A 72,089-nucleotide genomic window follows, 5' to 3' on the forward strand; every position below is an offset into this window, starting at 1 on the left:
CTTTAATTTCCTATTGAACTTTTTCAGTTGACAGAAAAAATTTTTTTATGCAGCAGCCTTATGTATAAAACATGAAACAGGAACAAACTATATGGAACTATATGGAAATCTTCTGAAAGAAAGATCTTTTCTGGTTTGAGTCATTTACATTGAAAACACAAAGATGATCTTATTGAAAGCAGTGCTGTTATGAGGTGGATGGCTGAAATAATTTTCATGTTTCATGTCTTTAAAGGCCAGATAATAGGGTAGTAAATTGAAACAGGAGCATGGTGATAATTTTAGGAATGGGTTTACAACCCAATTATGACAACATTTCTTTCATAGCATCTCCTAGTGTGATATTTTTCAAATATCAGAAAATACTAGAAAACTCATCATAAAGATATACAATCTATACTATCTGCATGACTTTTAGTAGTTCATATGCAGCTACCAGCCTAATTCATTTTCTAGACTGTCTTGGTACTTCAGCAGTGTCTTAACATAAAGCCTTGCTCACATGGAGGTGCCATTTGAGGAAGGAAATCTAGCTTATCAGAGCACTCTAGCCTCAGTCTAGATTCTAGAAGGCTACCAAACCCCTTTATTTTTTCAGATGCTCCTGAATTTGCCTTACGGGCTACAGCCTGGTCTCTGGTTTCCACAATTACTCCTTTAAAGCTTTGGGATTGGCTCAAGCCAGAAAGCCCACAGTAATACCAACAGGTCCTCCTGGCCTAATACATTTTTAAGAAATTCTGAACACTGCTTGCTTCTCTGTCCCCTGTGCCCATCATTAGTTGGGACCAAAAGAAGAACTCAGTATTTAGACCCAGGCTAAAAACACATTTCAACTGTGACCTGGAGACCTACAAATAAACCTAAAGCCTCCAAAATGGACCTAAGATTTCTGAGCAGGTCTTGGCTAGCTTAAGCAGCAGTACAAGAACTCTCTGGAAACAAAACAAAACAAAACAAATACAGTACTTTGCCAGCTAATTAGCTTTCTGATTGCTGATAGGGAATTTTTAGTTTCCATCTGTTCCTCCTCTCCCTCATGCTAAATTGGTCTGGTATTAGTATAGCCATATTATGGCAAAAGACATATGTGTCTTAGCCTATCTGTGTAAATATCACCTTCTGCCTGAGTCGATCAAATATTTTTATTGCATTCCTTCCATTGCTAGCACTGTGTGAGGTGCTGTGAGTTATACAAAGAGGCGGAAGATTCAGTCCTGAGTTTCAGGTTTATAATTGAGTTGATAAGAGCAAATTAATGGAAGTCAAAAGAGCAATATACTGCTAAATTACCTGGTACTGAATTTAGCATGATAGAAGTTCACAGAATAATGAACCAATGTGTGAGAGTTGAGTTGGTGGAGTTTCAATGAATAAAGTAACACTGGAGCTGTTTATGGAAGGATGGACTCAGGCAGAGTGGTGGAAAGACAGCCTTCCAGAAGCGGACAACAGCATTTTAGCAAATTCCCCCGAAAGGAATGAGCATCATAAAACCGGAGAATAGGGAGGACATCTACCTCACTTTTATTCCATATTTGTAAATATGGAAGACAAGTCATACTTTTGTCCCAGACATAATTGTCTGTCTTAACGATGTAACTTTTCTACCAATGCAATAATTCATTCCAGATATAAAATGGTCATCTGAAAGAGGAAGAATCTTTTCCTCAGCTTTTCTGAAATGTAAGTGCAGTTTTTTTTTTCTTTAAGGCAGGGAAATGGTAAGTTAAATATGCTAAACTTTCTTCTTAATGTAGAGTATGATTTTGGAGATGTAATCTTACCAGAGCCCAATACTTGGTAAATTATTGCATCAAGTTTTAAATTCCATGATGAAAAAGAAAGCATGTCTTATTAATTATATCAGAGTAAACTACCTTTAAAGGTACGTTAAGCTTTTCAGAGATCTAAAGGTGCAGAAGATGATTGTGATGTAGTTCAAATTTCAGTTGCTCCCTAGAGCCCTACATACGTGCACTGTGCCGATGTGTTATCCTGTCCTAGGTTTGGTAAAGCCGTGGCAACCTTCCCACGGCCAGTTTTTTGTATAAGAGCAGTGCCCAAAAAAGTCAAAAAGCCTGGCTTCCTCATGTTTTCTTCACAATTGTCAAAGTCATGTGAAACATCACTAAGGATATTATAGTGTCATAGAACTTCAGAGTTTGAAGATATCTTAGAGGACTTCCCTGGGGGTCCAGTGGTTAAGACTCCGTGCTTCCACTGCAGGGGGCACAGGTTCGATCCATGATCAGGGAACTAAGATCCTGCATGCCACGGGGCACAGCCAAAAAAAAAAAAAAAAAGATATCATAGAGGTCATTAGCCACCCTTTCAGATCACAGTGAAGAAAGTTAAGGTGTATTAGAATTCCCATCTCCTCTGCTTTGCTGTAGGCTCTGACCATGCTGGACTCCCTTCTGAACCTCCTTATCTGTAGGTTCGGGGGGGACAGAGAGGAGGCTTCTCTGTGCCTAATGACCCTGGGTAGAGAGTGGAGACCACAGCGCTCCCTGGCAGTCAACAAGACAGGGAGCAGCTTAAACCAATGCATGAGTGCCGGTGGCTATGCTGAGTCAGAGGCCAGAGGAAGGTCCTGCTTTACTCTCTTTCCATGTGAAATTCAGTCCTGTGACTAAAATTAAAAAAAACAAATCTTAATAAATATAGATGTGGCGGAAGACTATCATTTAAAAGTTGCAATCTATGTTCTACCTTTAGAGATAGAGGCTCATATTGATATAGCAAACTGGGAGAAACCGCATAATAGGCATTTTTTGTTATGTAAAAGATAAAGCAGGACTTTATCCTACTTCTTAAAGGGAAATTTGAATATCATGAAATAAATTAAATTTAGATGTTTCAATCTGAGAAGTTAAGTTCTCTGTTTAATGTAAATTTGGTTAAAGTACGTTTTAGCAGTTGCTACCTAGAGGCCAATGTTTGGTTTTTTCTGTGCTGAATTAGACTCTTCTGGCATATTTATTATTGAGTGGCCTTGAAGAATGATTTCTTGTCTGAAGATCCCTTTCTCCCCATGCGCTCCTCAAGGAAAGTTGGAGCCATTTCAGTGAAGAATGGCTTCAAATAAGGAAATACCTTACCTTGGAGGAGTCAAGAATCTCATGGGGTTTGGTGGTATGCAACCTGGAAGAAAAGACTGGTGTCTATTGAAGACTGAATAAGCCAGATTTGGGAAAACAAATTGAAGTTGCAGTGCCATATATGGGTCAGGTTGAGTCCATAGGACCAGACCATACTCCTAATGGTGGGAGTTGTGGTTTCCCCTAAAAGTAGCAGATGACCTGCTGTCCATCACCCTGGAAGGGGCCAATCTTGAGGCAGCAAGTAAGAACTCAGGCTTGTGGGCTTTAGACTGTGAGGTTTGGGAGAGGTACTAGGGTCTTTTCTCCTCTCTCTGAAACCTCATGGAATCCAAGTAAAGCAGTCATGCTAGAGGGCACCCCTGTTGAAGGGTGGCTGGCTGTCCTTTTCCAGATGGCAGCTGACAGGGAGGAAGGTAAAAGGTTATCATTTAGGAACTCCCTGAAGAATGTCATCCTGGCTTTGAGGTTGAGGGCTCTGAGCACATCCGTGTGTAACCTGTAATTTATTCTGTATGTGGACAGTCCCTTCTATTTTCCATAAACTTTCAATGAAGACGGATTAGAAGTTACCACCTGGTCTCTTCTTTGCTGGAAGGAAAAAGCAGTGTCCCCTCTCAGAAAGAGCTCAAGGACACTTTGAAGTTGGCTAATTTATGGTAAACAAATAGGTAGGACCCAAACTATCATTTTCGAAACTTTAAATGGAAATATGATCTTATTTTATATTTATATGTATCTGAGGCTTAAGCATTTAATTATACATATTTGTGTAGTAAGTACAAGAGACTGCTTCCTTCTTCTCTCCTGGTGATCATAGTAAATCATCATGTAACAGACCATTTTCTGGAATTTCTTGAATGATTTCCTTAGATAAATAAGTATAGGATGACTACTGGGCAGTCTTCACCTGGGTGAAGGGTATAATGGGAATTCTTTGTGTCCTGACCAAGGCTAGCTCCACACCTCTTAATTGCCATCTTTGGTCACTAGAGAGAAGTCTGATAAATTGTAGAAGGAACCTAGGGATTTTTTGAGAAAAAGGGCCCCCAGCCCTCTTCACCTCTTGGACCAGGACAGGTAGACCAAATTTTGCAAGAAGCACATCAGGATTCTTCAAAGAGAAGCATTAAAAAAAAAAAAAAAAAAAAAAAAGGATATGCGTGGTTACCCTTGGCATATACCAGAATAAGGCTATTTTAGAAAAAAAAAATGTAGCTGAGATTGGCATGCATGTAAGATCTAGCTATGCTGGCACATTGTTGTGGTTTTGGAGCAAAGCCTGAGCATTTGAACATGTGATGCTTTTTGGTTTAGGTATAAGGTATCATTGCAGGATGGACATACTTCCACGGCATGGTAGAGGGTTGGTTTTGAACAATGACATTCAGTGGTAGCAAAAAGCTGAACAGTCATGCTGGATCAAACTCTTTCCCCCATGGTACTGAGTAAGGCTTGAGCTCTTAAACTTAAAAAGGGTCTGAACACGTGTGGGAGGGGAAGGCTTTCCAGGGGAAGTCTCAAGAGTGAGATGCTAGACTTCCCACTAACAAGTCACGCGGATACTAACTGGAAAAATAAAAGAATATGACTGCTTTGTATCCCTGCGTTAATGAATCAGGATATGCTTGCTACATTTGTAAAATTAAAGAGAAATCACAATGGTACATTGTGGCGGGTAATCCCAAATCGCAATACATACTGTGATTTCTCCTTTATGTTTATTAATTAATTTTTTATTTTTTAAAGTCTTTATTGAATTTGTTACAATATTGCTTCTCTTTTATGTTTTGGTTTTTTGGCCACAAGGCATGTGGGATCTTAGCTCCCCGACCAGGGATCAAACCTGCACCCCCTGCAATGGAAGGCGAAGTCTTAACCACTGGACCACCAGGGAAGTCCCTCTGTTCATTAATTTAAATGTGAGGTCCAGGGAGTTTTACTTAGATCAGCAGAAACCCTAGAAATCTCAAAGAAGATTTGGCCTCTTCTGGGAGGTCTAGGAGAATAAGTCACGGCTAAGAAATTCCCTTGCATGGATCACTGCAGACTAAATCTCCTAAATCTCCCTTTTAACTGATTTCATTGGAAGTCTGAAAGAATATAATGTGAATGCTGAGCAATCTGTCAGCCTGTGGCTTCTCATTCTGTAATTGATTCAATATTTTAGTTTGTTGTATTCATATACCTCTCCATAACTGACAATGTCCTTTTGCATATCTTATGTTGTTTGTGCCTCACGGCCACACTGATGGATATGCAGAGCAGTGACTACTAATTCCACTTAATACATGAGGACACTGGGGCCCAAAGAGATTAAATGATATAACCATAAATGAGTGCAAGAGAGTTTAAATTTAGAGAATAGATACTTTTTAATTGCAAAGGGAAAAATAGCAACTTTAGTGTGAGGACATATGGCAGACACCACTTAAAACCAAGTGATCAAGGTTAACATGACCGATAATGAGACTTATCAATATCATGTGCTTCCTGATATTATGCACTGAGAAGGGCACAACATCACTTCTGTAGGATTGCTGCCAAAAATACTAATGAGAATCATTAGTAAATGAATCATGAGAAAATATCAGACACACTCAAACTGAGGATCATTCTACCATATTGGCCAGTACTATTCAAAAGTATCAAGATCATAAAAGACAAAGAAAGACTGAGGACTGTTTCAGATTGTAGGAGACTGAGAAACCATGACAGCTAAATGCAATTTGAGAACCTGGATCTTGGGTCTGAAAAAGGACATTAGTGGGACAATTGGTGAAAATGGATAAGATCTGTAGATTAGTTAATAGTATCATTGTCAATGTTAATTTCTTGATTTTGCTAACTGTACCCTTGTTAGGTAAGATGTTAATATTTGGGAAAGCTGTGAGTAAGGTATACAGGAATTTTGTGTACTGTCTTTGCCACTTTTTTAAGTCTGAACTTATTTCAAAAATCAAAGTTAAAGTAGAGAAATAAATAGATTTTCTCCTGCAGCCAAACCAATTTTTTAAAAAAATTTTATTGGAGTATAGTTGATTTACAATGTTGTGTTGGTTTCAGGTGTACAGCAAAGTAATTCAGTTAATATTCATATACTCATTCTTTTTCAGTTTCTTTTCTCATATAGGTTTTCACAGAATATTGAGTAGAGGTCCACCAATTTTTATCTTCAATGAATATGTACATAAACTTCAAAACTCAACTGGTAATCTAAATAAATGGTTTATTCATTATTCAAATGAATAATTTGCATTTTTAATTATTCATATCCATGGATGATGCTCCTTGGGAGCTCTTCTACGTTCTACTGTAGAATTCTGTGAAGATATAGAGCATGGTGGTACAAGACTATAGGACTTCGATTTGGAGAGACATCCCAGCCCTGCCAATTTCTATGTATGTGAACCTCAGTTTCCCTATCTGAAAAATGGGGATAAGCAAAGGCATCATAGGATTGTTGTGGGATTAAATGAGTCAATGTATGCTAGGTCCTTACCACAGTGCTAGGTACCAGTTCTAGCTTTTGAACTATGATTGATTTAAATAAAAGGGTGAGAAATGATAGCTTCCTGGGCCAGTCATCACTTTGTGTCAGAATGGTTCCTTTGGTTGATATTTCACTAACATAAATGGACACACTTCCTCAAAAGCTGTTTAAAGTATGCTCATTACTGATAAAAAAAGGGAAAGGATGTCATTTACAAAAATTCCCCAGGGACATGTTGAAAATGATAAGTGAATTGCTAAAAGCTTGCTGTGGAAAAGATCTCAGCCATCACCACCGCATCAGTAGTCTGTCGGGTACTGTCCGTTGAAGAGAGAGTGGAAAATGGGAACTCTGCCCAAAATTTCAGCACCTGTGATGGAGAGCAGGGAAGAAACCACGGCTGCTCCAGGAGCCCAGCAAAACCTGCCTGAGTGGGCGGACAAGGCTTTAAACAACTTGGAAAGACTCTTCAAAGAACAATTAAAAACAACCTCTCGCGGTGGGAGGTGAAATCTGGCTGGGAAACTCCTGCTTTCTTTCTCCAGGGTAGAATTCCCAGGCTTCTGGATCCTGGTGGAGCACCCTTGGCAGTGGTCACTGATGTTCCCTTTTCACTTTCCCGGGACTCAAAGTGATGGTTTTGAGTACACAGGGTGAAGAACATCTGGCTCTCCTGAAGCTGAAAGAGATTTGCAGTCAGCAGGCGGGGGTTGGAGGTTTATGAAAATAGTGGGGTGAAGTTCATTTTTGTGGACCACTCTTGGCCCTGGGTGTTATTTATTTCAAATTTTATACTGCTGGGCTCCTGTGGGCTTATTACAGATCAATTCATAAACAAACACACGCTAAGTTGTGTCCTGGGGATACATGATGAGTTTATGTGACTTTGGGGTTGCGTTTTAGAGGTAAGAGGGGAGCCACAGCTAAGAACTCAGTGTAATAAACTGAAATTCCAAGCTACACCCCTATCTGGGTAAAAGACTGCAGAGAAGTCCATGAACTATACACAGGTTTAAGGCACTGAATTAATATCTTCAACATTTCTAAAAAGAATTACTGTGGACTGAGGCAACAAATAAACCCACAGAGCACCCAGCTTTCCCTAAGAGTATACGAAAAGATAAAATAAATACTTTGGAGACCTGACATGTTCTATAAAGTAACTTTAATATGCATTTGATATGAACTTAATTTAATATGTATTTCTAATAGTAATGACCTAAATCATCATTTATTCATCATCTCACAGATATCTGTCTTGTGTCTACTATATGCCAGAACTATATATGAGCCAAGATCTAACTAATTTATGGTTAATATTTTTTGATGACAATAGTTATCTCTTCAAAAAAAGCTTCTATTTTCTGATGTAATGAGCATCGAGAGATACCCTTCCCCACTTGAAATAGATCCCTGTATAGCAATTCTGTGTGCACACACTGTTATCTTTGTGTGTTTAAAGTGGTGGAAACTCATTGGATGAAAGGATGAGTCATCATGAGAGGGTTATGTACGGCAGTCCTGTCTGAGCAGAGCTGTTAAAAGGGAGGCTGTACATTCCCAAATTATGCATGAAACTGAGAGATGTTTATTTCTCACTGTGAGGTCCATCTCCGTGAGATCTCAGGAAGAGAAGCCATCATCAAAGAGGAAGAATCATGATTCCAGGAGATCATTTAGTTTGCAAGTCTAGTGTCTTTTTGCAACACAAAATGTAACAGGTAGGCAAAGATATAATTGAAGGAGAAGAATGAGGGGAAAATTATATTGGAGGGGAAGAGAATCAGAAGACAGAGATTAAAAACAAGAGAAAACAGAAAAGTGGACATGCTTGGAAGGATGGAAAGTGCCCCCCAATACCTCCCCAGATGTGATGCAGTAGTGCTGGTAGCATAAGCTGCCCTTCCTGCTTCCATCCGTCACCCTCCAGAGCAATTCCTGCCCAGACAGAATGGTCAGAAGCTTTAGAAACGATACAATGCCAAGACATGACATTAAGATCAAGGGAAGATCCCTTTGTGAAACTGACTCTAGATGAACAGCAATATTCATTGAATCACTTTGCTGTCTGTGGAGTAACCCAGAGTGGTAAACGGTGTGTAACTGAGTTGCTGGAATCAGCATGGCTCTCAGTTCACTCAGTAGAACACTTCATTATATTATGATGTTTTCAGAATGAGATAATAGTGATTTTGGTTACTAATAAAATAATAACTGTACAGTTAAGAAGTGGTTAGTGTTGATTTAGCCTAGTGCATGGGAAAGAGGGACTCCATCTGACAAAAACAGTTATTCCGACTACTACAAGGGTGAATTTGGTACTTGGGACAAGGATTCATTCATTCATTCATTCGTCCATTCTTTCTCTCTGTCTCTCTCACACACATCTTTTTTTTTTTAAGATTTTTGTTTTTTAAATAAATTTATTTATTTTATTTATTTTTATTTTTGGCTGCATTGTGTCTTTGTTGCTGTGCACAAGCTTTCTCTAGTTGCGGCGAGCAGGGGCTACTCTTCATTGCAGTGCATGGGCTTCTCATTGTGGTGGTTTCTCTTGTTGCAGAGCACGGGCTCTAGGCACTTGGGCTTCAGTAGTTGTGGCTCACGGGCTCAGTAGTTGTGGCTCACAGGCTCTAGAGCACAGGCTCAGTAGTTGTGGCGCACGGGCTTTGTTGCTCCGCGGCATGTGGGATCTTCCCAGACCAGGGCTTGAACCTGTGTCCCCTGCATTAGCAGGCGGATTCTTAACCACTGCACCACCAAGGAAGCCCACACACACATCTTTTATATCAACTGTATTCAATTTCTCCTTGCCATTACAGATTTCTGGTCTTCAACATCAGCTGAGTGTTCCCTGATGCCTTATTGTTCTCACCACCTTCACTGAGTTTATTACTCTCACTACCTCTGCCCTTGAACTACCCATCCTCACTGTTTGGGGATACTCCCTCTAATTCCTTAGCCCAGCATGTAAGGCCTCAGTCCTTATGGTCCTATAGTGGATTTCATTGCCTGTCCTCCCCTTCAGTGTCACTGTCTGCTAGAGCTCTGTCCTGGGCTCTCTTCCCTCTGTGTGTTCTCACTTGGAAACTCATCTTTCCTCCATGGCACCCACGTATGTGCTCAGCACTCTCAAATGCAGACCACTGGACCGGTTTCTTCTCCATCATCATTGCAGACCAAAGTAAGTAAAACTCAACATGTCTGAAAATCAACCCATATTTGTCCTCCCAAACATGCTTCTGCCATCTTTCTTAGCTTGGTGAATAGTATGTCCACGCACTAAGTAACCCAGGGCCAGACTTGGGTTTCTGAGACTCACCTCCTCGCTCATCTCTCATGTTCAAATCTTCACCTCCTTAACCTTTCCTAAATCTGTCTTTTCCATTCCATCCTCACTCCCAGGCTTCAGTTCAGACCCTTCTCATTTTATTTTGGAGAATTTTAATATTTTCCTAACTGATTTTCCTGCCTCTGTTCCTTTTCTTTTTTTTTTTTTTAAGGTTTTTTTTGACGTGGACCATTTTTAAAGTCTTTATTGAATCTGTTACAATATTGTTGCTGTTTTATGTTTTGGTTTTTTGGCCATGAGGCATGTGGGATCTTAGCTCCCCAACCAGGGATCAAACCCACACCCCCTGCATTGGAAGGCAAAGTCTTAACCACTGGACCACCAGGGAAGTCCCTTCCTGCCTCTATTCTTGCATACCGCTAATTGATTACCCACACTTCTGCCAGAGTGACTGCTTTAAAATTCAAATCTAACTAAATTACTTCTCCAACTTGCAACCCTTAGTGGCTTCTCCTTGCTTCATGGTTCTCGAATGCTCTCAGCATGATGTATAAAGCCTGATACAGCCCGCCCTCTGCCTGACCCTCAGCCTCTTTTCTTCCCTCTGTCACAGGCTATGGTCCAGCCATAGCCCAGAATAAAGGTCATGAACTGAACAGCTGGAGCAGAATATCCTACAGGCTTTTATCATGTCTAAAAAGATGGTCTTAAATGGCTAAGAATAAGTAGGCTTGATATTTCCTATGCCTCCATCAGCATACACTCTGATTTATACATTTTATTGAATTTTGTCATTATTGGATGTTGTTTCCATAGGCTTCAATCTTATCTGTACTGGCTGTTGAGGGCTCATGTGTTGATCTTACACCATATCTGATATTTGCTCCCACTGAGTAAAGAAGCCTTCTTCGTGTTCTAACAAAAAATGGAAACATTTCACATCACATTGCCAGGATCTGAGGATCTCTAGCAATAGCACATGTCATTAATTTCAGCCTTTGATAATCCAAGAAGTATGGAAAATTCCCACCTCCTACTCTTTTGCAGGATTCTCAGCTCTGCCAAGTTTTATAGCTCATCAGGATATTTACAAGCTATATGTTGAGCTGTGGAAAAAAGACATCTTCACATCTTCAGTTAGAAGCTTTACAAAGAGCATTCAAATCAAGCCTTGCAGTGAGGGAGGCGGAATACTGGATTCCATTTCCAGCTTTTCCAGGAACAAGGGGTGTGATCCTGGACAAACTTCTAAACCTCCTAGGACTCAGTTTCCTCATTTGTTAAACAATAGCCTTGGCTGGTCTCTAAAATTCCTTCCAGCACTAAAACAAAACAAAACAAAAACTTTGCCAATTTTCTTGCAAATTCCTGCCCAGCTAGGTGACTATAGAATGTTTCCTTTGTGGGGAAGGAAAATATAAATAGGTTTTTGTTTTTTTCCAAACTAAATGGTCCTTCTTTAGAGCCTTCAGCCCTCATGGCCTACAAATCAAGTTATGTCCATTTTTAAGTAGTTGCTGAAAATTTGAGGACACTTTTTTTTCTCACCAACTGACCCTGTGAATAACACCCTTTCACAAACACTGACAGTGTAATGTACAGCCTGAAGGGAATTTCTTTTGCTTGCTTAAAATGGAAAATCAGCTTTTCATCTAGCTTTTACTACCCTGAATTTAGAGTGGAAAGATGAATGTTTAAAAAATTGTAACCAGGTTAGTGGCTGATCCTGATTAGCATGAGAAGTGAAAAGAGGGAGGTAACCCAAAGGAGTGATTTTTCTATAGAGGTTTTACCATGTCACCTTAACATCCTCAATTCTTCGACAATTCCCTGAGAAGAATACAGGGTTCACCTCTTTCTTTTTAGAAATGTACAGTGATTGAACTAAAACCAAACAGAAACCACAGCCAGCATTTCAGCCTCATCCAAAGTGGAAATCATGACATGCTCTGGGTGACTATGTTTTCTCTCACCCAGAAATACAATTACAACACAATTTAATTATAAATCATTAATAAATATAATCTGAAAAACATCTCATACATTTGGAAATTAATACATATAACATAAATAAATATAAGTAATCATAATGTAAATGAGAAAATACTTAGAACAGAAATATTAAAAAATTACATATCAAAATTTGTGGGAAGAGGGCTTCCCTGGTGGTGCAGTGGTTGAGAACCTGCCTGCCAATGCAGGGGACATGGGTTCGAGCCCTGGTCTGGGAAGATCCCACGTGCCATGGAGCAACTAGTCCCGTGAGCCACAAGTACTGAGCCTGCGCGTTTGGAGCCTGTGCTCCGCAACAAGAGAGGCTGCGACAGTGAGAGGCCTGCGCACCACGATGAAGAGCGGCCCCCACTCGCCGCAACTAGAGAAAGCCCACGCACAGAAACGAAGACCCAACACAGCCAAAAAATAAATAAATAAATAAAGTGTAAAAATTAAAAAAAAAAAAAAATTTGTGGGAAGAAACTAAAGAAAAAATGAAAGAAAATTTTAATTTTAAATATATATAGAATGAAAATTAATGAGTCAAATGGTCAACTCAAGAAGTTAGAAAAAAATACAACTGGGTAAAACCCAAAGGACAAAAAGGAAGAGAAGAAACAAAAAGAGCAGAAATTACTTTAATGCCTTAGAGAAAAGCAACCAAATCGATAGCTTATTTTCTGAAATGTTAATAAAGTAGACAAATATTTGGTGAGACATCTCAAGAATAAAAAGGAGAAAAGAAATAACAAACAATATTGGAAGTAAACAAAAAAAGTGAAGTATATCTGCAAATGCAAACTTGGTAGAAAATAATAACAATAATTTTGTGTTGATAAATCTACATATTTTAAGGAATGGACAATTTCCTGGAAAAAAAACATAGCTTATCAAAACTCACTTAAGAATAAGTAATACACTTGAATAGTATGCACCTCAACACACACACACACATACACACCAAGGACTCTCCTGACCATTTTATGAGTTACACCAAACATTCATGAATCAGATCATCCATATCACATCCAGGGAACACTATAAGAGCAAAAGCTCCTGATACTTTGTATGGTCTCATGTAAAACTTGGTCCTTTAATCAGAAAAAGGTAATATTAGAAAAAAATTATACGTTTGTCTCCTCTGTCCTCATAAGTGTAAACTTTCTTTTAAATAGAGTAAGCCAAAATCTAGCAATACACTTATTTAAATACATTTCACTACATTCACAGATTAAAAGAATAAAAATATATGATTATCTTAATACATGTAGAAAAAAATGGATAACATTTAGCAACTTCTGATCTGATGAATACTCTTAGCAAACTAAGGATAAGATAACATGCAACACTCTTCAGGCAAAATTTTCAGTGGGAGATTTTTATTAGTCAGGGAAGCGTCTTGGTGGCCAATTAAATTATAAAGTTCCCTTTGCTTCTGTTCACTCTCCTGCTTGGATCTGCCAAGCACTCTCTCTACTCCTGCTCTGAAAGAAAGAGTAGTCACAGAAGCTGAAGATTATCCACTCCTTTGCATGGGGCTGGCTTTATACCTGATGAGCACAGGAGCTTCTAGCTAGGCATGGTCCACCTTAGCCTCAACCCCACTAGCCTAGAGAACCCTGTCCCATTCCTTATGCTTCCCAAATGAAGCCATAGGTCAAGGCTAAGATGGCAGCAGGGCTTCCCAGACAGCTGGTGGAACCTAGCCTTTCTGCTTGGCTCACAGACATGGCTGAGAGACAGTCCTCTTGTTCAGGATTGAGACTGTCCCTTTATTAACAGGCCCATGACTAGTGCTATCCGTGGGCTGTGGCAGCAACAGACATCTAATCCCAGAATCGAACAGTGGGGGAGAATGTAGTGAGCATTTCACTCTCTCTCTCGAAGCTTCTGTCTTCTACTGTTAAACGTCTTTCCTTTCTCTTTTTTCCCTTTATCTACAGTCCTTTTTCTCCTCTCATTCTCATCTGTATAAATCTTTCCTGGCATTTTCACTCTGTTTCATTATTCTCTATCTTTTTTTCCCTTACTTCTCATCCCCATTTTCTAACCTCTACTACCTCTCCCTACCATATTCTCCAGTTTCTGGGTATGTACCTGTGTCTCCACCAATTTCCTAGGCTCTCTTCTTCCTCAACCTTATTCTTGAGCTCTTCTAGCATACACTCTTCTAAAACCTTTCTACTTATTTCATGACAATATGTAGGCCACCATCCTAACAGGAAGCCCAGCAGATGCGTGTAATAGAACAACAACATCATCCAGATGCGGGTCTGTGCTCCACGAACATCCAAACTTCCTCCTCTCTTGGCAAACAGATCTTTATTTTCTTTTTTGTGTAGGAGATAATGTTTCAGATAACACCCCAGAGATTACCATGAATTAGCCCAATGTAGTTTTTATAGCTATGTTTTTGATTATTTTATAGTTAATACTGGCTTAGTTAGGAATACAGAAACTCTCACCAGAACTCTATACCTAAAGGGTTGAAACAGAGTGAAGTAAGTCAGAAAGAGAAAAACAAACATCGTATATCAAAGCATATATGTGGGATCTAGAAAAATGGTACAGATGAACCGGTTTGCAAGGCAGAAATAGCGACACAGATGTAGAGAACAAACGTATGGACACCAAAGGGGGAAAGCGTGGCGGGGGGTCTGATGAATTGGGAGATTGGGATTGACATGTATACACTGATGTGTATAAAATAGATAACTAATAAGAACCTGCTGCATAAAAATAAATAAATAAAATTCAAAAAAAAACAAGGCAATTACACAAATAACTGGATTCTCATGTGTGCTTATGAAAGTTGTAGTTATTTATACGCGTCTCAAGAAATTAAAGGTCAATAATTAGCCTGTATTTTGGAGGGAAACGATATCCTGGCTGATTGATTTGTAGAATCATTTCATTTTGTATCCTCAGTACCTAACAGTTCTTGGTATCTAAGAGAATCTCAGAAACTGCTGTTGAAACAAATATTGGTTTCTATCCAAGGCATCCTCCTGGGATCCCTAAATACATAACTGAAATGGTCTCATATGACTATGGATTTCCACTCCTGCAACAAATAACAAAATTTGCACGTAAAAGATGAGCATGACTGAATTATTTCTTGGCGTTTGAATAGTCATTTACAATCGTAAGTCACTTGGTAGTTTTTTACAACAGTCTATTCATCAAAAGACTCTATGGAAAAGGGATTTTTACAAATCTACTGACGGAAAATCCAAGGAAGAAAAATTCACATAGATCCTCACTAGGGACAGTTTTCCCGTTAGCTTAAAAAAAATACTAAAGACATAAAGGAAAATGATCTACTGTGACATACAAACTTAGCTTTTCTGAGCAAAGAAAGAACATGAACACATGGTATGAACAGGAAAAAGATATTGAAGCAACCCCAAGCAATCTCAAGAAATCTCTGGATTTGCCTAGAGCACTTGACCCCCAGCTTTCTCTCAGTTTTCCTCTGGATAACAAAAGACAAACAAAAACAAATAACAAAAAACAGCAAAGTCCAGGGTGGGATTGCCTGGTAGTCACTATTATCATGTGCTGGGAGCACCAGCAAAGCAGAATTATTTTTTAAATTAATTAATTAATTATTTTTTCCTGAGACATGAGAATTTCATTTTATTGCTGCTCTGAGAATACATCTAATTACTCAGAAGAACTATTTTTTAAAATAATATTTCAAAAAGAATTTCAAAATAGACACCCCAAGAAACAGAATTTTTTTCTTTTTTGGTCTTTTTTCTTATAGTTTATGGATTTTTAAAAACATTCTAAATTTTATATAGCGGAGGGTGGGAGAGCTGTAGTGAGTGATAGTGTAGGGCATCTAAAAGGCCAGTCCAAGCAGGACCCAGTTATAAAACTTGGCCATTGTTTCCCCTCTAAAGGTTTTACTAAAATTTGTGTGCTTTGAGGAGACAATCTTACATATAAGCAAAAATGAAAAGGCCAGGTATCCATAAAGAGAGTAAACAAAACTGCCAAAAATATTGATCTGCCCCATAATGAATACTACACACAATTGTTATAGTACTATTAAAAATATTAAGCAAAGATAGTGTGAGAGGGTTGGTGGACTCCAAAACCAGTCTTGCTCACAATTATGCCCAGGACCACTTCTGGCACTTAGCTCTCTCCTCCCCACCCCACTGTTATGAAGCTGAGACTGGAGATTTGCTAGCTAGGCTGATCCTGGTTGGATCACAGGACCAGGATGGTGGGGAAGAGGACAGCAGTATAAAGTCCAATAAAGAACAATGGGCTTAGGGGGTCAGACAGACCTTACTTTGAGTCCTGGCTCCTGTACTTATAAGCTAGCTGTGTAATCCTGGGCAAAATTTTTAAAGTCCCTGACTTTTTTAGAGACAATAAGACCACCTCATAGATTGTTGGGAAGATGAAAGGCATAAAATATGTGGAGACCTAGAAAATATGTGAAAGCTGACCTGGTAGAGTGAGTAGGTGTTCAATAAATGGTACCTGTTGCCACACAGTAATCACAGCTTAGTGACCTAGACAAGAAATCATTCATTTATTCAACCAATATTAATTGTGCATGTACTATGGACCAAACACCGAGTTAGGTGTTGAGATGGGCTGTAGATGATTCCTGATGTGGGGGGAAAAGTAGTAAGGAAACTGAAATTGAGGAAAAGGTGTGTGATATACTAGAAATTTGCCCTCAGCCTCTTGACAGGGATAGTGAGCTATCCCTGCTTCTACAGGACAAATTATCAAGAATCAGAGGGTCTGTAAAGTTGATGAACTCAACACTGGGTATTGGTAAAACAGGTATTTCCATTTCATGCATGATTTCCTTATTTTAAACTCTTCCTCTCATGAGGGAGTTAGCTCCAGTCATTTGGATGCTAAAACCAGGCTCCTACCAACTTTGGTTGGATCTCAGCTCCAAACAAAATTGATTGAGAAGAGAAAGGAAGAGAAAGCAAAGTAATTCCTGCCCATTCCCTACAGCAGAGAAAAGTATATGAAGATGTTCCCTCCCTTCTGTGTCTTTGGAGTAGATAGGTCTACTTCAAAGAGAACAATCTAGTTGAAATCAAAAAGTATCTATCTATATATATATATATATATCTTCTTCTACAGCCAGATATTCGTTCTGCTAGAATTTTTTTTTAAAGGTTTATAATCCAGTGCCACAAGAAACTATAGACTGTCAGCTATTACAACCTTAGTGTGAATTTATTTCACTACTTTCTCCATAATTCCCTTAGCCAACAGCTGAGGGAATGAGAGTTTTGCTGGAATGACAGACTTTATCTCCTATAAGGAACCTGAGAGCTCTAGATACCTTGGTGCAGGAGACAGAATAATAACTCCCAAAGATTGTCCTAATCCTCAGAACCTGTGAATATGTAAATTTACAAGGCAAAAGTGATATTGCAGATGTGCTTAAGTTAAAGATCTTGAGATGGAGAGATCGTCCTGGATTATGCAAGTGGGCCCCATCTAATCACATGAGTCCTTAAAAAAATGGAGAGCCTTTCACAGCTGTGATAAGAGAAAGACTTGTGACAATGGAAGCGGGGTCAGAGAGATGCTACATTGTTGGCCTTGAAAGAGGATGAAGGGGGCCACGAGCTAAGGAATATCTGGGCCCTTTAGAACCTGGAAAAGGCAAAGAAATGGATTCTCTCCTAGAACACCTGGAAGGGATGTAGCTATTCTGAAACCTTGCTTTTACTTCAGTGAGACCCATGTTGGAATTCTGTCCTACAAAACTGTAAAGTAATCAACTTGTGTTAAGTCAATAAACTTGTTGTAATTTGTTACATCAGCAATAGAAAATTAAAGCATAGGGGACAAAGAAGTGAGGACTCTAGGCAAAGAGGGAGGAAGAAGAGGTTCAAGACACTTCTCTAAAAATCTCTGTCCTTATTGTATATCACCATTGCTATTTATTACCTCCTAGAGCTTCTCATGTGGTCACCATTTTGTTTCCTTTCTGGATTACTAGTTTAATACTTATTTCACATTAGAATACAAGCTCCCTTATCCCACATCTGAGTGCAATGTCCAAGAACAAAAGGACTGCATGTATCTATTCATCATTGTGTTGGCATAGCCCATTCACTGCAGAAAGAATGGGAATATTCCATCTGTCTTCTCAGCCAGTCATCACCTCCAGACTTCTACTGTCCTCTAGGCCCACTTGGTCTACCATGGAATTCTGAGGAAGATAGGCATGAACAAAGAAGGAAGTTTGTCCTTCAGTATTTTATGGTCAAGGAATTGATTTTACAGCAGCTAAATCATTTATTAAAATGATTAAAGTTCATTTTGTATTGTTCTTTGGGGTTAACCTCGATTTTCAGATATGTGAACCATGGAGTGTTAACATTTAATATGATTACAGAACAATTTTGAGAATCAAAACACTAAAGTAGTCACCAGACAAGGGCAAGAAAATATCTGGTTTCATTCAGTGACTTAACATGACATTCAAAGTCCTTGAAAATTACAAGGAAATTGATCCTAAGGGGAGCCAAAGGCTAGTAGATTGGACCAGCCAAAGGTCATATATAAAAAGACTAGGTGGAACTAGAAAAATATCTAGGACTCATGATTTTTAGTTTAGATGTTTTGGGTTGTTTTTCTTTTTTCCTTAAGCACTATCATTCCCCAGCAGGCCTATTTGAAAGTGGGTGGGACCCAGACAAATCCTGGTTGGTTCTTTTTTTTTCAACACTTCTCTCCCACTTCTCCAAAAAATATATTTATACCAGTGAAATTGGGTAAAATATTTATGAGCCTCAGTTCTTAAAAACAGTAATTAGTCAGGGTAGAGAGGTGGGAAGTGACCCCTCCTCCATCAAGCTGGGGCTGGTGTTATGAAACCCCGCTCAACATTGTCCAAGAGGCCCATGTTTGGCCCTTTGAAAGATGACCAACACAGTCAGACTCACCCATAGGAATTAAGTATTTTGCTTTTCCCTTCTCTCATTTCCTCTCTGTCTTCTTGTTGGTGTCTCATGTTTGCCCTCAGATTGTAGTTCTGGTACCTGCCCTAAATCAGCTCTTGGCCTGTCTCTGTTCTAACTTTCAGAAAAGCGATTCTGGCCTTGCTGGACTACTCCACCTCTTGCTTCCCAGACAGGACTTGCTATTCCTCCCTGGCTTCCCAGCCAAGAACCAACCTGCTCCAAGTTTCAGTCTCATTAACTTAGCATGTGACAGGTTTGCTGTGCTAGGGACAGCTCTCTGTTTTATTATTTTCCTTATTTTTCCACCTCCTCTGATAATCAATGGACGAGGTACTCATGATAGAATTCTTCTCTTTTCTTTCCTTAAAAAAATGTTTTCTCCTTAGAAACATAAAGTAGAATGGTGATTATGAGGGATTAGGGGGAAGGGGAAAAGGAGAGTTGTTTACCAGATATAGAGTTTCAGATTTGTCCGAAGAAAAAGTTCTGGAGATACACTTCACAACGATAATGAATATACTTAGCACTACTGCACTGTAGACTTTTTAAATGGTTAAGACGGTAAATTTTATGTTATGTGTGCTTTTTTTAAATCACAATTTATTTTTATTTTTTATTGAAGTATAGTTGATTTTCAGTGCTGTGTTAGTTTCAGGTAAGTAGCAAAGTTATTTAGTTATACATACATATATAACAATTTTTTTCATATTCTTTTCCCTTGTAGGTTATTACAAAATATTGAGTATAGTTCCCTGTGCTATACAGTAGGTCCTTGTTGGTTATCACAAATTTTTTAAAAAGGAAATCAAAAATTTATTTTTTCTCCTGAGTTCTGCTCTTTATGCTTTTGGGTGTTGAAGTGGGTACCAAATTGAATCAAATGCCTATTCACCAGTTCTTTTAAAAATAGAACCTACCAAGGGGACCTATCTTGGGGTTTGCTCAAATCATGATTTCTTACTTCACAGACTTGATCCTAACAATACAGAAGTATACATTCCAGGAATAATAGTTGAGCATCAACTATTTCCTAAGCACTGACAGACATTCAAGGATGAATTGCACACAAGCCCCTACTTACTGAAGTTTATACACCTAAACAATAATAGTGATCGTAGAGCTGCCATTTATTATGGTTACTCTGTGCCGGGAAATATACTATGCATTTTAATACATTATCTCTTTTATTCTTTAACAACCTAATGAAATAAGTAATTTTTCACTGATTCTCTAGTCTTTAAATGGAGCTGATATGTATGCACTCAGAAAGTAAAAATAGAATGAAGAACTATTTAAATGGAATGAATGTGTTTTAACGTCTGTGTGCCAGGCAGAGTTCTGAAGAAACTTACACATAACATTTTATCTCCATTTTACAGATAAGGAAATTGAGGATCAGCCAGGTTCAGAGACTTGCCAAAGGCCATTTAGCTAATAAGACAAACAGATGTGTTGAAACCAGCGTCTGGCGGATCCCCAAGGTCGCATGGATCGTCTCACTTGGACTTCCTATTAGCGATAATATAAGTTGGAAAGTGGTTGTGTGCTAGAAGTCTACATGAAACAACGTAGGAAACAAGAGAAGAAGAGATTTACCTTTAGTTGGAGATGGTGAGATGAAGAAGTAATCTAAGAAAGGAAAACAACATACTTAAAGGAGCAAAAGGAGGAGTGCAGTGTTTGTATGTAGTAAACAAGCAGTATAATTGGCTGGAATCTTCCAGGTAAGAGGTAGAGCTGTAAGAGATCAGTCCAGGAAGCCACACAAAGGCCTGGGCCTCCAGAACCTGGATGTCTGTCTAAGGGATTTGGACTTCATTGTCTGTGTGATGGAAAACCATTGAGATTTTTCAAGCAGAGAAACTGCAGGACCAAGACCTATGTTCATTTAGCAAAACAGTGTATGAGATGAACTGGGGAAGGGTCAGAGGAGTGAAAAAAATCTAGCTAAACTTCTTTCTCCTTAATTCTATCTCTTTTTAGGTTAACTTGGCCTTGACACTGAAAACACATTCTCAACATGTTGAAATCAAAGATTCAATAGTGTACTTGCCTGAAACTACTTGTTTTTAAATGAATTAAATATAATTTTTTTAACCTTTTCCCTTAAAAGTCTGTAGGTTTAAAACATAATTTGAAGTTCATTTTCCAGGGAGGAATCCAATTTGGCTTTTGTTGTTTCTGGTCAGATATTATATGATTTTTTTTTTTTTTTATTGCAAGCCTTTAGAATGGTTCACAGATGTTGCTTCTAAAATAGATCCTCCTGGAACTTTTTGGTTGGAGGGAATCTTTGTTGCCATGGATTAAATTAATAGGAGACCTCATGTTTAAAATTCAAGACTGTACTCAAATTTAAGAAATAATAGTCCTTCCTTAAATTTATATAAGACAGTCATGGGGACACGTGACATATGGAATGCTAAGCATAGGTCCACATCGTTGCACTTACAGTTGAGTTATACTTTGTCCAAATTAAAGACCATCTCTCCCAAGGAGAAAGAGATCAACCAGGTTAATGTTTTTATAAATTAAGAAATTCAGTGTTCCTGCTTGGTCAGTTGTACTGAAGAAACATGGTTATTAAAAGAATACCTATGGCTTAAATTATACATATGGGTATGCTGAAATTTAACAAACCACTAAAAGTAATTTAACAAAATATGTTCAAATTTAAATAGCAACTAAACATCAATTGAGTCCTGCACAAACTGTCATCACACATAGGCAGCACCCAAAATGTATTCCTTGGTCTTCTCTTTCACTTTTCCCCTTAGTGAGCTCGGCCATTGCCACTAAGTTCAAGTCCTCGTTGCCCCCCACATGTGAGGGATTTGCATGTCTACATCGCCAATCCTGACCTATCTCTCAAGATCCAAATCTATAACCTTCTATTATGCATCTTCCCATCAGGCACCTAACACTCAAGATGTACAAATCAAATTTACCATTTTATCCACAATACCGTTGCTCCTACATCTGGTGCCCAAAGTAGGACCGCTACATCAGCATTTTCCAAATTGTGTTCCAGGAACACTAATCCCCAAAAAGCTTAAATTAAAAAAGACCTATGGTCAACTAAGTCTGGGAAATTGTACATACTATATCACAATTTCTTGGAGATTCACAATGAAAATTAAGCTTCTAAAAGCTCTTACACTTCCTGCAGTAGAAAACATATTTACCTTGTTTATCTTAGTATTCTATTTGATATGGGACCCCTTTCGTATACAACATCTATTAACATTCTGAAAAAAACTCGTGTTTACAAAAGATACGTTGAAAACTGCCACTATTGATCATTTTTGACTCATCCTGTCCTTTAACCTCTGCATAAAATTCATCACCTCCTTCTATAGTTACACCTAGGAGTATATCTAAAGTGAGACTGCTTCAGTTTACTACCTGGCTTCACCACTTAACCAGTTGTGAGATCTGGGCAAGTTACTTAATCTTTCTTTGCCCATTACCAGACTTCAAAATAGTTGACGCCTCCTAAAGGATTGTAAGGATTAAATAAAGTAATGCATGCAATGCACTTTAAAAAGTACCTGGAACATAGTACCTGCTCAATAAATGTTCACTTTTATTACTACTATTGTCATCTCTAAAATGTCTCAAATATTTGCTGTTTCCCATTGCCTTTGACACTTCCATGGTTTAGGTACTCATCTTTGTTTTCCTGGACCATAATAATAATAAAAGCAATTTGAGAAAGACAAATATCATATGATATCACTTATATGTGGAATCTAAAAATAAAGATACAAATGAACTTATTCACAAAACGGAAATAGACTCACAGACTTCGAAAACAAACTTATGGTTACCAAAGGGGAAATGCGGGGTGGAGGGATAAATTGGGAGTTTGGGACTGACATACACACACTATTATATATACAATAGATAACTAATAAGGACCTACTGCATAGCACAGGGAACTCTACTCAATATTCTGTAATAAGCTTTATGGGAAAAGAATAGGTATATGTATATGTATAACTGAATCACTTTGCTGTATGCCTGAAACTAATACAACATTGTAAATCAACTATACTCCAATATAAAATAAAAATTAAATTTAAAAATATAATAATAAGAGCAATTAACATTTAGTTTTGTTCTTTATAAATTTACTTGATGTTTTCATATACATTATCCAATTAAACTAATAAATACTTTATTTACCATGTTCAAAACTTTCTACTTTGCAATTCATTCACCACACTGCCATTTAATTCTTTTAAGAACACAAATCTAATGATTCCATTCCTACGGGCAAGAGCATTTAAAGATCCTCCATTATCTAAGTAATAAAGGGAAGTAACAACCTTATCGTGGTGTACACACCCCTGACTTCATACTCCCCATCACAGAGTTTTTTAATCTAGCCACACTGCACCACTCCTTGAGTTTAGAAGACACAATAGGCTCTCAGACCACTTGGCTTGGCTGGTGCTGTTTTTTGTTTTGTCTTGAATACCTTTCTTCCTTCTTCTACCTATTAAAGATCTTACTCTTTTTCTAAAGTCCACCTCAAATTTTACCTACTCCATGAAATATTTCTCACATCTACCCAGTTAGCATTCTCTTCGTAATTCTACATTTTTTTCAAAAAAATATAATTTATACAGTATTATGTTCCATCTCATACAATTAACTGCACAGAGACTATCTTCTCCATTAAATTGTGAGCTCAATGAGAAGTGATGTCTGATTCATTCTTCTGTGCTTTCTGCATCAAAAACAAAGCCTTACAATGTAATAGGCGTTCATATAGATACTTATTGACTAAATTTGCCTACATAGAGAGCGTCTTACTACTCATTAACGTGTACCACATCTTAGACAAATATAACACTTAAAAGAGTCAATTGGCAGGTAATTCTTTCCTTACCAAAAGTTTCTACTCTTTACAAAAGAGTTCACAGTAGGCTTCCTTTAATAGGGAAATGAGCCAATATCTTTACATAAAAACACAATCACATGGAATATTCATAAAACACACCTACAGTACACACCTGTATCCACCAACCATACCAGGATTCTGGCTTCTTGGGATAATACCATGTTTTTGTTGGGATTCTTTTGGAGTAAATATAAAGGCCAATTAATATACTGGCCCTATAATAATATCATGTCTTCATTTTTCCAATCAAGACTTCCTAGTTGGCTCTTAAGTGAGCTAATCTATAGTCTTACTCCCTAATCTAAAATTCACTTTCAGGTCAGATGTCCCCAGCTTGTTTCTGATCCAATGATCTCATCTCCTTCAAGGTAGCTACTCTTCCTTCAATGAGTGCTATTGGAAAATCACACTGGAGACTTACCGACTACAGAGACAAATTTTCCAGAGCTGAAGAACAGTATCCCCACTGTGCATTGTTCTCAACGCCTCCTTTCCTGCCTATTGGTTGGTCTTGGAAATACTGGCTGGAAGTAGGAGGAGTAACTCTTTAATAAACCTTCCATTTTCCATTAAGTGCATTCAATTAATCTGTTTCCCAAAGAAGTTTAAATGCTTATGCTTGAAAAGCCTATATTCAAATCTCTTCTTACCCTATGACTGCCACAGGACTTGTGTGGTAGGTTTAAATAGGAGATGTCTTTGTGGCATGAAGAAGTTTGGGCCAGTGTTACACATCACATTCTCTTTATTCATCCTAATATTTACAGATACACACCTATTACGCTCAATTTAATTACTGCTTCCCATGACTTGGGTATTTTGACTCCATTTTGCTAGTTAATGATAAACTATTATCTATCCCTGCTACACCTCTGCCAAGAGATTTTTTCCAGATATTACTTTATAGTTATTATCTAATCTTTATAAAACCATGGAGGAAGTTTTCCCATCTAACCGAGGGTAAATGATTAAGGAGGAGACAGTTAAAGAACCTGCTCAAGGTGACATGGTAATTCAGCAATGGAATAATACTGAGTGTTCCCAATGCTCATTTTCTAACCGTTCATTTTCCATCGTTCAATCTGTAAATCTCTTAATATTTTCTGAGTTCAAATTTGTTTACAGTTGCCTTACATTTCTTAAAAAATCAATAAATGGCTAAATAAAATGAGAAGATGCGTATGAATGTATGGAATAGAGTTGAAAGTGCCCTATAAAGAGTTATGTGCTGATTCTATTATTGTTGTTCATCAACTTGACTGGTATTCCCATGTTATTTAAAATAATTTCTTGATTACGAAAGCAGTTACAACCATAGGTGCAATTAAGTACATAAAGCTTTTAACACTTTCCCTGGAAATTTTATAAATTACCAAAATAACTTTGAAGGCTACATTTTACCTTTTTTAAATTAAAAAAATTGTAAATATTTATTTCTAGAATATGTTTGTATTCACTTCAGTGGTACCTCTACTTTTTGTTAACAATTATAATTTTTTTAAAATTTAATTTTATTTATTTATTTTTATACAGCAGGTTCTTATTAGTTATCTATTTTATACATATTAGTGTATATATGTCAATCTCAATCTCCCAGATCATAATTTGTTATTGAGTACTAAGTAAGAAAATGCTCAATTAGGGGTTATTTTCACAATTCTGATAGCTATTCATTATAGCAATACTTTGTGCATAAGTAGTAAATACATAATTAGTAAGTTTTAAGTGTTTTTGCTTTTCTTTTAAACAAATTTAATTTTATCAGATTTGACATGCTCCTCTTTTTTTTAAAGAAGTTTAAAGAGCCTAAAATCATCTTGCCTTTTATAATTTATAATAGTACAGTTCCTTCTCATTCTACAAGTATTTATGAATTTGAACACTGGGCTAGATACTGGAATGTAAGCCCACCAGAATATAAGTCCCACAATAGAATGTAGCCTCCATAAACAAAGGGAGTTGGTCATTCCTAATGGATTCCCAGTAAAAAAGTACCTAGAATATAGTAGGTGCTCAATAAATATTTGTTGTATAAATAAGCAATATTGTGGGGAGGGAGAGAGGGATGCAAAGGTGAATATGATGGCTGCCCTATCTCCTAGGATGTCTCAGGAGCATTTGGAGATGGTTCTACTATTGTTACTCAAGAGCAAACCAATTTTTTAAGTAAATATTTCATTCTACATTTTTTCAAACCAACAACATTTTGGTGTGTGCAGTTATAAACAGTGCATTTTTTTTTTAGTTTTAAGACACCCTTATATAAAACATACATGATGAAGAAAGGAAAAATTTAAGTCATTTCAGATGCATTTCCATACCCTGTAAATCTTGTTGCTATAGATTTCCCCATCCATTGAGGTAGGCCACCTCAGTATAAGCACTCAACTTTAGTTAAAATAGTTTTTAAAAAACTCACAGTGAGAAAATGGGCTTGAAAGCCAGTCACTGCCAAGAAAGATAGAGTTTTCTAAATTATCTCAGCTCCTCTTACATACTACATTAATGGCTATGCCTGGCTGACCTGATTACAGTGTGTATGGTGACCCTTGCCCATCAATAACTCTGTTCCCTTCTTTTTCCTGGGTCCACAGAGAGGCTACATTCTGAGGTTTCCTTGCACTCAGGTATGATCATTTAACCAATGGAATATAAGTTGAAGTGCTGGGTGCCACTTCCAGGCCAGGTTAAAAAGTGTCCCACGTGGGCTCCTTCTTTCTTTTAGATTTCTTGTAAGTAGGAAACTCCCAAGATAACTTTGGGAGCTACATGGCAAAGCAACTGCCATGCCTGAATCCCTGAATGACTGCGTGGAGCATATGGTAGCTTATTTCCAAGATGACCACCATCAGTTCCTTCCCTACCCATATGTACATGCCTTTTCCCAACAACAAATAGAGTTTATTCCTCCACTCCTTTGAAATCTAGGCTAACCTTATTGACTTGCTTGTTCAGCAGAATGAAGTGTCATTCTGTGATTGCCTTGAACTCCCATCGAGGGTTCTTGGAACCTAGGCACCACATTTTTAGGAAGCCTAAGAAGCCCTGTAGAGAGACCCCTAAAAACAAGTTTCAACTTGCCAGCCATATGTGTAAATTTTCCTGGAAGGCTATCCTCCAGCCCCAGTTGAGCTGCCCCAGCTGATATCATGCAGAGCAGAGAGGAACTGCCCAGCAGAGCCTTTCCTAAATTTTGAATTTACCATCATGAAGTATAATAAATACAAATATTGTTCTAAGCTGCTAAATTTAGAGGTAAATTATTATGCATCAATAGAAAACTGAAACTCTGTCTTACCTCCACCCCAACACCACTCTGGAACCTACATGCCTAAGAAATAAGCTTCTTTTTTCCCAGCTTTACTGAGGTGTAATTAACAAAAAAAATTATAAGTATTTAACATGGACAACATCATGGTTTAATATACATACACATTGTAAAATGATTACCACAATCAAGTTAATGAACACATCCATCACCTCACATTGTTACCTTGTGTGTTTGCAGGTGTGTGTGTGTGTGTGTGTGTGTTGGTGAGAACATTTAAATTTTCCTCTTTGGCAAATATCAAGTATACAATTTATTATTATAAACTGTAATCATCATCTTATACATTAGATCACCAGAACTTATTCATCTTATAAGGGAAAATGTGTACTCTTTGGCCAACATTTCCCCATCTTCTGCTACTACCCCTTCCCTCAAGCCCTTGGCAACCGCCATTCAAGGATCTATCTGGTTCTATAAGCTTGACTTTTTTAGGTTCCACACAAAAGTGACACCATAAAGAGTTTGCCTTTCTGTGTCTTTCCATGCTTATTTCACTTAGCATAACATCCTCCAGGTTCACCCATGTTGCCACAAATGGCAGGATTTCCTTCTTTTTTTATGGCATAATAATATTCCACTGCATGTACCTACCACAGTTTCTTTACCCATTTGCCAATGCACACTTAGGTTGTTTCCATGTCTTGGATATTGTGAAGAATGCTGCAATGAACACAGGAGTGCAGATATCTCTTTGAGATACTAACACCTTTGGATATATACCCAGATGTGGGATTGCAGGATTATATGGTTGTACTATTTTTAATTTTTTGAGGAACCTCCATACTTAGGTTTTTCCATAGTGGCTGTACCAATTTACATTCCTACCAACAGTGTACCAGGGTTTCCTTTTCTCCATATTCTCATCAACTTGTTATCTCTTGTCTTTTTGGTAATAGCCATCCTAACAGTTGTGAGGTGATATCTCATTGTGGCTTTGATTTGCATTTCCCTGATGATTAGTAATGTTGAGCACCTTTTCATTTGCCTGTTGGCCATTTGTTTATCTTCTTCAAAAAATTGTTTTTCAGGTCCTTTGCCCATTTTAAAAATGGGGTTATCTGATTTTTTTGGCTCTTGAATTGTAAGAGTTACTTGAAGATCAGTTGACTGTATATGCATGTGTTTACTTGTATATTTTGGATATCACTCCTTATTGGATATGTAGTTTGCAAATATTTTCTCCCATTCCATAGGCTGCCTTTTCACTTTGTTGATTGTTCCCTTTGCTGTACAGAAGCTTTTTGGTTTGATATAGTTCCACTTGTTTATTTTTGCTTTTGTTGCCTGTGCTTTTGGTGTTATATCTAAAAAATCATTGCCAAGACCAATGTCAAGGAGCTTTTTCCCTATGATTTTTTGTTCGTTTGTTTGTTTTGTTTTGTTTTTGTAGGAGTTTTACGGTTCAGATTTTGCATTTAAGTCTTTAATCCATTTCAAGTTAATTTTTGTGTGTGGTGTATGATAAGGGTCCAATTTCATTCTTTTGCATGTGGGTATCCAGTTTTCCCAACCATTTATTGAAGAGACTATCTTTTCTCCATTGTGTTTTCTTGTCACCTCAGTTGAAGATCAGTTGACTGCATATGCATGTGTTTATTTCTGAGCTCTCTCTTCTGTTTCATTGGTCTATATGTCTGGCTTTTATTCCAGTACCATACTGTTTTGATTACTGTAACTTTGTAATATAGTGTGAAATCAGAAAGCCTCTAGCTTTGTTATTCTTTCTCAAGATTACTTAAACTAATCAGGGCCTTTCTAGCTTGTATTATTTTGAGCTTACCTGTTTAGGTTTAATTGTCATTACAGGAGGAGGGAGAGGTATACTCTCCTCTTCAAGTACAAATATTGTGAGAAAAGTGGAGAGAGTAAGAAGAAACAGAGTGAGAGTCAAACTGTCCTGATCCGCCTCACTTGACTGAAGTTCAAAAGGTAGAAAAAGCACTTGAAGTCACTCATGGCAGAAGGGCTTCTGCCAAGCTTCCCACTTAGGATTCTTAGAGGAAATCTTCTTGTAGGCTATATTTGCCATCTTGGAGTACAGCACTGTAGGGTGTGCAGGGAGAGACCTTGCACACACACAAGTCAGGCTCAAGTCACAAGTGGTATATTCAGAACCCCAGAGTTCTCATGTGATCTCAGAGTGGGGATAGGGGTGAGATTTGAGATGGAGAACTATGGTTGGAGTTACTCTGGGTAGGGGAGGAGTGGGGAGCAAAGTGGTACCAAAGCCAAGAGTTAGAAAGTTGACAGGTTTGGAGGATAAGTTTGAAGTCCCAAACATACCACAAAGGAGGTGAGGGGAGCCAGTTTTTAAAGATTTGTGTCAAACCTGTCAAATCAAGAAACCAGCCTACAAGTTACACCAGCATCAAACCTCAATAGCAGACACCTCCAAATGTAAGTTGGTACAACCGCTACTGAAAACAGTATGGAGGTTCCTCAGAAAACTAAAGATGGAATTACCATATGATTCAGCAATCCCACTCCTGGGCATACATCCAGACAAAACTATAATTCAAAAAGATACATGCACCCTTATGTTCATAGAAGCATTAGTCACAATAGCCGAGACATGGAAACAACCTAAATGTCCATCAATAGAGGAATGGATAAAGAAGATGTGATACATATATACAATGGAATATTACTCAGCCATAAAAAAGAATGAAATAATACCATTATCAGCAACATGGATGCAACTAGAGATTATCATACTAAATGAAGTGAGTCAAAAAGAGAAAGACAAATACCATATGGTATCATATGTGGAATCTAAAATATGACACAAATGAACCTATCTATGAAACAGAAACAGAATCACAGACATAGAGAACAGACTTGTGGTTGTCAAGGGGGAGGCGGTTGGGGGGAGGGATGATTGGGATTTTGGGGTTAGCAGACTCAAGCTATTATATATAGAAAGGATAAACAACAAGGTCCTACACTATAGCACAGAGAACTATATTCAATATCCTATGATAAACTATAATGGAAAAGAATATAAAAAAAGAATGTATATATATGTATAACTGAATCACTTTGCTGTACAGCAGAAATTAACACACTGTAAATCAACTATACTTCAATTTAAAAAAGAAAGCAAAAAAAGGAAGAGTAAACGGTAGACATCCCCAGACTATGCAGGGACACACAGAAAAGACCAGTCAGGCAACATCTGTCTCTAGTCCAGGCATAGCCCAAAGCAACTGAGATCCTGATCTCCCCTTTACCACCAGGAGGTCACTCGAACCTACTTTCCTATGTGTCCCAACCACCGAGGAGAGGTCAGAAAAAGAGAGTCTATGCATTTTGTCTGAATGAGACAGAATTTTTCTAGTGAGACTGTTTAAATTATTGAATTAGAAACACTTACTGAATTGGTCTATAATATCATATCACTATGTAACATTATGGGGACTTTTGAAGGAAATCAGATCAGTTACAGGAAAAAATCAAGAGAACACTTGTGGTTGCCAAGGGGGAGGCGGTTGGGGGAGGGATGATTGGGATTTTCTCTACACATTGGAGTGTAGTTCAAGTACATTTATGGCCCCACTGGATATTTGTCATCATTTCTATTTTCTAGATAAGCAAACCACATCATCAAAGTCAGAATAATATCCATGACACAGCAGATGTTAAACCTCTTTTCAAAGCTCAGCCCAGTGCTTTTTCTGTAGACTCTGAGGCTTCTTGTCTCCATATTTCCTACTTACTACCCTGCTTGTGCCTTAGACCTCAGATGTAAACCTTGGACTCAATTTTGGGATCTAGTTAGAACTGTAATGAGGGAGAGAGAGAACGAGTAAACAGTGTTTCTGAGGAATTTATCACAACATACACACACACTCATATAGATTTGAACAGTAAATATTTTCTGTTTACACATACACACAGAGATAAACATCGCAGGGTACACGCGTGCATGGGTACAAAGTGGTGTCATAGCATGTAAAGAATGTATTTTGCATACCGATTCTGTGGAACTCTGGATACCTGCTGATTTTCTTAGGCTTCGAGTACTTGTTTCTCCTGTGCCCTATGGCAGAACGTCTGAAGAGGAATGTGCTTTGTTTGCAAAATACTCTAGTCACCTGAGGTCCACCACTTCTAAGAGGAAATGAAGGGTTCTCCCTTGCCTCGCCCTTAGAGGGAGATCCTTAGGGAGTACAAAACTCACCCAAGACAAAAGAGAGTTAGGGAATCTATGACCTGCCACTGAGAATCATAAATGAGTAAAGATAGCTGTTAATGGTGTGATATCTTGCAACACCCTGTAGATTTGCTTCTCTGAGCAACTTTATAAGACTGTGGACATTCTTCCTAAGAATTATGTGGTCCTTGTGGGCTCAGCAGAGCAACGATGGCTCTCTTCATGTGATGGGGTAATCCTCACAGAGGGTTTCAGCAGCTCTTGGCCAAACAAGGATGTGAGAAACAGGGGCAACTCCACAGAAGATTGGCTAAAAGAAAGTGCTTTTATCAACCATTACTCAAAGGAGCCCACATAGAGGGGAAGAGCGGCCACAGGATCTGTAAGTGGAGCCAATGGGAGTGACTAAGGAGAATCACAGAGAGGGGTGGCTGGAGAGGACTTCTTCCCTATGGCTCTCTTTCAGGGTGGGTTTTACTTAAGAGAGAAGGAGGTCAGTCCACATTTTCTACTTAACATCATATTGGGGTAAAAAGTGAATTTTCTGATTAAAAAAATTGGTGGAGTTAGAACCTCAGAATCTCCAAGTTAGAGTTTATGTCAGCATGGAGACTCTATCCGCAGCATCTCAGCCTTGAGAGTAGCCTCAGGGAAAAGAGTGCAGGATAAATATAAGGTGGTGAGTGGGCAATGGCTGTTCTTCTAACCTTATATTAAAATCAAGAGAACAGTCCTTTTCTTCTCCATTCGAGAACAAACTGGAAATCTGTTGAGTCTGAGGGCTTCTTTTGAACATCGCTGGCACCTAAGAAAGAATTTTTTTAAATAGTATCACTCCTGAAACAAAGCCAAAGAGCAGCAATCTCCCCAATTTCTAAGAAGCCCCAAAAGTTATGAAAAAAAAAAACAACCAGCATATAAGAGAGGAGTGTTCAGTTACTATGTTGGGTCTTACTTGATTTCTAAGGTTTAAATAGGTATGAAATTCATCTGTGCCTCTGATCTTTGTTCTTAGGTATAACCACAACTCTTCAATTACAGTGAATCTCTATTCTCTAATTAACACACATGTTTTAAACGTTAAGTTAGTGTAACTTACCCCCAGACTCATTTTTCAGAAACATATTTTCAAATTTTAACTATCTAAGAAGCCAGCACGTTCATGCTAAGCATAGTTGTACTTTTGCTACTTTGTAGGCAGTCTAACCACTTGGCAAGTCTCTCACAATCTTTCTGGGTTTTTTTGTATTTAATATCCTTTCACCCGATAGATTCGTTTTATAATGACAACCTGACTTAAGAAGAAATCTAGGAACAACAGCAATGCCCCTTTTGGAGTGCTTTAATCGCAGACTAAGCAAAGAATCAGAATCAAATTTGAAAGAGTTCTTTATTTCTATTTCAGAAGCTGTTTAGTAAAATAAATCTCTGACCATATTTTTTATGAAAAATAAAGAAACTGGAAACAGCAGCTCTTTGGACTATGGTGCCTGGATTTGCCGAATGATTGTAGTCTGTGATTATATTGGCTCTTCAAACACCAGGGATAGTAACCTTCATAGCCTGTTGCCTAAGGCAAATATTCTCCAGCAAGATCCTTTTTAAAAAGAGAAAGAAAATTCAGCCATTTTTCATGCACGTTGCCTTTTACCTTTCCCTCTGCAGCAATGAATTTCATGTAGAATAGATGTGTGCTTGATCCAATCAAATGACTCCTATTGATTTTTTCTTCTCAATATTCAAGAGAGAAATTGAGAGTATTGCTCATGTATTCTGATTACATATGATAACAAGAATGTGAAATATGGTTGTAAGGGAGAGAAGGGCAAGTTTTAGAGCTGAATAGATAGAAAGGCACTTTTAGGATCCACTGGAAACAGGAAGGGACACTCTGGCCCAGATAGTTAAAGTACATGGCAAAATAGAGGGAAAGAATATGGAGAAAAAGGGGGAAAGGATTTAAGTTTTCCTTCATGCTGGCAACTGTAGACACTTGAGTCTTTGATGAAAAGTAAACTACATAGGCAAGAGCCACTGTGCAGTCTACGCTTTCCTAAAAGACAGGAAATGAAGCCACCACAGAACTTGACAGGCAGGGAAGGAAAAAGGGCTACACCAGTGAAGAGAAGAAAGTTGACAAAAAGGAGATTAAGGAAGATCTCTGGCCACTTTTAAGACTTAGTGGATGCAGTTTGGTCTTGAGAAACTGGAAGACTGAACAAAGAAGGAAATACATCCTAAGGTCATGTGCTTGCTTGAGAAAAATAAAACGTCTTCAAGAACAGTGAATATGTTTTGGAGAATGAGAATTCTGAGGAATCTTCAATATCTGTATGTAACCTACTCCTTTCATGAGTGTATGTGCATCAAAAAGAGATGAATAATTGAAATATTCAACAAGGCAACGTTAAAAATAAATTCATTTATTTGTTCAAAAATTTCTGATTCCCTACTACTTATATTCCAAGCATTTGGGACTCAGAAAAAAATGTGACTTTGTATCCTATAATCTTATTTCTGCTTGCTATCTTTGTCAGGTTATGCTAGCTGCACATAATGAATGAACTACCATGTCTGTACTTTTATGTGCTCTGTAATAGCTTTGTTAACATAAACATAATTTATGCTAGAAAGATTTTCCAGAAATTTATCATATCACCTATGGAGAAGTACAGGAAAAAGAGCAATTCTCTGACAACTTTGTTGATTTCTTTTCGTGGTTATTTGTTCCTTTGCTGCTGTTTTGATTTTTCCATGCTTCCTTTTTTTTTTTTTTAATTTTGATATTTTATGTAGCAAGGTAAGATCTTGAATATTGATGAATTCTTATGCTTTGTTTTCTATGCTGAAATCTCTATGGGTTTTTTTTTGTTTTTTTGTTTTGTTTTGTTTTTGTTTTTTTTTTATTTATTCACTTATTTATGGCTGTGTTGGGTCTTCATCTCTGTGCGAGGGCCCTCTCCAGTTGCGGCAAGTGCGGGCCACTCTTCATCGCGGTGCGCGGGCCTCCCACCATCGCGGCCTCTCCCGCTGCGGAGCACAGGCTCCAGACGCGCAGGCTCAGTAATTGTGGCTCACGGGCCTAGTTGCTCTGCGGCGTGTGGGATCTTCCCAGACCAGGGCTCGAACCCGTGTCCCCTGCATTGGCAGACAGACTCCCAACCACTGTGCCACCAGGGAAGCCCCATGCTTCCATTTTTAAAATTTATATATTTCCTGGAATAATTGAATACTTCATCAAGTTTTTCAAATAGATTAGCAAAGGAATGTGAAGAGTGTTCTTTTATAATTTTTAATTTCCTATGGGTCTATGGTTATATCATCTTTCTTACAATGCTGTGTATTTATGAGTTTTTCTGGTTTTCTTGATTAAAACAGCCAGACTTCATCTATACTTTTCACTGAAACTGATCTTATTATTTACAAATCCTATTTATTTCTAACTTATTATTATTTTCTGCTTTAACATTTATGAATTCTTTTTCCCTGCTTTCTTTGGATTTATTTTGTAGCTACATTCATAGCTTCTTGGGTTGAAATTTTAATTTATTTAATTTTATTCTTTCTTGCTTATCAAATAAAGTATTCAAATTTCTGAATACATATATCTTGGCTATGCCTTATAAGCATACATCTTTTGTATAGAAGTTTATACACAAACAAGCACAACTTGAAATGTCCGTTTTTGAGAAAGGTACTTAAAAGCCATATAAAAAGGATGTGAATATGTAAGAAAGTATGAATCATTTGAGAAGTACAGTGAAATTTCAATTAGCTATAACCAACTAACTGGAACCATCCAATTGGATTTGTATCTTGTTTTCTGCTTCTAAAGGCAAATTGAATGGGAAAAAAAACCTCACAAAAGATAATATTAAAATTTCAAAAAATCCTCGAGGGGATTATTTGCATCAATGCATGATTGATTCCAAATTCCCATAGTTTTTTTCAGTTCTTTATAATAATCAATCATGTTCAGAATGCTATCCTGAGGCATTGTAAAATTATCATCAGAGATTACATTATTTTTACTGTAGTAGTCTTAGGAGATGTTATGAGTACATTTTTATAAGGATCTGGGTAATATTTATAAGAATTTTGATAAAAAGAACTTTCTGGAAAAAAAAAAGAACTTTCTGTATGATTCTTGATCATTCACAAAATACCCCACTTTCTGAACATTTAAATGAAACATGATGTATAGTCATTGTTATATACCAATAACAATAAAAATGCCTATATTTACTGAGCACTTACTATGTGCCAGTTTGCATTCTACCACTTTTGGCAGAATTATCTTATTTAGTCTTCATAACAATATAAAGAGAAAGGCAGTGTTGAGGAAACTGAGGAACAGAATCAAAAAGCATCAAAGTCAGGACTCAAACCCAAACTGCCTGCCCCTCAAGCCCATGTTCATAATTCTTTATTACACTACCTACCAATGGATTGAAAAAAGTGAGGCTACAAAATCACAAGAGAAATTCCCTGTGTAAATTTACCATTGGTGGGGATGAGACGGGACAACACGACCCAGCAACATGGCAGCATAACTCTTTTCAAAGCAACTTCACCACTGTGGGTGACAGAGTGCCCCCGCCCGCCCCTGGTGCAGAGACACAATTCCTTAAAGAAGGTCTGTGACACTTTTCCTGCCATCCCACTGAGGAATTATGTCCATGATCGCATTGGTATGAATACCTAGGCTGTTTTTGCATTGTCCTTCAAGTCATGTACAAATTTTCCCATTCAGAGGAATCTAATTTAAAGGAGCCCTTGCCTCAGTCTGGTGCCACACCCAAGTAGGCGGTTTTATTTGTCTGTGGCATCAGTGTTGGGAACCAGGTGCAACGTCCCTAGCAGATCACAATGTGCCCTCAACACAGGCCACCCTCAAAGGATGTTTGCTTTCACATCCATATGTCCTTTCCAACTTGGCATGGGATGAGAACACAGGTTTGCTTCTGGAGCATCCTTTGTTTTTAAAAAGCTAATATCCATTTCCTCATTTTCCTTGGCAAAAAATAAAACAACAATAATAGTAATAACACTTGGCACCAACAATGAGAAGCCAGAGAAGGATTAACAGTGGCAACTAATTAAGCTACTCTACTGGATAACTGCATTCAAAGGGACACGCTGAAAATTCAGTTAAAAATGCCAATCTGTACATAATCTCAAATTTTTCCATTTTCATATATTCATCATGATTTTCCCACACTTCAATAAAAATTAGACTAAAGATGATGATCTTATTATGACTTTTATTCTGGATGACCTGTTAAGTTTTTGCCACAGCACAAGTCTTTGCAAAGACCAAATGTGTGTCACTTTTATCATGCTTTCTACCTTTCCTGCCAAATGCTTCTGAGTTTCTCTTAGTTCTTGTACTTGCATAGTCACATAATGTCTTTTTTAAGGAGGAAAAATAAAGGAGCTTGAATAAAACAAACCATTGATACTGATCTAAGCTCACTACAAAGGAAAGTAATTAAAGGGTGGATCATTATTTCTCTGATGCAATTGAATCACCCCACAATAAATTCTCTACTCTGATTATCCCGCTACATTCAGAGATTTGGGCTCTTGTGTTCCAGGTTTCATTCAGTATCATTCAATTGAATGATGTCATGAATGCGGTTAAGGCAGGTTTATTTAGTTCCTGTTGTAGTAAGTACTGTCTTAGTCGTCAGCTGTTTTTTTGTTTTTTTTAAGACCCTGGACAAATAACTCCAATAATGAGAAAGAGTTTACAGAAATGTAGCTGTGTCAACAAGAAATGAATTTCCATTAACTGTTCATCTAATTATGTTTCGTATTTACTACATTGAATTCAAGTGAGAGGGAACAAAGTCTCCAAATTTAAGCTGTATCTATAGTAACTTTCCTATATTCTATATAGCAGAATAAAAATGCAGTAGTTTAAGTTCTTTTTGAAAGGAAATTAATTTTATCCCAGTATAACAATCTTTAGAGTATAATCCTCATTTAAGAAAAATAAAATAAAAATAAGTAGGAATTTTTGTTTTAATTACATTGATTTTCTGTTTATTGCCTTCTCTTCTAAATATTAAGCTACTCAAAATTTTGGAATAACAGCACTAGATATTGTAATACAGCATTTTGTATTTAGTGTGGTTTCACGTGATTCCTTCATGTAAAAGTCTATTCTTTCTATTTTTATCATTAAATTATTTCATTCCTAGTCTAAGTACAGAACATGACTGCCAGGTTCTGCCACTTACTGTTTCTGGATATGTTTTCCTCCTCAATTAGGTAATAATCCCCTTGTAGCAAGAGAGGCGTATCTTTCCCTCCTTGTATCTTTACCATCTAGATCAGACCCCCTAAACAATAGATAAACACAAAATGTTTATTGATAATGATTTGGAATTTGCTCAATGAATATTATAAAAAAGAAGAGTGAGAAAATATAAATGTAATACATGTAAAATAGCATTAAAACAAAGAGGATCAATACTTGTAAAGCAAGTATGATATACTAGGCACTCTAAATACATTATAAGGTAGTTATTTGTTAGTTTCACTTTTCAATGTGGAAATAGAGACTCAGTGAGGTGAGGTCAGGAACTTGGTCAGAGTCAGTTTAAGAGCTGCTGAGCCAGGTCTTAAGTCCGGCTGACTCCAAAGCATGACCTCTTCCATTGCACCATGTTGCCTTTTATGAAAACATTAAAACACAACCTCTGTACAAAACCAGATCTTACATCGGTCTGCAAGAACCAAAAGGTGTTTCTTGCTACCAAGGATGGCAATGTCTTTTCTTCTTCCATTGATGGTTGGAGGGAAAAGCAATATGTCACCATACTATGCCAAGTTAGGTGTACACTATAGACTATTAAAGGATAATTTTTTAAACTGAGAGAAAAGAAACTTCTGATCCCCAAAACAGAGAATTCAGTTGGGGAGATGACTCGATGAGGAAAGGAAATTCCCAGCAAAGAAATTGTGGCATTCTTATAAAGAAAGGATAATAGTATAGGATAGAATTCATATGATGTTACTATTTGGGTAAAAAAAGAGGGGAGAGGAGAAAGGATATATATGAATGTATATAGAATATTTCTGGAAGCATCCATAAGAAATGTTGGTTGCTCCCAACATTGGATACCCTTTAAAATGCCCTAGTCCCAGAATGAAATCAATGTTTCTATTAGATTATGGATTAGTTTGCTAGGGCTGCCATAACAAAGTACCATATACTGGGTGATAAGTCAAGAACAAGAACTTTTTTTCCTCACAATTCTAGAGCCTAGAAATCTGAAATCAAGGTTTAGCAGGGTTGGTTTCTTCTGAGAACTCTCTCTTTGGCTAACAAATGACTGTCTTCTCCCTGTGTCTTCATATGGTCCACCCTCCATACTGGTCAGTGTTCAAATTTCCTCTTCTTCTAAGGATACCCATTGTATTGAATCAGGGTCTACCTTAATTACCTCATTTTAACTGAATTACCTCTTTAAGATCCCATGTCCGAATACAGTCACGTTTTAAGGCACTGGGGGGTTAGAACTTCAATAGATGAATTTCGGGGGATACAATTCAGCCCATACAGATTAAGTCAGATTTCTTTTCATTTTAATGACAATACAGCTGAAAAGAAGAAAACTAAATACCACTTATTCTTCACCATGATGAAGGAGTGGTATGTTAGAATCAACTATAGCATTTTTCCAAAGTATAGTCTCTGTTCCCATCACCCACATGGAGATTTTGATTATTCAATATTCTCCCCCTGCCCCACTGGAGAGCTACCATTTTGCATTTTAAAGAGCTAACATTTACTGAATACTTACTATCTATCAGACACAGTTAAATGCTTTATGTGGATTATTTTTATCTAATCCTCATGAAAACTCTATAAGAAAATCCCATGAGATATTAATATTACCCTCATTTTGTAGATAAGAAATCTGAGGCAAAGAGAGGTTAAGTAACTAGCACAAGGTCTCAAAGCTAGTAAATCAAAGCACCAGGTTCAAAACCAGCATATCTGGCTTCAGATCCCATACTTGTAACCATCACACCATCTTCTCACCATAATGTATCTGAGATTCAGCAAAGTACTTCTCACAATACCTCATGAACACAATGATAAAATGGAAACTGAATTACCAAATATTGAGGTAGGTCCATAATTTGTGAATGACTTTTCCTAAAACACATTAGTGAATTGAATATGATATGGAAACATGGTCTCCCCTTTCGCACCACAGGCCTTTTTCCTTGGTCCTGCTCTGGTCTATAGACTTACAGAAGAATATAAGATTGTCAAATTAACAAATGAGATTAAACTTGGAAGGATGGAAAGTATTTGTATTTTAGAATGAAGATCTGTATTTCAGCTCTACAAGGGAAACAACTGTGAGGTAATACACAAAGGTGATCATTTCTTTGAGGGGTGAGGTCAATGGAATGGGGGTCACTTAGCCTGTGTGTTCTCAGAGACATTACAAAGGGAGGCTTCTAGACCTAGCTTGACATTACCTTTGAGTCCTCCTGGTAGAAAGGTCATGAAGAACATGAGGACATGGAATTAGGAGGAAGAGATATGAAAGAAGTGACTTAGCGAGCCCCGATACAGGCCTAGAGGGATGAGGTCCACTTAATACCGCACTCATCAACCAAAGATCTTAATTCTAAGACTTCTGAAGCTTTGAAAATTTCCCATGTTTGTTGTTGTTGTTTTCAATCATGTTTCTTTCTTTGTCACTAGCAGAAGGATTCCCAAACCCTTGAAATCACAAAGGGCCTATGTGATAAACTTTGAAAAGGGCAAGTAAAGGATAGCCAAGGATATGGTTTCTTGCTCTTCAAACTTCCAGGTCTGCGAAGGGCCCCCAGGACATAAAAAACAGAAAATCCTGATAGGGCCTCTAATAATTAGAGTTATTCAGTAAAAGGACAGGAGTGTTTTTAAGGTAATGAGTTTCCTGCAGAGGATGGATAGAGTTGTAGAGAGGATTTCTGTTGAGGATAAGGGGTTGTTGTAGCTTCTATCATGAATCTATTGCTTCTATCGTCTATGGTCTATTATCTCTGAGGCATGGAAATTAAATATAGAGGGGTTAATTATTTCAAAGAATAGTTCCAAGTCCATTTATTAATGTATTAATTGTACATTAATAAAGTCTCCTCTATATTCACATACCTCTTTACAGTAAGGTATTTTTACAGACTTTACATCCAATATTATCTCCTTTAATAGTCAAGTCACTAGTCAAATCACTCTAATCTCGCTCCTACTACCAAGCACTTTACTGGATTGTTTTCAATAAGTGACTTCTTGTTTTCTACATAAAATCAATGTTTTTTTTATCCTTATCTCACTAGATTCAAACTCTCTCCAATCCTGTCTTCCGTAATGGCACACAGTTCCAATTACATTCCTCTCTCTCTAACCCTTCCTTCCGGATCCCCTAATGCTACTGCAGGCTCTTCTTGCATCTTAAAAAGCTGAGGCTCCTCGGTGTTTTATCCTTGTTCCTGTTTATTTCTCAAGCTCCAAATTGTCCTTGGACAATCACATCTAAACCCCTGGCCTCAGCCAACAACTAGTTACTGACGTTTCCCAAATATATCCAGCTGAGCCACTCTCCCTGACCTTCACACCAGTTTTTCCTACTGTATGTTGAGCATCCCCACTTGCACATCCCAGAGGATTTTTGGATCTGGCATGTCTAAAATGGAATGAATCATCTGGCCTCCTAATTTCCTTCTTGTTCCTCTCAGTGTTTCCAGTGTTGTTGGATTACAGCATCATTTCCCAGTTTCCAAGCCATTAACCTGGGGATTATTCTGGATCTTTCCCTATTTCACACTCACAATCAGTCACCAAGTGCTGTTGTTTCCTAATCATCTCTTGAACCTGTGCCCTTTCGCCACCCCCTTGGTTATTGCCATAACACTGACATTGACCATCTTTTGCTGGACAACTGTAATTACCTCCCGCTACAGACTTAGATTTCATCAGCTGGACCTCCACATCACAGCCGAAGAGGGCTTTAAAAACCACACACCTTATGGCACCACTGCTTTGCCGCAATTGCTCACCACTGCCTTCAGGATTAACAAACTTTTCACTGGCGCATGGAGTACATTCTGACACATCTCTACTTTTGTACCTGACCAGCCATCCCTCCTTCACAAACACCACATGCACAAGGCACATTATGCTCTAGATAGTTCCCAATCTCATCATTCTCTGTCACACCTCTGTACACGTTATCCCCTCTGTCTTGACCATTTCTCTCATTCTCTCTTCTACTCAGCTCAGACATCACTTCCTTTCTGACATCTTCCCTAGCTGTTTCTTCCCCATGAAGAATTAAGACTCTTTCCATGTTCCTGCGGCTCCCCGTGCGAAGCTCTATATTTGTACTTATTCTGTATTTTAACAGCCCACGTATGCCTCTATTTCTTTCAAAGATGTAAGCTCCTTGATACCACGTTTCAATTCTCTTTGTGCCCCAGCAGCGAATACAGTGCCTGACTGATGGTGGATTGAAGACTTCTGTTGAATGAACAAAGCATGTTCTGCCTAGAAAAAAAATTAGCCAAAATTTAAAAATCATTAGGAAGCTGGGACGAAGTGAGAGAGTGGCATGGAAATATATACACTACCAAATGTAAAATAGATAGCTAGTGGGAAGCAGCTGCATAGCATAGGGAGATCAGCTCGGTGCTTCGTGACCACCTAGAGGGGTGGGATAGGGAGGGTGGGAGGGAGACGCAAGAGGGAGGGGATATGGGGATATATGTATATGTACAGTTGATTCACTTTTATATACAGCAGAAACTAACACACCACTGTAAAGCAATAATACTCCAATAAAGATGTTAAAAAAAAATAAAGTTCACACAAAATATTTACCAAGAAAGCCCATAATCTAGGCCATAAAATATTCTTTTATAAAAAAAAAAATAAAAAAATTTTTAAAATCATTAGGAGACATGTATAAAAAATGATTGATTTCCATAGCAGAGCATTTGAGCATTAATGCAGTTCATGCAGGCAGGCATGCCTAGATCGCCTGAGATTAGTGAATTCTAAAAGGCTCTCTGGCCTCTAATGATCACCTGGGTTATGTCAATGCCCTTGACTAACCTCCTGATACCCCAAACTTCACCCTCTTTGGCTTTCACAAGAGACAATGAAGAGGATAAATAAGGCACAAGTTTATAAAATGAGGTGGGAGGGGCACTTTGGAGATGCCCAAAATAAGCAAACGTGCAGCAGAAGTTCAGCTCTCTAGAGAAGGAAGGGAACATCATGGCCCATAGCCCCCAACTGTGAGGGGAGCTCAAAACATAGTTCACAAAACCAGGTCACAGATCAAGCAATGCCCCAGAAGGGACACACTGCATGTCACCTGGCAGAGCAAGAAACTCAGAGAAAAAGTGGCTTATCTCACCTAAAAGTGGGTAATTCGTGACCTTAAAGAAAACTGCCCAGCAGGTCACCCTAGGCAACGACAGCAAGTTTACGGTGCAGTTGTCAGTTGCGTGGTCGCTGTGAACCTTCTGTGGACAAATAGTCACAGTGACTGTGGGACAAATCCCATGGCCTCTTTGTGAACAGTCTGTGAGCTGAAAGACTTTTTACAGTTTAAAACCAGAGTAAAAAAATAATGGAGAAGAATATGCAACAGAGAGCATATGACTGCAAAGCCTAAAACATTCACTATCTGGTCCTTAAGAGGAAAACTTTCCTAAACCTTATATTCCACTCACATCCAGAACAGTTTATAGAATGGCATGCACTGGGATGCAGTTTTTTAAAATTATGCTCTCATTACATTATTATGGCCAGCTTGGATTTCTCCGTGTAGAAGGTTAAAAAGGAGACATTCTCTTGCCTCTATGAATCACCATTTGCAGACACCTCTATGTTCTAGTGGGGGAAAAGCATAGCCCAGGAAGGGAGGCGATCTGGTTTCCGGTGACAACATCAGGACCTGTCTTGGATCTCGGGCAGCTCACTTAACATTGCTGCGTTTTAATTCTCTAATCTGCAAAATAGGGATAATGCCTGCTTTGCTGTCTTCACAGGTGTGAGGATATAGTGAGATAATAGACGTAGCACACTCTGCAAAGTTGAAAGGAAGATACAAATCGAGGTTATTATTATAGGTGATGATATCGTCAACCCTTAATTATGGCTACTTTGGGGGAGGATGAAAGATGACTAAATTAAGTCGTTGGTTGTTAGAGGAACTTTCTACTCATTTATTCTTTTATCTCTTTCCTCATCAAATCTTTAATAAAACTAACAAGTGTCAGGATTGATTGAGTTTAAAGTTTTTTTGTCCCTTCAGTCAATAAGTTTGTGAATTTGTTGATTGTGGATTGTGTGCTCAGTACCTTTGGGAGGAGGGAAAATGAGTCATCAATGGCCAAAAGACTTCATTAGAATTAGAGGAAGAAGGAAGCAAGAAACCTAGAAAGTTAAATAACAAAACAAAGGGGAAAAAACACTTTTATTTCAAAACCTATCTCTTGAAAGCTGGTTAGAATTATTTCCATTCAGGACTTAAGGTTAACCTGCCCAGCAGTGCTACGAACTCAAACACTGTCTGATTTATTCTCTTCTCTATCAGAGACAATGCTTTTTTCACTATGCCCATGCCTTTCCCTTATCCTGAGCACACAGAAAGAATGCATTTTTCAATGTCCCTCGTGGTTAAGTTGGGACACGTGACTAGTTCTGGCCAATGAGCTTAAGCATAAGTAACAGGAGTCACTTCTAGGACAAGGATTAAAATATTGTGAGTTTTCCAAGTACTCTCTTTTTGCCTGCTCTGGAAAGTTCGTAGACGCTCCATATCAAGATGGCAGAACCATAAAATGAAAACCGCCTCCATCGCTGAGCCATTATTTGAAGGGACCTGTCCTGGTGGGATGGAAGCATCCTTTTGTATGAAGAAGAATTTTTTTTCTTTTTTTGCAATAAGCCACTGAGATTTCAAGATTTGTTGTTAATGCAGACTCACCTAGCCTATTCTAAGACATTTTCCCTCCAAGTTTGGTATCACAGTCTATATTATTCTTCATTGAAATACACACTTCTATATTTTAAACAACCCATTGTCATTACTGAGACTTTAGAAAGATTTGCTATTCCATGTTTGCCTTTCTGTATGCCTTGTATACAGAAGGACATTTCTAACACTAGACCCAATAAATCACAATTATTTGTGGGTTAGAGCATGTTCAATGGCTGCATATATACGCACACACACATATATACACATACATACACACACATGTATGTATATAAATGACTCCTGTCTTATATATAGTTATAAAAATACAAATATATAAATTTAAATATATATATTTATAATGACTCCTGTCTTTAAGCCTTAGTTGTTTCCTCTGCCTAAAATGTACTTTCCCCAGATACGTCCTTGGCACTCCCTCATCTCCCTTACTTCTTTGCTTAAGTTTCATCTTCTCAATGAGGCCTACTTTGACTTTCCCAGTGAATACTACAGCCTGCACCTACACACACACACACACACACACACACACACACACCCCCAATATAAATCCCTTGTATCCTAGGACAACCATGTATGTGAGCCTGGAAGTGGATCCTCCCTCAGCTGAACCTTCAGATGACTGACCCTCGACCAGCATCTTGACCTGGAGCCAGAGGACCCAGCAAAGGAAGGCCCAGATTCCTAACTCATGGAAATAAAAGTTTGTTGTTTTAAGTCACCAAGTTTGGGGCTAATTTGTTACATAGCTATAGATTAATACACTCTGCAAGATTTTGGCCCCAAGGACAAAGCATTGGCCGTTGACTACTTATTTCCTCTATCTCTGCCCCACATTTTCTCACTCCCTCTTGGAAGAGAGGGTATGGGATTTCCACCTCCTCCTCCCAAGTGCTCAGAACTCCTTTTATTGTCAATACTTCTTTTTTCTTAGGGCAGTGAGCCTCACGGTCAAGCTACCACAGGTAGGAAGAAAAGTTTCCCTACATTATGGCAGAAATTGAATAGTCCTTTTTTTAAAAAATTGAGATATAATTGACTTATAACATTATATTAGTTTCAGGTGTACAACATAATGATTCAATATTTGTATATTTTACTAAATGACCACCACAATCAGTTTCATTCACATCCATCACCACAGTTACCAATTTTTTTTCTTGTAATGAGAACTTTTAAGATCTACTCTCTTAGCAATTATTCAATACAGTATTATTAACTGTAGTCACCATGCTATACATTACATCCCTAGGATTACTTATTTTATAACTGGAAGATTGTACCTTTTGTATGGTTCTTGGTAGATGGTCAAGACACTAGGAACGAAGGAGTGCTGAGGGGAGAAAAGGAGAATTATTTAAGAGCCTTAAGGTTATCTATCTATCTATATCTATCTATCTATCTATCTATCTATATATATATATACTTTTTTTTTTTTTTTTGGTCGCGCCAGGTGCCTTGTGAGATCTTAATTCCCCAACCAGAGATCGAACCCGGGCCCACATCAGTGAAAGCACCAAGTCATAACCATGGAATCACCAAGGAATTCCCGGTAATATATTTATTATACCAGGAAAGATGACTTAGAGCAAACTTTTATCTGCTCATGAATATACTCTAAAGTAAGAAGGCAGTTCTGTCCATAGAGGAAACATGAGTCAAATTTTCTGAGTCAGGAAACTATACACTCTTTAACTCTATAATTATTTATTATTTCCTTCTATCTGCCAAGCAATAGGTTAGGCACTGTGGACATAAGTCCATGTAAGTCTGCACATAATTAAGACCCCATCTATTCTCCCAAATCACTTATAATCTAGTGGTAGAAACAGACAGGTATCCAGATAGTTACATTTTAGTGTGATATGATATGACCAGAGATGGATAGCACATAGGGGCCTGTCTAATACTGACCTGGAGTCTAGGAAGACTTCCTGAAAGAGGGGACATCTGAGCCCAGCCCTGAGGGACTAGTGGGAATCAGTTCAGTAAAGCTGTGGTGAGAGTATGCCAGGCCAAGAGAAAAACACATGCAAAATCCAGAGGGTTAGAGAATGTGTAGCAAGCTTAGAGGCATGTGAGCAATTCAGCGAATTAAGATGTGAAGAGATGGAAGCATTGAGAGATGAGTTAGAAAATTCTGGGGAATTTTCAAGAGGAAACACACTATGAGAAGAATTTTAAACTCTATTCTGAATAATATGAAAGTCATAGAAGGGTTTTAAATAGCTTAAATCAAATTTAATTATAAATATATAAATGTGAATGGAAAACTCAAACCTGAAAAAACTAAATGTCAGAGAATATTTTCATGATAGTGGGTGGGGAAGATGAAGAGGATGTTTTGAAACAAGATCTCAAAGACCAAACCAAAAGGAGAACTAGTGGATTTGGTTGCAGCAAAATTAAAGATTTCTGCTCAAGGAGGGAGTGTATAGGCAAAGTTCACGGGGGAGCAAGAGATATCTGAAAAGGAGGGAGGGGATTATATGTAGAGCATATAAAGGGCTCCTGAAAATTAGCAAGAGGAAGGCAAAGTATCCCATAGAAAAATGGGGAGAGGATAAAAATGAGCAATTCAGAGAAAGGAATGCTGACTGGCTTAACCTCACTAGTAACTGGAGGACTGTACGTTAAAAAAACTGTGAGATACCCCTTTTCACAATCAGATGGACACAATTTAGAAAGTTGAATTTGGTTATAGGTAAAGAAGAGAATGGAAATTCTCAGCCATTGCTGCTGAGACTGAGTTGGTACTGCCATTTCGCATAGCACTCTGTTAGAATCCAGTGAGGTTAAATATGCTAACACCAATGCTAATACAGCAGGGGAATCCTACTTCCGGCATATGTCCCAGAGACTTCTCCTTAAGCCCACAGGAGATGCAGATGAGAGTGATGATTGCAATATATGGTGGTTTGTGGCAGCAAAGTGTTGGAAGTAACCTAGATGTCTATCACTAAGTGTCTGTATGCTTATCCATGGTATTTGCTGATGATGGAATATGGAGCAATGAGAAGAAATTAACTAAATGGATATCAACATGGAAGGTCACAGACATAAAATAATGAGCAAAATAAATATGAAACAGACTGAGGTTTACAGCACAACTCCATTTATTTCCTTTTAAAGACTCCGTTGGTATAAATTTAACACCACATTTTCAAGGAGGCATACTTATCTAAAGAAGGAAAGTGGAATGGGAGAGGGATATGTATAAAATATAATTAAATATTGCCATCAATAGGGATGGAAGAGAATGGGAGGGAGGAGAAAGGAGAAAAACAATAATAAATAATGAAACAAAAATAACACCAAACTGAACTGGGTTGAATAGTACCCCTCCAAATTCATGTCCTTCCTGGACCTCAGTATGTGAGTTTATTTGGAAATAGGATCGTGGCTGATGTAATTAGTTAAGATGAGGCCATACTGAAGTATGCTGGGCCCTTAATCCAATATGACTGATGTTCTTATAAGAAGGGACACAGAGAGACACAGAGGGAAGACAATGTGAAGATACACAGAGAGATTGTAACAATGCCTCTACAGACAAGAAATGCCAAGGATTGCCAGTCACCATCAGAACCTAGGAAGAGACAGAAGGGTCTTCACCTAGAGCCTTCAGAAAGAACATGACCCTGCTAACATCTTGTTTTCAGACTTTTGGTCTCCAGAATTGCGAGACAATAAATTTCTGTTGTCACCAAATTTGTAGTACTTAGTTATGGCAGCCCTAGCAAACTAATACAAAAACAAAATAAGGTCCTGCCTAGACCCATGATAATGACCATGAGCTGATATACATGCACCTGAATTACTAGAATAAATAAAGGCTACAGTAGAATTCTTTTTAGTCTGGGAGACAGTATATAATATTGGGAGACAATATTAACACCCGTGTGAAAAGCCAATACTATGCTATCTAAGACTTGCACTGCATAGAATGGTTCTTTGCCAGAGCTGTTGTGTGATTCACGCTACCTCCGTGGTTGTGTAAGAGTAGCTGTCATAGAATGGTGCTCCTTGTTCTGTATTTAGAAACACAGCCAGAACTTACTTAATTGGGGTATGAGTAGAAAAAAAATGTTTAGACAAGTGTGTGTCAATCATTTCTACAAGAGGTTCTTGGGTCTCTGACCACAAACTTTATTTCTGAGAATGGCTATTTTAAATTCTGACGAGGAACAAAAGCATTGGAACTGATCCCAAACCTCAGCTAACTGTTGGTGCTTAAAGAAAGGTAAGGGAGCATCTTCGATTATCCCCTGAAATCTGACTTGTTCCTAGAAAGAGTAGACACAAATTCCCCAAGAACTGATGCTCTGAACATCTTCTTCTTAGAGTATTATTTGAAACTTTGGAAAAGCAGAGGCGGCTGCTTCACGACTGAGGGCCTGTACTTATTAATACAGTGGGTACTCTCTGTCCTGCTTCCAACCCCTTCCACCGCCTTTCAGATCCAGACATCAGCATTATCAGAAAGTCTCAAGACATATTCTCCAAAATGCTGGCTCTCAGTTTACTTATTACTTTTTCCAGCTTTCTTAAGGTATAATTGACAAAGCTGTTAAGATATATAAAGTGAGCAATGTGATGATTTGATATAAATATACATTATAAAAGGACTTTCCCCAACCAGTTAATTTACACCTCCATCACCCCACACAGTTATCCTTTTTATTTGGTGAGAACATTTAAATTCTAATCTCTCGACAAATTTCAATCATACAATACAATGTTATCAACTATAGTCACCACGTTTTACAATAAATCCTCAGATCTTATTCATCTTAACAGCTGAAAACGTGTACCCTTTGCAAACCTCTCCCTGTTTCCCCCACCAGATGGCTCTCCGTTTAGACACTCATAAAAGTCCTTACTGGGTGATTGTTAAGCTTTGTTTCCTCAGGCTCACATCCCACCCCAACTGTCCCTCCCCCAACCAAAACCCTCCCTCTCCCGCAGAGATCTTCATTCAGGAGCTAAACTGGGGCCAAACAATCTGCATTTTATTAAACAAAAGAAATAAATACCTCAGGTGCTTCTAATGGAGGTTCTCTGACAATGCTTTGAGAAACAGTCTTCTAGATTTTCCCACTTTCATATGCCACCAATTCACGTGGAGTCCTGTGAAAGTGCAGGTTCAGATTCTCTGTGGGTCTAGGATGGGATCTGATTTCCAGGTGAACACAGCTGGTCCACAGACAACACTTGAGGTGGGAAGCTTTTAAAATCCGATGCCTCAGCAGCATGTCAGACCACTTGATTCAGAATCTCTGGGAGTGGCCCCTGGTGTCAGTACTCGTCGAAAGCCCCCAGATGATCCCAGTACACAGCTAGGTATTCAATACTAAGTGACAATGTCAGTAGCCACTTGCAGATGGCAATAGTAGCTTCTAACTCACAGATTTTCTCCAGACACAGGTTAACAGTAACTGATATTTCAAAAGAAGAGATGACTGATTTCAAAGGAGTGCAATTTAAGAAAAATAAAGCCTGGGCTTCCCTGGTGGCGCAGTGGTTGAGAGTCTGCCTGCCAGTGCAGGGGACGCGGGTTCAAGCCCTGGTCTGGGAGGATCCCACATGCCACGGAGCGGCTAGGCCCGTGTGCCACAACTACTGAGCCTGCGCGTCTGGAGCCTGTGCTCCGCAACAGGTGAGGCCACGATAGTGAGAGGCCCGCGCACCGCGATGAAGGGTGGCCCCCGCTCGCCGCAACTAGAGAAAGCCCTCGCACAGAAACGAAGACCCAACACAGCCAAAAATAAAATAATTAATTAATTAATTAAAAATTCATCATGCTTCAAGAGCTTTCAATTTAAAAAAAAAAGAAAAGAAAAATAAAGCCTTGACATAACCATAATATTTTTTATTTAACAAAATCATTATTTTTATACTTGTTTTACTGCCTCAAAGAACACTGGAATTTCTCTCAACTATATTATTTCCAGCTAATTAAAAATGGATAGTTATGGATACACCTTCTTACGTTTTTGTCAGCTGAGAGAGTTCGTTGTGGTATTTTTCTTCTTTGTGTCTGGATTCAATCCTGATTTCTGAGCCTCATATTGTACTGGTTAAGCTGCAGGATGGTGGTTCTGAGATGTGCCTAGACAGCCCTCCATCTACCCTCGTGCATTAATAACGATTAGAATGTGAGGGACACAGGGACAGTCACTTAGTACAATTACCCCCCATTTTCCCCAACTTCCTCCAACTGAGTACTCATCCCTGTCAGGAAATGCCTCTGGCAGCACACATTCTGATTGTTCTACCCAAACCTGGAATCCTGGTTCCAAATCTTTTTTTTTTTCTCCCTTTTTGTGACCTTTTCCATTCACCAAATGATTAACAAGGAAATGATTTCTATCATTAAATTCTGATTTCTAAATCCTTCACCTGCTTCTTCCAGGACGTTTGCTCACAGGAGCCAACCTTCTTTTCTTCAGTTCCTGATCATTAAAGGGAATGACGTATGTAGAAAGTACCTTGTATTAGACTAGTTCCTCTTATTGTCGACAGCAGTAGTAATGCAAGAGAAGTCTTCTCTTGAGTCAACCAGGAGTAGCATTTGGCTGGATAATCAAAATACTTGTCTAAAACAAGGAATTGTTTTAAAATGATGTAAACTATGAAAATGTTATATTTTAACCTAAAACATTTGTAGGCACAGCTGACATTCAGCCAGCATGTGTAATTGTTTAAGTTTGAGATTCCTTTCTGATTATGACAGACATTTATTCTGATTGATCAGTGTCAAACCCATACCAATTATTAAAATATTTGGATATAATCCCTCTATATTCATCAATCTTTTGACATAGGATCAAAGTCACTTCTTTGAGTATAGGTCTTCTGATAGGAATTCTGATTCTTTCTTCCCATAAACCATGCCCAAAACATATCATACTAAATTTCCACTTTCAGTTTCTTTGATGTACAGTGAGAATTAAAAATCACTTAAAGTGCAACGCACTCTACAACTTTAAGATTTCCCTCCCCAAACTTTTAGAATATCTCACCTAAGCCTCAGTTAAAAGCAATTTTTAAATCTCACCATGAGTACTGACAAAGCATTCAATCTAGTTTTCACAGAATCCACCAACTTTCTTTTTTTACTCATATTCATATTCTATGGGTTTACATAATATCTAATTAAATTATGCAATTACAGGAATAAGCACAACTATCATAAAATGTTTAGGAACAAATACAGTTGATTCTGGTCAACATAATTCAACTGATGGGAGCAGAAGTTTGCAGACATACTAGAATATAGCCCAGTAGCCTCATGGTTCAATCTACCAGGGTCATTGATATTAGGTAGAAATACTTGAAAATGCTGGTGTTCCATCATTTTTTGACCTACAAAACCAGCAATTCAATATGATTCAACCAGTATGTTTTACAGTCATGAAAAGCTGATCTGTGAGTTAAGTGCACGTCAACTAAGGCAGCTTCTATTATGATATTAAAAGAACAGAGATGCTTTTCAACACTGTGCTTCCTCTTTAACATTTTTTGAATTGCACTTATTCATGGTGCTTATTCTTCTGCCAAGCATTTCACAAAAGCTTCTCTCTGACCCCCAAAGAAAAGCTCTCTCCACCAAAATACTATTGTTTAATAAGTTTGGGGAACACCACATGCCATACCCATCTAGGAGATTCATATTTCTCATTAGCATATTAAAGGCTCTGAGAAGTCCTGTAGCAAGGCCTTTGTTTAACTTTGTTTACCTTAGGGTTTCATAAATGTATTTGACAAAAGTAGGCCGTTTCATGTAACATCTAATCCTGAAAGGCTCATGTTTAATGAAACAAACGCACTTTAGTAAACACGAGCCAACCAGCATTAAAGACAGTATTATTCTGTTTTTGCAGTAGATCAAACAAAGACCATCTTAATATCCATTTGAAATGGCACAATTTGTGCAGGTGTCCCAAAGCACTATACAAATTTCACTTAGTGGTAATGTTCTCCCCTGGACAAATAGAGAAACAAAGGTATAAAGAAGCATTAGGTTGTTTGCCAGAACACACACAAGACTGAGACAAACTGGAACCAAAACCCTCATGTCTGAACAATGATTTCTAAGCTGTGTTTACAAACAGAACCAAATTGCAAATTGTAACCACTCACAGTTTCGAACCGGAGTAACTAAGTCAAGTTCTACCTTGGTAATTAGATTTTCACGTAGTGAATTTTAACTGGACACACTTGTAAAATTCAAATATATATTAATTTTTGGTTCTTCTTGCTCACATATTTCCCTCTTTAGGGGTAGTCAACAGCTAGTCCCTTTTGTTAACAGAGTGGTAAGTTAGGTAGAAGGTAGCCTACCTCTTACCTACACATAAGTCTTGGTGATGAGCAGATGACATTTCTTCATGTTATTTTAACATGAAATCAATGAAAAAGATGAACTAAGGTAAAGCGTGTGCTCCTTGAACCAGAAATATCAATAGAAGACAAGACTTTGGAGTTCAAGGGGCAGAGTCACATTGACCTGTAGATTTGATCGCTGGTGACTTCTATCAATAATCACGAGCAGAGACTCCATAAAATCTCTGACAGCTACAGAGATTCAAGGATCCACTGTCTTAGCTCAGAAGCTCATTGAAAAAAACAAGACACGGATATATGGCTCTTTGCTGGCAAGATTCCGACCTTGAGAGAATGAATCTCAGTCATTTATAAGGTTAAATAGATTTATGTGTTCTGAAGCTTGTCAGAATAATGGGTGTTTCCCAGCATTTGAGAATTGCATGATACGTGACAGGGGAATAGCTTTTAGAGCATACCTGCCCACCCCTCTGCCAGGGTGGGAGGTGGGGAACGGTGATGGGTGACTTAAGAATCAGATTTATAGACAGCTTTGCTCTGTATACATTATCTTTGAGTACTCTCCAACACCACAGGGCCCTACGGCCTCTGTCACAAACAATATCTGTTCTTTCAGAACACTGCAATGCTTTACTTCAAGGCTGAGCGAGAGTTGTCAAATAGAGATGAAGAGCCTTTTGGCAAAAAAAGTGCTCTTAAAATGTTTACCTTCTCATACCTAATGGTTTTAGATCATATCTTATTAGCCTAGGAGACCATTATATAAAGTACAATTAAGATCTCCTTGACATTTTCTAGGAGTTCCAATTCAGCTGTGCTAATGGCTATAACTTCATTGCTTTTTTTCGGTTGTTTTAATTTAATGACATACAGTGTTGGAAATGCAGTTTACAATAACGTGGGCTACCCAGGGTGCACTTGCGGTAATTACACAGAATGTCAACAGCCTCTCAAGCTGGGTCCTGTGTTGATTGCTGCTTATGACATTCACATTTGGTCAAATTGTTGGAATTACACCTCTGCCTGCAGGCCCCTGCCCCTCCAAGACTTCCAAAAGTGTTCTCCAAACTTTTAATTTGATCTCGACTATTGAGTTTCACATTCCCCAGATTATAGAAAGAAATTAGAGCCAGGCCTAAGGATAGGAGAATTGTTCCCATGGTCCATATCCCACCCATATTATCAGTAACTTTTGTTCCAGAAACATCTACTGAGTGTCCATTTTATATTCAGCCTTGTTTTAGGCACCGAGGACACACTTTTGTGTGGAGGTAAGAGAGTTCAGAAACATCTTTACACCCACAAAAGAATTTCTTCACAGAAAAGAAATCCCACAGGAGTTAAAACTTGAGCCAAAGAGTTCTATTCCATCCCCCTTTTCCTTTTTTCTTTTACATGTTTTCCTCCGTGGGCCCATGCTATCCAGACCTCTGGTTATCAATAGGCTTTAGGTGGTTCACAATTCGGTGAATAAACAGCTAAAATGTATATAGTGCCCATGCTAAACCGGACTGTTATAACCTCTTATACGTACCAACCCATTTAATCCCTTCAATAATCTGTCCCATAAGACAGATATTACTATCTCCATGCTACAGACAAGTAAACTGAGGCACAGAGAGGTTTATTTTTTACATTTCACACAGCTGGTGAGCAGAAAATCTGAACTTTGAACCTTGGTTATTTGCAGTCAAGGACCTGATACATTCTGCCATTAAAAGGGAAGTGCTGATAAAGGATCAGTATGGTAAATTAAACAATATAGTCCCCAGAAGATGATTAATGCATGTCATAAAAACAGGATGGCTGAAAATGAAGAGGGTCAGGACAGGAACAGAACAAAGACTTTTCTCTTAGTCATCCTTGCTTCAGCACCTATGCACCAATTCCTAAAAGAGGGAAAAGGGTTAAAACAAGAACAGCCCTGTATGTGATTTGTAATTTGTTTGAAAGATGCTAATACTTAGGTTAATGGCTTAGTGTGCTGTATAGTTGATCCTGTATGAGAGGTTCATTCAGTCAAACTACCCACTTTTGTTCTATTTATAAAGTCTTGAGATAAAGGAACTTCTCCCAGTATTATTAAAGTAGAAGCCTGACAGGTGAGGTACACCTCATCCAACTGGTGTCAGGGTTCTGGGGAGGGAAGGGGGCAGACTAGGAAAGCCCCCCCTCTCACAGAATCTGATTGAACCAGGCTCATGCAGGTGTAGAAAAACTCCATTTTGTATGTACAACTGATTATTTTGGTATTAAATTAAAAATAAAAAGCCAGAAGCAGGTCTGAATTATGTTATTCTCCTAGTAGACTAAGGAGAGGCTGCACCTTTGGAAATGCCTGCCAGAAGCTCTTCCTGGGACACTCATTATTTTTCAGCCCATTCTGAATCTGGAAAGAAAAAGTGAATAGGCAGGTCAACTGCTCAGGTTAATGCGAGATCTCAGAAAGTGCTGGATTAGACGCTGGGAAGTGTTAGACCATTGATCAAAGAGATTCCCTGCTTGTTACCCAAGAATCGCCTTCACTCTCAAAGCCAAAATTGCTGGGGTTAGGTTTTCTCTTTACAGTATCGATCATATTTTTTACTTGTTTGACTGGTTAAAGAACAGGTTTGGTCTTGTCACTAGATTTCTTCACGGTTAAAACGTGAAAGAAATTTAAAAGAGTTGTGCCTATTTGAATGGGCTCCTATTTAGTTCTCATTGTCTTTAAATAAAATTTATTATAGCTATTTATGTTCTTTTAAAGCTATTTGATTACCCTTTTCTCCGACTATGAATTCATTTGAGTCTGGCTAAAATAAGCTCCAGTGTTTACTTATGACTCTCTTGGTCATTGAATTAGACATTTTTTTTCTTTTTGGTCATGCTTTAGGTATTATCATGCTGCAAGTTATTGATTAGAAAATTTATGTGCATTCTCATAATTGTGTTGGTTAAAAAACTTAATAATGGTTTATCAATATATTTGAAAGAGTCATAGATATATAAAAAGATAAACTATGTTTTAAATTTTTCTTTTTTGCCATGTATTTATATTTAAAAAGGCTCTTTACTATGTTTTATTATACTTCATTACAGCAGGCGGAACAATCTCTATGCTGAACACTGAGTTTTTAAAGTTTTAGTGCAACCTCTGAAACTTTCTATAAACTAATATAATGTGGATATATTTATAGCGTTAAAAGTAATTAAAATGTAGAATCTTATTATGGATGACACAGAAAATGTAAAATACTACCTTAAAGTATTCATTCAGATGAGATGAACTAACTGAAACTGTTAAGTTATTGCCTTTTGCTCTTGAGTAAATGATAGAGTATATAGGACAAACAGATAAAATAAGAAGAAAATATAATGTCATAGCATCACTGAGATGTGCTATCAAAGCATTTATGGTGAGAAAATGACAATAAAAACACATGTTTCTCTGAACTGGTATATATATAGAATGGATAAACAACAAAGTCCTACTGTATAGCACAGGGAACTATATTCAATATCCTGTGATAAACCATAATGGAAAATAATATGAAAAAGAATGTATATATATGTATAACTGAGTCACTGTGCTGTACAGCGGTAATTAACACAACACTGTAATTCGACTATACTTCAGTAAAAAATAACTTTTTTAAAAAAGGTATGTTTCTCAAAAGAAACATTTAGAATTGTATGCCGAAAGTTATACATCTGTTTTGTTTGTCAAAACTTGCTGGCCTATACAATTAAGATCTGTGCATTTTACTACACATTAATTATTTGTCAAAAAATTATACATTGTTTCAAAACTTATGAGATGGTGGGTAGGATTACATTGGTGAGAATTGTAGTGAAATTTTTAAATTTTATTTTTTAAAATAATATACAGTAAAAGTGTTTTATGCCACTGTATGAATCTTAACACATGGATAGATTCATGGAATCTCTACCACGATCGGGATACAGGATAGTTCCATCACCCCCAAAAAAACCCTTCATATTACCCATTTATAGCCATAATTTCCCCACATCCTTAACCCTTGTCAATCACCGATCTATTCTCTCTTCCTATAGTTTTGTCTTTGGGAGAATGTCATATAAATGGAATCATACAGTATGTAATCTTTTGAGACTTGCTTCTTTCACTCAGCTTAATGCCTCTGAGATTCATCCAACTTGTTCTGTGTTTCTATAGTTCATTCCTTTTGAATTGCCGTATGGTATTCCATTGTATGGATGTACCACACATGTTTATCTATTGAAGCCACTGAAAAACATTTGGACTTTAAAATTTGGGGCAATTACGACTAGAACAGCTAAAAAAAATTGGTGTGCAGGTTTTTGTGTGACCATAAGATTTGATGTCTTTAGGATATATGCCTATGGGTGGGATTCCTAGGTCATATGTATGTTTAGCTTTATAAGAAATTGCAAACAGTTTTCCAAGGCAGTTGTTCCATTTTTGTATTTCCACCAGTTCCAGTTGCTCTGCATCCTTGCCAGTGCTTGCTTTTTTTTTTACTTCAGCCATTCTAATAGATAAGTAGTGGTAACGTTGTGTTTTAATTTGTGTCTCCCTAATGGTAAGGATCTTGAACATTATCAAGGACTATAAAAGGTTTGAGACGTTATCATGTTTACACGTTAGCCTACCAGAGCTTCATGAATGCTGACAAAAGGCATGCGACTCCTGGGTCAGAGACGAAGGAGCTCATTTATGCAGGGGTTGCAAACTTTTAGCTCTAAGTGAAATGTTCAATTATAGCATTATGAGAATATTTAAAATTAGAAGTATTTGCTTCTTGTAAATATTTCCAATTAGGACTCCTTCCTGGACTCCTTAAATTGTTTAGGGTAGGTGGTCTTGGTGGGAACAGACATCCAAAGTTTCTACTGGATGAGTATCCGAAGTTGGACCAGAGGTATCTGCCTGCGTGGAAGAGTGCCTTTTCTAGGGTTCGTTGTAGCAATTGGCACAGACAATTCTGAATCGCCAGGGTGGTTTCACCTGTGCTCAGCCAGTTCCTTTCTTTTTTTTTTTTTTTTTTGGCCAGATGATAGCCTGCTCTGGGTCCCTGTAGAATATCCTTTGACGCTACTGCCACTGACCACATCAGTTATGTTGCCCATGTCCGTAGAATAATCCCTCATCAGTGCCCACTGATCATGTCCACACTACAGCTGTCTGCAGTGTCTGTCCTTAAGCTAGTCACGTCCAGGACTTGGATTTCTCTGTAAGGCTGTCTTTATCTTCCAGAGCCCCTGGTAACGTCTTTCGTCACGCTAATGCTGCTGGACCAGGGTTGCCACTTTGCACTCTTAACATTCCAAGCAAATTTTAATAAATTCCTTTCCACTTATTCTGTTTTGTTTTATTTGATTTTGTGTCCTTTTTATTGCCACACCATGCCTTTTGGTCAAGTATTCTTTAGGAGCTAGGTCAAATATCTTAGTGGCAGACATGCGTGGTTCTCACAGTCTCTTTTCCCGCTCCAACATCAGCCCTGTGTCCTTGAGTCATTCTCTATTACTTAGGATGAGTCTTTTCATAGGATTCCTTTTAGTCCTTCACTCAGCTTTAAAGGGCTCTCCTCTGTTATCTTGCAGACCTGTCTAGATTTGCTGAGTCTTAAGTGCAAAGATCATCACTGGCTAGATATATACATATATACTACCAAAGTTAGTTACATTTCGCATTTCTTCTTTTTTTTTTTTTTTTTTAGAGAAAACCTTTTTTTTTTTTTTTTTTTTTAATTTATTTATGGCTGTGTTGGGTCTCCATTTCTGCACGAGGGCTTTCTCTAGCTGTGGCAAGTGGGGGCCACTCTTCATCGCGGTGCGCGGGCCTCTCACTATCGCGGCCTCTCTTGTTGTGGAGCACAGGCTCCAGACGCGCAGGCTCAGCAATTGTGGCTCACGGGCCCAGTTGCTCCGCGGCATGTGGGATCTTCCCAGACCAGGGCTCGAACCCGTGTCCCCTGCATTGGCAGGCAGATTCTCAACCACTGCGCCACCAGGGAAGCCCCTCGCATTTCTATTAGAAGTCAATAACATTCTCAGTAGACTTGTTTCCTATATTTTTGAATAATATAAGCTAATATTTATTTCATACCTCTTATTTAACAAGCACTGTCCTAAGTCCTTTACAGGCATCATCTCATTTAATACTCTCAACCCCAGGTGGGAGGCGCTTTTGTTGTCAGATTTACGGATGAGGAAAATGATTCCCCAAGAGGTTAAATACCTCATGATCATAGACCAAGAGTGACAGAGTTGAGTTTCCAACTCCCGCTGTCTGCCTCCAAAGCCTGCAGCGTGAAGCTCCACCCAGTCTCAGGCCACTAGAAGGATCCATATTGCAGCTACACATGAAGTCTGTAAGGAGAGCCTCAAGACTGATTTAATTTTATTTAAAATATTGTTTCTAAATTGACATCATTGTGTCTAATTACATTTTTTCTAGGCTCAGCTTCATCATTCTCACGTTGTTTCTCAACTTATGTTCTAGTGCAGAAGAAAATTTTGGTAAAGAAAATATTGCATAAAGAAGTTCACATAGTAAAATTATATGAGTTCTTGCCAGAGTTTTACATCCAATTTGCCCCCATTTTGTTTAATATGCTGGAAAATGCTCCCTTAGCTGGAATGAAATTGCTCTTTTAAAAAATCAGAGACAAATCCAGACAAATAGTTAAGCATTGTTTCCCTTTAGAGTACTAGTAGAAACCTCAGGTCAACCAGAAATGCCTCACTCTGGAGCTCCGTGGGGAAATATGCATTGTGGGACTTGGAGGCGGCTCCAGCCCACTTTAAGCTGAGCCAGGAGATGGGAAGTTCCTCTGGCCAGGTCTGCAAATCTTCCATCTTGTTGTTTGGCAATACGTGTGTGTTAATCATTCACTTCAACGATTTCTTAAAGAGTATTTATTCCCAAAATAGAGAGGCGGAAGTCCACCTTTACCACTGGGCAATAATTCCATCTCCTGTAACTTTCCCATAGGAGTAAATCTGATCAATGTCACTGTTGTTGAAATTATACAAGTGAACCAACTAGAGAGTGGAATTCTCCGCCACCCCCCCCCCAGCACCCTCCCTCTTGTTTTCGTGTACTTTGTAACCTGAGGAGAAGTTTCCATGAGGAAGCAAAGTCTATGTTGAGGTTACTGGGTGATGTATGGAAGATCTCAAACACAGAAGCTGCCTTTAGACTTTAAAAAGGAATAAAACTCTGTTGTGTCCACGATTGACCTGAGTAAGCAGAATGCTAAATGTTTTCCTTTGCAGAGGCATTGGCAAGGTTCATTCCCTCACCTAAGGATCTTACAAGATGCCCACTGTTCTCCATTCTAACGTCCCCATGGTGATAGGACTACCTAAATAACGCTGCCCATGAGGGACTTTCAACCCTTGGCAATGATACTCATTCATGATTGTGTGGGCAGCATTCTTTGCTTTACTTAGGAAAAGCTTTCCTACTTACTATATTGATGCCTGTCTAAATATAAGATAGATGTAAACATAAAATGGAGAAATGAGTTAATTATCTAGATATTCTGATTAGTATTTAGATTATCTGAAGCAAAAGTGAGTTTTTCTTTACTTTTTCTGGAGTATTTCTTCAAGGCCATGTAACTTTGCATATGTAGTTATACCTGAGATTAAACCTGTTGAGGCTTTTCTCCCCTATTTCTTCTTTATTCAAGATCATTTTTTATCTCTCCCATTTCAATTTTATTATGGAAATTAGTATAATCACGTGAACACTTCTGAACCACACCATTTAATAGAATTGAATCAAGAAGAAAAATATTTTACTTGGAAGCATTGACATTTGACATATGATGTTTACATTTTATTTACTTTCTAAGAGAAATACCTGAAACCTAACTTGGGGCTTAATTTCGAGGGTCTTGCTTTGGGCACTGGTGGTTCACCTCTGGAGCGAACTTGGTTCCAAACTGAGGAGAAATTTATGATCATAAGCAAAGTCTACTTCCATAGAAATCAGGAACAACTCCTGGATCCCCTCATGCATCACACGGGATTTTTTCCTTCTCCTTCTGTATGAGGTGAAATTGCATAGAGGGAACTCAGGAGGGCGCTAAGGCGGGATATTGGATCCCTCGTTTATCTTGAATAGGCACGATGTACTGGGTTCAGTGCCTCACACAGAAAAATAAAGGTTACCTGAATGAATCGGTAAAGGTTAAAACCATCTAAAGAAGTAATCATTCATTTATTTAATTGTTAATTTATTTCATGTGTTAGATTTTGCCTGTCGGCATTTTTATTCTCAGATGAATGGTTATGTCATTGAATGGAAGCTGTTGTTCCCACTGGGAGCTAATGCTTATAGCCATAAGAGGGATGGTACCAGCTAACAGCAAACAGGTGCTCCAGGGCTACACGCTTAACATGTAATCAATCATCTCATCCATGCAAACACCCTACAAAGGCGAAGTATGTTCTATTATAATCCTCATTCATAGAAGAGGAGTTTGAGTCACAAAGAGGCGTTTATGTTTTGAGTGCTCATTAAATTTGGTCGATGGGGAAAGTAGAACAGAAGGGAAACAAAAGTACATGCGTTGAGTTCCTGGTATACGGAAGGCATATTACACTCACCTTTTGATTGAAACCAAATGAATACCTAGAGGAAGGAACTTTAACCCTCTTTTAGGCAGGAAAACTAAGATTCAGAGGAATCAAATCATTTTCTGAATATATTGATACTTAGCTAGAAAATGAAAGTAACGAGAGAAATCCAGGACTCCTCAGAATATGCCTATTCAAGACAAACAAGGGATCCAATGAGTAGTTCCCCGGTGCCTGGTGTGCAATTTTACCTTATACACAAGAAGGAAAAGGTCCCTGGGGTGTTGGATGTGGGGATCCAGGAGTTGTTCCTGATTTCTACGGAAATAGACTGCACTTATGATCATACATTTTTCCTCGGCTTAGAACCAAGTCAGCTATAGAGACAAAGCGTAAATGGAATTTGTATTCGTTTCCTAGGGCTGCTGTAACAACAGACCATAAACTGGGGGGCTTAAACAACAGAAACTTATTGTCTCACAACATATGGGATTAGGGCCCACTCTAATGACCTCATTTTAACTTGATTACCTCTGGGAAGACCCTCTCTGTAAATAAGGTCACATTCCGAGGTACTGAGAATTACAACACCAACATATCCTTTTTTTTTTTCTTTTTGGAGAAGAAACACAATTCATAACAGAATTTAATCTCAGATTCACAGAAAATGAGATATAGCAGGCCTGTAGTCTAGGGGCCTAGGACTGTGGAGGCTTATGAAGCATCTCACTTGGCATTTAATCCTGATATTCGGGCTGGGTTGAGAACTAACCCACTAAAAAATGAGAACAAGAGAAATAAATGCAGAGTGACTGGCTCCAGACACTAGAACATGTGTTATTGAATTGCTCTCCTAGCTGAGAGCTATGCAGGATACCCCAGGAAGGAAAGGGACATCTTGCGTGGGTTCCCTCCCCACAAGTCCTGAGTCCCATTGCTACAGTGGTCGACATGCTTCCACACCCTGAAGCAGCGCTGAGGTGGGTGTCTACTGTACTTGGAGGGGCCCTGCTGGTCTGCTGCTTAGGCAGGAAGATCTGAACTGGTTTCTCTCCCTGCCGTTCTCCAGATCCGGCCCTGTAACCACTGGTTTCCACACCGCCGTGCTTATCTTTGGAACAGTGATAAACTGTAACCCCTCTTCCCTTAGAACCTTGGCCTTCACATTTTGCCTAGTCAGCATGTAAGATAAATGTAATTTTGATCTTCATCTGATCTACTGATGTGGGACACGAGGAAGAATCCAGGAGACACCTTTAGTACAAAGATATTCAGGAGCAGATTTATCTGGAAATATTTTCACTGATCAAAAAGACTGTGTTCTCTGTAATAAGATTCTGAAAGCTCACAAGAAAAAAGATAAGAAAGATTTCTGAGGCCAAATTGGTGGTAAATATCACACTGTTATCTCTGCTGATAACACACGCTGCTTATTATGGGATGTGTGCTACAATGGTGACTGGGTAAGTGAGGAACTGAGAGAATATTGGAAAATGCTAAAATAAGTGAAGAGTTATTTTTCTTTTTTTTTTTTGCACACACGTGTATGCCCATGTGAGCATGAGAAGCAGGTGAGTAAGAGAGATAAGAGGAACCCTTTAGAAGTATTTTTGACACACCCATGGCCTACTCCTAGAAGCACAAAGGTATAATTAAGTCAACAAAATCTCCTGAGAGTCTTCAACCCAGAAAAATCTCAGTCTATTTTTATTCCAGGATCCGAGGAGCCATAGTTGCTAAAGGGCAGAGATTTCCTAGTAGTGGGAACCCAGTCATGGATTCCTAAATCCCCCAAAATGTGACTTCTCTCACTTACCTGATATTCACTTTCTCGGTCGTGTGTCCTCTCTGGAGATCCATCTCCCCCTGGTGATGGACAGAAAGAATAACCTTATCTTTCATATGAGATCCACTCCTGTTTCTGATGGGTGAGGACTGACCCTTGTATATCCCACATGAAAAACCATGTCAAACAACCCAATAACCTCAACATTCACATGAGCGATATACACTAACAGTCACGATCATACTGATAGCCCATAATCTCAGTGTCCTTTTTTATTCATTCTTAATGTTGTTACTGTTACGGATTGTGCCCATTAGGTTGTTGGCTTTATGAACTCTGGCATATAAGGCCTGCTAAATGCCTTAGGAGGGATAGAAATATGTTCAGATTTAGATGGGAAGGGCTCACAGACCAGGTGCTAAAGCCTACAGGACTCAATTGACCAGGGCTTAGAATCTATTGTGGATGAAAAATGTCACTTACCATAACAGTAAACAAAGGAAGTTTCTCAGACATCAAGCTGGCAGTCACTGCAGCCGCCCTGACTGTGCACCCTGAGGGGACTCAGGATGGAGAAAAGCAGGCTACTGGCCTAGATAGTTAAGGTGCATGTCAAAGGAATGATTTCAATGAGCCCAGACTCTTGCATCTTTCCATGCATAGAAAAGCACTAAATTCATAATGAGATGTCTGGTTTTCTTTAATGAACAGTCATCTTTTGATATCCTGACTACCTGGTTTTTTTTGCAAAACTCCTATACATCTTGGCTCCTCCCTTACCTCTTCTGAGGAGTCCCGCAGAGGTATCTGCAAGGCTGTCTTCCAGGCTAAAGTCCTCCGAGAATCCTCTGCACAAAACATAATTCTCAACTTTTAAGTTGTGCATCTTTTTCAGTTGATACCGTATCACGTTCTCCCATCTCCTGACCATCCGTAGCTATCGGCGATGACCAGAAGAGAGAATCTAATTAACTCCTATTTCCCAAGATCCAGCCCCAACTCTTCTCTCTTCAGGCCTTTCCATTTTTAAAGCTGCTCATTTTTGGGGACTTCCCTGGTGGTCCAGCAGTTAGGACTTCGCTTTCCAATACAGGGGGTGTGGGTTTGATCCCTGGTCAGGGAGCTAGGATCCCACATGCCTCACGGCCTAAAAACCAAAACATAAAGCAGAGGCAATACTGTAACAAATTCAATAAAGTCTTTTTAAAAATGGTCCACATCGAAAAAATCTTTAAAAAAAAATAAAATAAAGCTGCTTATTTTCATGTGTAAGTTTTCAGAATCACATGAGAGCGCTAGATGCAGGGTTTACTCTTTCAGTCATTTGTTTTAATGCAATTATTTGAAATAAGTATTTCTCTTTTTTATACAAAGCATATCAACACATATTTACCCTTCTTGGAAGATGATTCCTATAACTGTACAGGGTTTTTTTGACTTTCTAATAATTTAATTATCTTATGTTTTTAAAAGTTTTGAAAGCACTACTGGAGTATGAATTGATTCAGAAAGAGGAACATTGTCTCAACTTTTTTATTAACAGGGTAAAAATATTTTTCTCTGTTTACCCAATTCTCCAGATTTCAACAGCTATTTAAATAGAATCTAATTAACTCCAGACTCTCTGTTAAGGCATGAGGGTATAAGAGAGCCATGAGCTATAGAAAAAAAGTATAGCAATAAGAAATAGTGACATATAACTGGTAATATGCTAAATTGTAGTTCAAGGGAGTTTTATGATGTGTTTCTGTGTCTATAAGTTTATCCAGCTTGTCTCCTTAGACACATTCTGGGGAGGTTAGGGATTGTGATTTATTATGCATTTAAGAAACTAGCCCATTGTTGGTACAAAAAGGATGCACAGGCATTTTCTTGTGTATATTTTGTCTAGCCAATAGAAAAGAACCTGGTTTTGAAGGGGATAATATTATTTACAAAGCAACCATATATGAGACTTTCCTAAGGGGTATTTTTGATAACAAGCACCATTCCAGATCTGGGCACATAGCCCTGAAGATGCATAAAAAGAAAGTCAGTCTTGGCATAAGTTACGATGAGCTGTAAGTATTGAACAAAAGCAAAACTTCCAAGTAAAAACAGTTCGACAATATACAAAATGTAGGAAAAGCTTCACTAACTTCCCCTCAAAAAATGTAAAGGATTTAGGAAAAGAATTAATATACTCTTTTGTATGTCTTTTGAATCAGAATCTTCCATAGAAATGGAGTATGGAGAATTCAGAATATTTACACAATAAGGCACAGATTTCTTTATATTTTGGGTCAAACAATGATCTATGTTTTATAACCAGGGCATCTTGTCACTCAAAGGATCAACACAAGGATTAAAGAAATTGTAACAAGCTCATATTTTCAAAAATTGTGAAACCTAATAAAGTCTAAATTAATGTCATGTGAAAAGTGAGAATGAATCAACATTTACATCTGTTTCTATTGTGGTGGCAATCCACACTAAGGGGACATCTGAAAGTATAGCAGCAACAGCAATGGGATAGGACCATAGCGTGGTAGATGTTGCTGTGATACCCATATCCCTTTCCTCTGTACCTTATTCCTAAACAGAGTCACCATTATATGGATCTGTGAACTATCTCCATAGTTTACTAATGGCAAGCCAGACATTGCTTACTTTTGTAGCATTGTCTTTAATAGTACATAGCGGGCTTCCCTGGTGGCACAGTGGTTGAGAATCTGCCTGCCAATGCAGGGGACACGGGTTCGAGCCCTGGTCTGGGAAGATCCCACATGCCGCAGAGCAACTGGGCCCGTGAGCCACAACTACTGGGTCTGCGCCTCTGGAGCCTGTGTTCCGCAACAAGAGAGGCCAAGATAGTGAGAGGCCCGCGCACCGCAATGAAGAGTGGCCCCCGCTTGCTGCAACTAGAGAAAGCCCTTGCACAGAAACGAAGATCCAACACAGCTAAAATAAATAAATAAATTAATTAAAAAAAAAAAATAGTACATAGCAGCAAGGCACCTCTACAGAATGTGAAGCTATAAGAAAGAAATTTGGAGCTAGATGAAGAAGAAAAGATCTGTATCCCAGAATGAGAGACCCAGACAAGCCTGAAAGTTCTTTGCAGCACTACTTACAATAACCAAGACATGGAAGCAACTTAAATGTCCACTGACAGATGAATGGATAAAGAAGATATTATATATATATATATATATATATATATATATAATGGAATATTACTCAGCCATAAAAAAGGGTGAAATAATGCCATTTGCCCCAACATGAATGGACCTAGAGATTATCATACTCAGTGAAGTAATCCAGACAAACATCATATGATATCGCTTATATGTAGAACCTTAAAAAAATAATGATACAAATGAACTTATATACAAAACAGAAATAGACCCACAGATATAGAAAACAAACTTATGGTTACCAAAGGGGAAAGAGGTGGGGAGGGATAAATTAAGAGTTTGGGATTAACATATACACACTACTATATATAAAATAGATAACCAACAAGGACCTACTGCATAGCACAGGGAACTCTACTCAATATTTTGTAGTAACCTATAAGGGAAAAGAATCTGAAAAAAGAATACATATATATTCATATATATATGTAACTGAATCACTTTGCTGTTCACCTGAAACTAACACGACATTGTAAATCAACAACTCTTCAATTTATAAAAACACAGTTAATTAAAAAACAAAAGAAACCAACTTGCATCTAAACTCTGCTTGTGAAACACTCCTTGGAGAGGTCCATTAAGACCACGGAGGTTCCAGGGACACCACCAGCAAACTCCAGTGTCACTGCCCCATGCTTGCTGTCCCCCAGCAGCTCCTCAGTAATGGGATCCTGCCCTACATGAAGCTGTGTACATTTCTGTGATAAAATGAGTTTCCATGTCTGAGTGCACACCCACTAAAAGAAAATCAGAAATGTGTCGGATGTCAAAGGTAGACAACTTGCATTTAAAAATTGGAGATTTAAAAATTGGCCTGTACACAAGGAAAACATGGACCACCACGATCAGATATTGAAGGAGATACTGACCAACCGATTGTTTTAATGCTCCTGGAGTTTATTTTAAATTAATTCCTACCTAAATGCACTTAGAACTCACTTCAGTTGGCACTCTTAGTTTATAAGTCACAGGAGACCCCCCAAAAGAGTAGGAGATTGGAAAGAAAATGCTGTGTTTCTTGAGGAATGTCATATACAGGAAGGAGAAGGCACATACCCAGTACACACACCGTTAATTAGGACTTCATTAAAACACTGTGTTCACTTTGAGGTCTCATCAATGAGATGTAACTTAGAAGGCTGTGCAGTCAATCCTTTAAAAAAAATCCTAGTGAATAAAAATTAACTTTATAGCTCTCATCTCCCATGGAAGCCTGAAAAAGAATGGAGGATATAAATTATTTTGATGTTACTCTGTTCACTGAAGGATAATTAAGTCAATGCAGTTTAAGAAATAATGCAAAAAAAGAAAGGCTAAGCCTTAGAGAGAATGTACTTGATTAATAGTTGTGAAATTTGGGGATTTTAGTAAGGAACCTTATTTTTTGGAGGCTATTTAAGAAACAGCTACTCAGCTGATGTTATGGATGGTTTTCATATACTTGTAATTTAAGGGAGGTGGTGGATTAGATGATCTCTTGACACTTACTGTGAACCAAACACTATTTGCAGCACTGGAGCTTCAATGGTGAACAAACCAGGCAAAATCCCTATTTTAGACTTGTAGCTCAATTGGAAGCTGAAATACTTGTGAGAGAAGACAACCAATAAATAATAAACTGGTAACATTATTTGAGGGTCTCATGGAGTCAATGAAGGAAAAAACAAGGTGATTTGATAGAGAACAATTGAGTGATGTCGGGGAGGTAGGGTCAGGGGCTACTAGATAGCGTGGTCATGGATTGCCTGCGCTAGAAATCAGGAAGGCTGGATTTTTCACCCAACTTCTGCCACCAACAAGCTGATTGGCCTTAGACAAGGGGCATCTGTGGAATGAGCAGGTTGGTTAGACTGAATAATTCCAGAAGCATTTTAATAGCCTGTGGCAGACAGAACAGCCTCCATAAATATCACCCCCTCCCCATCTTCAGGCCCCCCTGGAACCTGTGAATAGATCGAGTTCCATGACAGGACTTTACAGAGGTGATTAAGGTTAAGGACCTTAAGGTGGGGAGATTATCCTAGATTACCAGGGTGGGCTCACTCCAATCCCATGAGTCCTTAAAAGTAGAGAATTATTTCTTCTGTTTACAGAAGAGGAAAGTAGAAGAGAAATGCAGCAGAGAGGTGGCAAGAAAAAGGGATGCTGGAGAGATTCGAAGTGTGAGGAACTCTGACTGCTGTTGCTGGAGAAGTCTGTATGGAAAGCATGAGAAGGAATTCGGGCAGCCTCTAGGAGCAAAGACCAGCACGTGGCTGACAGCCAGCAAGGAAATGGGGTCCTCAGTGCTACAACCTCAAGGAACGGAATTTAACCCATGGCCTGAACGAGTTTGAAAACAGATTCATCCTTGAATCTTTCAGAAGAGAATGGAATCCAGTCTTATTGGACTCTAAGCAGGGGACCCAGCTGAGATGCACTTGGAGATAATAAATGGGTGTTGTTTTAAACTACTAAATTTGTGGTGATTTGTTGTGACAACAATAAAAAAAATCAACACACAGTCACTGAGCCAAAACATGGGAGTCATCCTTTGGTTCAGCTGTCCCCAACATTTTTGGCACCAGGGACCAGTTCCGTGGAAGACAATTTTTCCATGGATGGGGGTCGGGGAGAGGATGATTCAGGTGGTAATTCGAGTGATGGGGAGCGGCAGATGAAGCTTCACTTGCTTGCCCAGCTCTCACCTCCTGCTGTGTGGCCCGGTTCCTAACAGGCCACTGACCGGTACCGGTCTGAGGCCCAGGGGTTGGGGACCCCTGCTCTAGTTCTCCCTGACTTCCACCCCTCACACTCTCCCACCCCATGTACAAAGGACATTTGCTACCAATTTTACCTCCAAAACACGTATTGGCCCATCTTCTCATCTCCATAAAATTCAGCCTTATCTTTCAACTGAGCTGTTCCCAAACTGGCCCTTCTACCTCTATCTTATTTTCTCTTAAAACTCAATGCGTCCTCCAAATTGTAGCCAATAATTAAAAAAAAAATGTGACTATGACATTTCTTTTCACAAAATCTTTCAATATTTCTACTAAGCCAACAGATTCAAGTTCAGCCTCCGTGGAATACAAAGACATCCATGGCATGACTCTTATCTACTCCTTCCAGCCTCTTACCCCACTCTTTGCCTTAGTCTTTATGCTCTCATAATGGAGAATTTGATTTCTCTTTGGTATCACTCTTAGGACACACAGGGTATCCGTTCTAAGACCTCTGTTCTTTAGGGCGCACGGTTCTGGTGCTACCTGGTCCTCTTCACAGTTGATGTCCATGTATTTAGGGGAGGCACTCACTCGGAGGCCATGCTTCCTCCTTGCGGACCATGCTACTGGTCTCCCGAATTCCCTGAACAAATAACCCAAAGCCCTTCCAGCACCTGTATTGTTCTCTTCCCTGAGTTTAGGCTCTGAAGGATAGACCATGACCTTGGGCAGGTCTGAGGTGGGCTGGCCAAAGGGCAAATGTTAGCATTACTGCCAAAGAAAGGGAGGTGGGTGTTGGAGCCAGGAATGAGAAAAGAGGAAGGTGGGCCATGGGCTAGGGGCTGACTCTCTCCTCAACATCACATTTCTAGCCTGGAATTCCAATAAGTTCCAATATTCCAACTTACAACCCGGCCTTCTAGAATGTTATGAAGGTATATTTGTCAAGATAGGAGGATAAAACTTATTTTATATAGCAGTTTGTTAGCTTGGTTTATAACTTCTAAATAGACATAAGGTATGCGGCCGCCATTTGCACTCTTGCCCTGATCCCTGCAAATGCCAAGGCTGTTTTGGTTTTTTTCCCCACACACCATGTTTTCATGCTGTTTCTCCCTGTTCCAGGCTCTTCCCACTGACTGGAAAGACCTGCGCATTATTCTTCCCCTAGCTGATTCTCACACACTCTCACACTCTCAGGATTCAGCTCAGTGGTTGCCCCCTCTAGGAAGCCTTCAATGGCTCTCCAGTGCCCCTTCCCAGACAACACCCCAGTCAACATGTGCGAATGTGATGTTCTGAGTTGTCTCTCTTACGCTCTAAGATGAAGAACACAGCGCCTTATTCATTGTCTTGTCTCATTACCATGATGTCTGACCATTGGTTTAATTAAATTTTATAGAACAGAAAAGTGAAAGCAAATGGTTCTTTTAGAATACATTCACCAAGCATTTATTAGGGAATAAAATAGCACAAAGGGAGGAAGAAAATGGGGGGGGGGCAGATGTGGCAAATTCCTTGTTTCAGGTCACATAATAGTAATAGTTGACATTTTTTGAACACTATTTGCCAGAAATTGCACTAAGTATCTTACATTGAATTCTCGCAACTCTATGAGGTAGAAACTATCATTATCTTCATTTTATAAATGACAAAATTAAGGCATAAGGAGGTTTGCTTAAAGACCCAAAGCCAGTAGGTGATAGAGCCTAGAGGGGCTCCAAAGCCTGAACTTTGACCTTCAGAGCCTTCCCCTTCCTGACACACCCATACAAGAAAAGGGAGCTGGACCCACAGTGCCTTTTTGAAAAAAGACAAGAAACCAGAGGTAACCCTCAAGGGTATGTGTAAATGTTAGCTGAAAGTTAACTGCATGCACTTCAGGAACAAATATGGGAACAGCTGAAATATGTAAATAACAATAACATTGCAAAGTAAGAAAGACAATTTGGATCAAATAATAAAATGATCATGTACTCTGCTGAGACCGGGCTGGGGGTGTTTCCCAAAGGAAGCTGGGAGGTCTTGTTGAGAGGCCCTCAGCGCAGCAGAGTTTCTGGAAACTTTCTGAGACAGGATGTAAGAGGGGAATGTATGGGGGCTGAGTTGGTGTTCAAGTCCAAAATGAAATACCAACACAAGTTTTACATTAAAATGTTTTAAGACATAAATTGTTCTTCACAACACTTTTTCATTTAAAAGAGGAGTTGCCATGTTTCCTAAAATGTTATTTAAGGGCATTTTACATGTCAAATAATTGGATTAAATTACTTTCTAATTTGAATTCAGAAAAGAAACTCTTTTGCCATTTGGGGAAACTACACTCATGCCAAGTAAGCAGTAATATTTATAGTGGGCAAAAAAAGTCACCCACAAACTCTTTGGTGACAAGAAATTTCCCTATTTTGTTATAACTGAACTTAATGTTCATTTCTATTTTCCATTTGGCCAAATGGTTGGAAATTTGATCTCAGTCTATATAATGTGGTCTCCTCCCTGTCCCCCACCTTCACCTACTCTCTGCTTCCCCAGGATTAGGCCTAAATTTAGGGTGACTTACAGGGTGTTGAGGCATGGGAAGGGCTGGAGAGGGGACAACATCCACACTGGCATCCAGGAGGCACCCTGGTCTCAGCCTTGCTTCTGGTCATCAACTATCCCTGCAGGTTACTGCTGCATCCCTCCTCATTCACAACCTCAGACCCCTCCGACTCTCCCACTCTTGTGTCATGTCCATCCCTCTTGGGTGCAGAGGTTCAGTTCATTGGTGTTGTGACGAAGAGTAGGATGCAGAGCTCACTGAGGCTGTTTGGGGTCTGTCTGCCCGCGCTGCTTCTGCATCCCAGCCATGAAAGCCAGAGCTGCTGGAAACTTGCTCCCTGTCCAGTGGCTGAGGACTCAGACCTGCTTTGGGATACTTGAACCTTCCAACTGCATCTTGGGTTTCCATGGCACCCTCTCCCACTAGGTGTTTGGTTAAAGAAAAGCAGGTCACATGGTCCCTTCTCAGAAACCAATCATGTCTAAGCTCTCTGCATCTACTTTTTGAACTTTTCCTTCCTCATCCCAGATAATCTTTATTCAGCCTGGGGCAAGAAGCCTTGTTCTTCACATCATTATGCATTGCTCCAAAGCATTATGCATTGTTCCAGGATCTAGGCTTATGAAACCCCAAAACCAGGAATAGACTTTTTTGACTGTGATTTCTTCTCTCTGTGGACACCGTGTAAGAAAT

This window comes from Balaenoptera musculus, chromosome 18, assembly GCF_009873245.2.
Source record: "Balaenoptera musculus isolate JJ_BM4_2016_0621 chromosome 18, mBalMus1.pri.v3, whole genome shotgun sequence".
In the NCBI taxonomy this organism is placed as follows: Eukaryota; Metazoa; Chordata; class Mammalia; order Artiodactyla; family Balaenopteridae; genus Balaenoptera; species Balaenoptera musculus.